We start from the raw sequence: 72,089 nt of genomic DNA, 5'->3' as shown, positions 1-72,089 counted from the left end.
CATCGACAATCACTCCTATCTCTCGTTGGCCTTGGGTGTTACATTCCCACCAACTTCCGCATGATTCATCCTCGAACCACGTCATATTTAAGGGGTCTGGCTCTAATACCATTTGTAACACCCTAGACTGCTTTCAGGATTACTGACTTACCCCACAAACTAACACAGGTATTTTTACCATGATTTGTCCTCACTCACACGCTTCCTGAAAAACTTCCTAGAATGTCACCCATCCAAATACTACTCTAAGTCAAGTACTTAACTGTTGAGTTCTTATCTATTAGGCTACCGAAAACAAGATGCATCTTCTTTTGGGACCTTTTGGGAAGTTTCTCAAAAAGCGTGTGAGTAAGGACAAAGCATGCTGAAAAGACCCGTGTTGGTTTGTGAGGTCAGTCGGTAATCGTGAAAGTAGTCTAAGGCGTCACAACAACCATGGGCAACTCCATCATGCCCCTATCCGACAATAGGTGTGTCACCGAAATAATCTGACATACTTGGTCCTAAGCCTGAACAAGTCCATATAGCCACTACTTCATCGACTTCCACCAGTCAGCAAGCACCACAATACTATGTTCTGACAGACATCCAGGCTACTATGCACACTTTCTCCATCTCTCCTCCTGATGTTCAATGGTATATGGACAGCATAACAACTTCTCATATGACGGGAAATGGAGGTAATCTCACATCTTATTCTAATATGAGTAATCATATTACTGTTGGAAATGGTCATCATATCCTGTTATAGGTTATGGACATGCATCTTTACCCAATTACCTAATATTAAACAATTTCTTACATGCATTAAAACTTGTTTCTGTCAGAAAATTTACAATTGATAATGATGTCTCAGTTGACTGTCACCCTTTTGGCTTTTTTGTGAAAGATTTTCAGATAGAAACACTTTTAATGAGATGTAACAGTTTTAGTGACCTTTACTCCATTCGTACAAGACAAAACACAACAACATCACCACCATCTGCTTTTGTCGCTTCATCTACAGAGTTATGGCATAGTCGTTTAGGACATCTAGGAGCTCCTATTTTAAACTCTCTTCATTGAAACAAATTTTTTCTATGTAATAAGTTTCTAAATGATTTCTTTTGTCACTTTTTCCACTTGGGAAACAAATAAAATTTACTTTTCGTAATTCTTTGCCATTTACTTACATACCTTTTGACATCACTCGTAGTGATATATGGAATTCTCTAATATTAAACTTCGGAGGGTATCGTTATTATGCATTATTCCTTGATAATTTTACAAACTATTTATGGACTTTTTCAATCTCAAACAAATCACAAGTACATTCCATTTTTTTACAATCTCGTGCTCGCATTAAAACATAATTTGAACGTGAAATAAAATATTTTCAATGTGGCAATGACAAAGAGTATGATAACTATCTCTTTCAAAAGTCTTGTGACTAAATCGAATGTCCTTTAGAGTTTCTTATCCTCACACCTCCCCTCAAAATGGAAAATTCAAAAGAACAATTCCTACAATCAATAACATAATCCGTACCCTCCTTGCTCATGTGTCTATTCCACCAACTTTTCGGCACATGTCCTTCAAATGGCCACTTACCTACACAACATACTTCCAAATAAGAGACTCACTCTCGATTCACCCACAAAAATTCTCTACCAAAAAGACCCGACCTATTCACACCTTCGAGTATTATGATGCCTTTATTATCCCTTAATTCCTTCCACCACTAGGAAGAAACTCTAGCCTCGGTCTATACCATGTGTCTTTCTAGGATATCTGTCTAGCCATAGAGGTTATAAGTGTTATGAATTGTCAAGTCTCAAAATCATTATTGAAGGATAGAAAAACACTTAGAAAGGGGGGGATTGAATAAGTGTGACTTTAAAACTTGAATGATAAAAATAAATTGCACAATTATTTTTATCCTGGTTCGCTGTTAACGAAGCTACTCCAGTCCACCCCCGCAGAGATGATTTACCTCAACTGAGGATTTAATCCACTAATCGCACGGATTACAATGGTTTTCCACTTAGCCGCAACTAAGTCTTCCAGAGTCTTCTGATCACAACTTGATCACTCCAGGAACAACTGCTTAGTTCACTCCTAAGACTTTTCTAGAGTCTACTGATCAACACGATCACTCTAGGCTTAGTTCACTCCTAAGACTTTCTGCTCAGCCAACTGCCAAGACTTCCTGCTCAGCCAACTGCTAAGACTTCCTAGAGTATACTGATCAACACGATCACTCTAGTTCCTTACAACTTAATGTAATCTATTCAAGAGTTTACAAATGCTTCTTAAAAGCGATAATCACAACTGTGATATTTCTCTTACAGTTTAAGCTTAATCTCACTAAGATATTACAACAGCAATGTAGTGAGTTGATGAAGATGAAGATTCTGAGTTTAGATTTGAACAGCGTTTCAGCAAGTTAATTTGAATTGTCTTTGTTCAGCTTCGTTAACCTTGCTTCTCATCAGAACTTCATATTTATAGGCGTTGAGAAGATGACCGTTGAATGCATTTAATGCTTTGCGTGTTCCGTACAGCTTTGCATTTAATGTTATACGCTTTTGTCAACTACCTCGAGCCTTGTTCACGCTGTGTCTACTGACGTAGCCTTTAGTAGCTTTAACGTTCCTTTTGTCAGTCAGCGTAGTCTGCCACGTGTACTTCCTTCTGATCTGATGTTTGTGAATACGACGTTTGAATATCATCAGAGTCAAACAGCTTGGTGCATAGCATCTTCTGATCTTCTGATCTTGAAGTGCTTCTGAGCGTGATACCATCTTCTGATCTTCAGTGCTTCTGATCTCATGTTCTTCTGATGCTTCCATAGACCCATGTTCTGATTCTGCTTCGACCATCTTCTGATGTCTTGCCAGACCATGTTCTGATGTTGCATGCTGAACCATTTGAGACACAACTTCTGAGCGCTGAATTATGCGTACTCTTTATATATTTCCTGAAAGGGAAATTGCATTGGATTAGAGTACCATATTATCTTAAGCAAAATTCATATTATTGTTATCATCAAAACTAAGATAATTGATAAGAACAAATCTTGTTCTAACAATCTCCCCCTTTTTGATGATGACAAAAACATATATAAATGATATGAATTTGCGATCAGAAAGAGTAGACGGCAAAAGACAAATTACACAGCTATAGCATAAGCATATGAATATGTCTCCCCCTGAGATTAACAATCTCCCCCTGAGATAAATAATCTCCCCCTGAAATAAATACTCGAAGAACTTTAATAAAAGACTTCCCTGATTATTTCGGTAGAGACGATCATATAAGCTTTTGCCTTCAGAGAATTCATAGCTTCTGACTTCTGCTTCCATTGGACAGCTTCAGAACTTGAATTTCGTTAGATCCTTAGAACACTCACAGCTTCTGACTTCTGCTTCCATTCAGGACAGCTTCAGAACTTGAATTACTGGATCTTTTAGAACATTCACATCTTCTGATTTCTGCTTCCCTCGGATAGCTTCAGAACTTTGAATGTCTACCAACATCACTTCATGCTAGATTTGTATCAGAACATTGTTGAATGTACCAGAGCATCATCTGAGCATCTCTACATCCTGAAATGTTACAGAACAAAAACTAAACGACAAAGGTCAGCATGAACGAGTTAGAACATAAAATGTATATTCAAATACATGATATGTATCAGAGCCAAATGTATCAGAGCATTTAGGCTACAAACGTGTATCAGAGCAAATAATGTATCAGAGCCATAACATTATATGTATCAGAGCAAATAGAATTTTGTCAAAACAGGATAGACAATGATATTCAAATTCTATTATCAGTGCTTCTGATTCATTCTTCTTTCTTGCTTCTGATCTCTGAAGCTTGACAGCACTCAGCTTGCTTCAGTTTCCATGAGCTTATTCCTTTTACAGAATAACGCTTCTTATGGTTTTGCTTCTAGTGTTTGCTTCTTGAAGATTTTCTTCACTTCTCTGTACCTGCAAAACACTTAAACCATATAGAACTTGCAGTTCTTGTTAGTGAATGTGTGGGAGCCTTTACCAGCAACTGATAGATTTAATCAAATCATTTATCATTTATCTTCTCCCCCTTTTTGTCATAACATCAAAAAGAATATTTAAAAAGATTCAGATGCATAAGACAGATAGAAAACACTGGAATGTAAAACAAAGAAGGTTTTTCATTGATAATCAAAAAAAAAAAAAGGTGTACAAGACCGGAATGCAGGAAAACAGATGCAACAAGGAAGGGAAACAACAAAGACCAAAAGACTAAGATCCTAGCCTACGCAAAATCCGCGCCAAAACATCATGAATCCCGTCAGTGCTTGTAGCTTGCCTTGTCATGAAGGAACGAAACTCAGCATTGGTTGCTTCTTGCGCGTCCAAACGAGAAGCCAGCATAGCTTGATTCTGATGAAGAGTTTCCAAGGTCTCCATCATAGCTGAGGTTTCACCAGAAGAAGAGGCACCAGTATTTCTGCCCAGAGGGACAGCAATCTCAGCAGGGTGATCTTCTGGAAGATCTTCAGCTTGTGCATCTCCCATTTCCTCATCTGAGTCTGACTCAGAAGGAGCCTTGGCATATTCTGGTTCAGGCAGCTCAGAAGTTCCATCTTCCAATGCTTGAAGAATAGCTGCTAGGTTTGTTGGAGGAGTAGGACCAGCAACTTCAGCACGATAAACCACTACTGGAAAGACCATGTGAGGTGCTTTTTCAGAAGGGTTCATTCTGAACCAGTTGAACAGCCACTGAAAATCTCCAGTCAGCACAGGAAACCAGAGCACAGAAGATCGGGGTTTCCATACCACGATATCTCTGCAGAGATTTTCTTCTTCCAGCTCATCTGCAGGTATCTTCTCTTCAAGAACGCTTCTGTTCCTGATGAGACAGTGATGGCTGCTCTCACCAACTTCCAACCGGAGACCACGAACACCAGGAGCTTCAGACATAATCCTTCTCTGAGTGTCTGTAGCTTTATCCAGAAAATCCTGACGAAAGGTATTCCAGAGGTTGTTTGTAGCATACTCATCCAGATGATTAAGGTGAGCAGCACCTAGAATCTCCATCCAGCCATTTACATCAGCATGTAAAAGCTCCAGATATGTTTGAGTGGTAGGGGTTGGAGGATTGACAGTGAACCTTGAGTCGGGAAGAACAACACTATAGGGATTAGGTGTTCTGGTGGGAAAAGGGTATGAGAGGGATGAAGAAATATCTGATGGAAGGGTTAAAAGAGAGGAGATATCAGATGGTGAAGAAGGTGGTTCCGAGAGGATGAATGAGGAGGAAGAGGTGGTGGAGGTCTTTGAAGAGGGAGGTGATTGACGGGAACCATCAAAGGGTTGATACACTTTGAGAGGGTCATAGGAGATCCTAACTCTTTTAGGTTTGGTTTCTGGTTCAGCAGATGCCTTTCTCTTTTGTTTCCTATCATTGTCTTGATTCCCAGAGCTTGACGATGGATTCATGATGAACTTTCAGATATTGGAAACTGCTAGGGTTTATGATATGAAAAGAGAGAGAGATGAAAAAGAAACCGAATGCAGAGAGAGAGAAATATGAGAGGGAAAAGAAACGTTTGAAGAGTATAAAAAGAAAACTGAAGAGAGTAAATGATGAAAAGCATTTAATGTTACGTGACATGAGGAGAGATAATAATGACAAAAGACGTGATTTGCACAGTTACCTAAGTAGACGTCCCCTCAACTGCACGCACGCTTGTCCAGGAATGGTGAACACGTGTTTACCATCTGGATAGCCAGTTACAGCTGTTTTGCTTTTAGAGAGATTCTGAATCAACTTAGACACTGAAACGTTAGTAATAACTGAATCACAAATTCTAATTGATTTCTATCAGAAAAAAAATTTCATATCAAAGGATACTCATACGTAAGAATTTCTCATCTTCTCATTTTGAGCTTGTTTCTGAAGACCCAATTTGTGCCGATTATATTGAATCCATCTGGTCTAGGAACACGATCCCAAACGTCATTCCTTGTAAGCTGATTTAGTTCTTCTTGCATAGCAATTATCCAGTCTGGATCTTCTAGAGCATGATCAACAGAAGTTGGCTCGATCAAAGATACAAGACCTAATTGACAGTCTGCATTGTTCTTAAGGAATGCTCTTGTTCTGATTGGATCATCCTTCTTTCCAAGAATGACATCTTCTGAATGACCAGAGATGAGTCTGGATGATCTTCTGACAGATGGTTCTTCAGAAATGCTTAGATCCTCCAGAGAAGCTGATACTTGATCTTCCGATTCTTTGCTTCTGAGAGGTTCTGCTTCTGATGCGTTGCTTCTTGGCTCAACAACTTCTGATATGTCAATATCGTAACCTGCAAAATTATCAACCTGCTTTGGTTTTTCAGAACCAAGCTTATCATCAAACCTGATATTGATTGATTCTTCTACAACCAATGTTTCAGTATTGTATACTCTGTAGCCTTTTGAGCGTTCAGAATATCCAAGAAGGAAACACTTTTGAGCTTTGGAATCAAACTTACCAAGATGATCTTTAGTGTTCAGAATAAAGCATACACATCCAAAAGGATGGAAATATGAAATGTTGGGCTTTCTATTCTTCCACAATTCATAGGGAGTCTTATTTAGAATAGGTCTGATAGAGATTCTATTCTGAATATAGCATGCAGTGTTTATTGCTTCTGCCCAGAAATGCTTAGCCATATTGGTTTCATTGATCATGGTTCTGGCCATTTCTTGCAGAGTCCTATTCTTTCGTTCTACAACCCCATTTTGCTGTGGAGTTCTAGGACAAGAGAAATCATGGGCAATACCATTTTCTTTGAAGAATTCTTCAAAGGATTTGTTCTCAAATTCACCACCATGATCACTTCTGACCTTTATGATTTTACACTCTTTTTCAGATTGAATCTGAATGCAGAAATCAAAGAACACTGAATGAGTCTCATCCTTGTGTTTTAAGAATTTTACCCATGTCCAGCGACTATAATCATCTACGATGACTAATCCATATTTCTTTCCTCTGACAGATGCTGTTTTGACTGGTCCAAACAGATCAATGTGCAAGAGTTCTAATGGCCTTGAGGTAGAAACAACATTCTTAGACTTGAATGCAGGTTTGGAGAACTTGCCCTTCTGACATGCTTCACAAAGAGCATCTGATTGGAATTTCAGATTAGGGAGTCCTCTGACCAGATTCAGTTTGTTAATCTGAGAAATCTTTCTCAAACTAGCATGACCTAATCTCCTGTGCCAGACCCACTGCTCTTCAGAAACAGACATAAGACAAGTCACCTTCTGACTCATAAGATCTTGCAGATCTGTCTTATAAATGTTGTTCTTCCTCTTGCCTGTAAATAGGATTGAGCCATCCTTCTGATTTACAGCCTTGCAAGACTCTTGATTAAAGATTATATCATAACCGTTGTCACTTAATTGACTGATAGATAAGAGGTTATGAGTTAATCCTTCTACAAGAAGTACATTAGAGATGGAAGGAGAGTTACCAGACTTTATAGTTCCAGAGCCAATTATCTTGCCCTTCTGATCTCCTCCGAACTTGACTTCTCCTCCAGACTTAAGCACCAGGTCTTGGAACATAGACCTTCTTCCTGTCATGTGTCGCGAGCATCCAGAGTCCAGGTACCATGACATGTTGTGCTTTGTCCTTCTTGCAGCCAAGGATATCTGCAATAGGAATAATCTTATCCTTAGGTACCCACATTTTCTTGGGTCCTTTCTTGTTAGATTTTCTCAAGTTCTGTTTGAACTTGGATTTAGCATTGTAAGCAATAGGAGGAACAGCATGATAATTCTTAATGTGAGATTCATGATATTTCCTAGGTTGTGTCACATGCTTCTTAGTGTGTGTAATGTGAAAACTTTGAGCATGTGAAGTGTGCCTAATATCGTGTGAGTGGCCATACTTGAACTGATCATACAATGGCTTGTATGTAATTTTCATTTCATCAACAGGTTCAAGTTTGTATGGGGTTTCACCCTCAAAACCAATGCCAGCTCTTTTGTTTCCAGATACGGCATATATCATAGAAGCTAGCTGACTTCTGCCAATACTTCTAGATAAGAACTTCCTGAAACTTAAATCATATTCTTTCAGAATATGGTTTAGACTGGGAGTGGATTTTTCTGAATCAGAAGGAGATCCAACATTATTGGATAATTTTAAAAGTTTTTCTCTTAATTCAGAATTTTCCAACTCAAGCTTCTTTGTTTCAAATTCAAATTGCTTTTTCAGCTTTTTGTATTTGAGACTAATTTGAGACTTGAGTTCCAGAAGTTCAGTTAGACCGGAAACCAACTCATCTCTAGTAAGTTCAGAAAATACCTCTTCAGAATCTGATTCTGATGTAGATTCTGATCCGTCATCTTCTGCCGCCATCAGCGCACAGTTGGCCTGCTCATCTTCTGAATCATCTTCTGACTCATCCCAGGTTGCCATAAGACCTTTCTTCTTATGAAACTTTTTCTTGGGACTTTCCTTCTGAAGATTTGGACATTCATTCTTGTAGTGTCCAGGCTCATTGCATTCATAGCACATGACCTTCTTCTTGTCAAATCTTCTTTCATCAGAAGATTCTCCACGTTCAAACTTCCTTGAACTTCTGAAGCCTCTGAACTTCCTTTGCTTGGTCTTCCAGAGTTGATTTAGCCTTCTGGAAATCATGGACAGTTCATCTTCTTCTTCAGATTCTGATTCTTCAGGATCTTCTTCTCTGGCCTGAAAAGCGTTAGTGCATTTCTTGATATTTGATTTTAATGCAATAGACTTACCTTTCTTTTGAGGCTCATTTGCGTCCAACTCAATCTCATGACTTCTCAAGGCACTGATCAGCTCTTCCAGAGAAACTTCATTCAGATTCTTCGCAATCTTGAATGCAGTCACCATAGGACCCCATCTTCTGGGTAAGCTTCTGATGATCTTCTTCACATGATCAGCCTTGGTGTATCCTTTGTCAAGAACTCTCAATCCAGCAGTAAGAGTTTGAAATCTTGAAAACATCTTTTCAATGTCTTCATCATCCTCCATCTTGAAGGCTTCATACTTCTGGATTAACGCTAGAGCTTTGGTCTCCTTGACTTGAGCGTTTCCTTCATGAGTCATTTTCAAGGACTCATATATGTCATAGGCCGTTTCCCTGTTAGATATCTTCTCATACTCAGCATGAGAGATAGCATTCAGCAAAACAGTTCTACATTTATGATGATTCCTGAAAAGCTTCTTTTGATCATCATTCATTTCTTGCCTTGACAGCTTCACGCCTCTGGCATTTACAGGATGTTTGTAACCATCCATCAGAAGATCCCATAGATCACCATCTAGACCCAGAAAGTAACTTTCCAGTTTATCTTTCCAGTATTCAAAGTTTTCACCATCAAATACCGGCGGTCTAGTATAACCATTGTTACCGTTGTATTGCTCAGCAGAGCCAGATGTAGATGTAGTCTTTTCACTTTCATCAACCATCTTTTAAATGAAGCGTTTTTCTCTTCCTGAATCTTTTCTAAACACGGTTAAGTGCTTGCACCTTAGAACCGGCGCTCTGATGCCAATTGAAGGATAGAAAAACACTTAGAAAGGGGGGGATTGAATAAGTGTGACTTTAAAACTTGAATGATAAAAATAAATTGCACAATTATTTTTATCCTGGTTCGCTGTTAACGAAGCTACTCCAGTCCACCCCCGCAGAGATGATTTACCTCAACTGAGGATTTAATCCACTAATCGCACGGATTACAATGGTTTTCCACTTAGCCGCAACTAAGTCTTCCAGAGTCTTCTGATCACAACTTGATCACTCCAGGAACAACTGCTTAGTTCACTCCTAAGACTTTTCTAGAGTCTACTGATCAACACGATCACTCTAGGCTTAGTTCACTCCTAAGACTTTCTGCTCAGCCAACTGCCAAGACTTCCTGCTCAGCCAACTGCTAAGACTTCCTAGAGTATACTGATCAACACGATCACTCTAGTTCCTTACAACTTAATGTAATCTATTCAAGAGTTTACAAATGCTTCTTAAAAACGATAATCACAACTGTGATATTTCTCTTACAGTTTAAGCTTAATCTCACTAAGATATTACAACAGCAATGTAGTGAGTTGATGAAGATGAAGATTCTGAGTTTAGATTTGAACAGCGTTTCAGCAAGTTAATTTGAATTGTCTTTGTTCAGCTTCGTTAACCTTGCTTCTCATCAGAACTTCATATTTATAGGCGTTGAGAAGATGACCGTTGAATGCATTTAATGCTTTGCGTGTTCCGTACAGCTTTGCATTTAATGTTATACGCTTTTGTCAACTACCTCGAGCCTTGTTCACGCTGTGTCTACTGACGTAGCCTTTAGTAGCTTTAACGTTCCTTTTGTCAGTCAGCGTAGTCTGCCACGTGTACTTCCTTCTGATCTGATGTTTGTGAATACGACGTTTGAATATCATCAGAGTCAAACAGCTTGGTGCATAGCATCTTCTGATCTTCTGATCTTGAAGTGCTTCTGAGCGTGATACCATCTTCTGATCTTCAGTGCTTCTGATCTCATGTTCTTCTGATGCTTCCATAGACCCATGTTCTGATTCTGCTTCGACCATCTTCTGATGTCTTGCCAGACCATGTTCTGATGTTGCATGCTGAACCATTTGAGACACAACTTCTGAGCGCTGAATTATGCGTACTCTTTATATATTTCCTGAAAGGGAAATTGCATTGGATTAGAGTACCATATTATCTTAAGCAAAATTCATATTATTGTTATCATCAAAACTAAGATAATTGATAAGAACAAATCTTGTTCTAACAATTATCTCTCGGCATATTATTTTTTAGGAAAATATGTTTCCCTTTTCCACCATTAATGCTCCTACAACGATTGACTTTAAGATCTTATATGACAACATAATCCCACTTCTGACCTCACAAGTATACACCCCACCTCCATCAACTTCCGGTCGCAACATAACAGTCACCCAACCACCATCACCAACAACCCAACATACTCCTCTCTCTTAAACCACAAACCAAACAACCTCGCCCTCTCTACAACCCCCTCAGCCAAAAAACCTATTCCTACGACTCAAACAACTTCTCCCTCTCAAACAAAGACCTCATCTACACAAACAACATCGATCATCTCCTCTCCACCTATTCACCCACCCACTTTCCCTCCTTCACCTCATTCACTTCAAATGGAAACTCGAGCACAACACGCACTACTACAAAAAGCGCTTCTAACGTCGGACACGAAATGCATTTTACCTCGGCAAAAGAATCGAGGTAACAAAGAGCATCATGAAAAGTAATGACTTAACACCTCGGTTTTTAAAACATTGAGGTAAAGGTTTATTATGCCATGGGTTCGAACCCCAATTTATGCACTTTTATTATTTACAAAAACTAGCATCCTTTTAATCTCGGTTTATCATAAAACTGAGGGGTCATTAGTTTTTTTAGTAAAACTCGTTACAGTGTTTACAAAGAATATTACATTAATTATCCATGAAGATCATATGTTGGATCTTCAATTCCTTGATATTTTGGGCAAGATCAAATACTGGGAACCTCTTTTCTCAAAAGTAAACGGGTAAGATAATTAATATCAATAATGAAAAATATTTTCGGTATAAATAAATATTTAATTGAATAAACCTTGAACCCAATTGATTTTATGCTCTTGCAATCCATCGAAGAGAACATTTCCAAGTTTCCTTATGTTTCAAGCGCTTTATGTGTTTCATTTAGATTTCCAATATCGTAAGAGAACTTATATAATGAACGTCCCTTAGGTTTCACGCGGATCACTAATGATGGATTCTTGAGCATTGATAACCTTTATATGGTCGACAAAGATTTGTTTAAGGCCTTTGAATGAAAATAGTGAAAGAAACAATTAACTATCATCTCGGTTTTTAAAACAACTGAGGGGTTAGAGTAAAATAATTTTTTCCAAAAATGATTACATTGTTTACCCAGAATATTAAAAATACACTGTATGAAACAAATCTTCGCAGAATATCAGATTGTTTACCAAAATATTAAAATTACAGCATGAGCAAATCGCATACAATATTTGTTGCATACAATGTATTTTTAATATTCTAGGTAAACAATGTAACCCTTTTTGGAAAAAATATTATTTTACTCTAACCCCTCGGTTTTAAAACAAAACTGAGGGGTTAGAATTTTTTTATAAAAATCGTTACATTGCTTACTGTTGCACCCCAAAATTTGCCCTCTTTCTCTGTGCTATAAGTTATGAGAGACGTTTATTTCGTCGCTTAAAATCAAGGAAAAATAACAAAGAGTTTCTTATACGTGGTGCATGCAATCGTTAATTCACTGAGATTCATTGGGTTTCATGTCAAGGTGTTCTTATGTGCTTCAATTACTATCTTCTTCAAGGATTCCTTAAGGAGTTATTGTTATGTTGGATTGGAGTTCGAATGCGAATTATGGCATAAAGAAGTGAAACGGCAATCAAAGTTGTTGTTTGTCGCTTTTAATGCAAGTAATTTGGTTCATTGATTGAGTTATGATATCGTTGAAGTGAAGATCATTCAAGTGAAGTTTTGGGTTCGTTATAATTCAAATATTGGATCGAAGTGTTTTAAAGTGTGGTGAGACGAAAGATTAGTTCGATTTGGTTTGGTTGGTATGCAATATAAAAGATAAAAAATTCATCATTTACATTCATCACAAAATTCATCCATAATTCATTCAAAAATTATTCAAGACTTGTTCAAAACCATATCCATTTCAAATATAACTTTTCATTTCAACACTCAAATGTCCAGATTACACAAAATCCTCCAAGAAATCGAAATCATTGTTCATTACAAAGTTGTACATTCAAACATGTTTGAGCTTCCTTACAAATTACAATAGCAGAAAGTCATAAAGAGGTCCCTAATTTTCTAATTCATTCCCAGCCGCCAAACCGCACCAATTTCTTGACAACATACCTGCATAATTAACACACTCAATAAACCAAACCGAGACGGTTCGCCAAAGGCCGGTTCAACACAACAGAAATCAATAACAAAAATAAAAAGCGGAGGGAGAGATGAAGGAGAAACTTCACAACAAAAAATCAGCAAAGAAAAAGGAAAAACAAAAACTCACAATAACATAATTGAGAGAGAGGTAACAAACTTTTCTGGAGTCTTGATCTGATCTTCATTCTTCTGCAATCTTCAAACACTCTTCTCCATATTCAATTCCACAAAGCTTCTTCCTCGGGATCTTCGACACGTTTTCAATCTTCATCATCATCAATAATCTAGCTTGGCGCAGATTCAACCTTCAATCACAGAAAACCTGGTCTCGGATCCATCTTCTTCATTCACCAATTCACTGATAGCTCAACATCATCTTCTCAAAAACTTCAGAATTCACTCTTCCCTCTCATGATTCATTCATCATCTTCATCCACTAATCATCATCAAAACTCAGCAAACAAAAACCTATAACAGAAATCTTCAGTCATCAAATCATTCAATCACCAGAATCTTCTTGAATTTCACGTTCATCATCTTCAATCAATCTCCAAGAATACTCTTCAATTGTGAACTTCAACGCGTTTCGTCAATATCATCTTCGCAAGTTCTAACAGACCTTGTTCTTCACCGCACCATTGCAATATCATCACCGATCTGAACTTCACCTTCGTCATCAACCTGCAACACAACAATCAGCAACAACACTTCTTTGCTTCTGCGTCCTTCAGTGTCAATCTACGCAATCGGATCGTGACTTCTTTGCGTCAAGAGGAGCGCACCATGTCTTTAGCAATTTCATCTCCGTTCCTTCATCTGTGACAAAACAACCATGTTGCGAGCATCAGAACTTGGTTCCTCATCATTCGCGTACAACAGCGACGCTCGTTCCGATCTCGCACCATAAACTCACAGTATCATACGAGAATCATAGAACAAGAAAGTAGAAGAAGAAGTTTACAAAAAACAGAAGCAAAAGAAGAAGAGCGAGATGGAATTGAGCGCACGCATACGGTGGTCGAAGACCTTGAGTTCGTCGGAGGAGCTTGCCATCGCCGCCGTTCGCCGCTCACGTGAAGAAGAAGGATGAAATTCCAATGTTCACGTAACCCTAATCCCTTTGTATTAAATCTTTTTCTCTTAATTGAAATTAAATGAATATAATTGTGATTAGTGGAGAATTAATTGAAAATCTGACTGATTAATTGTGATTAAATGATATAAAAATCTGGATAATTGTCAAATGAAAATCTGAATCCATGGATCATTTGGCTTGGGCTTTGTTCCCACGAAATTACTATCTGCACCCCCTCATGAGCCCATTGCCACCAATTTTTTGACATAGAAAGTTAAGAATATACAAAAAAACCCTTCCTGGGCCTCTGATTGGGCCCTGCGCCCAGAGTTGTTATACAACACTCCTGATTTCAGACCTTCACCCCCTTGTATGCATAATATTTCATGTTACATAGTTTTCTTTTAATAGTTTGCTTTCCATTATTTTTAGCATAATAAAATGACATAAAAATCATAATAAACTTTGTTAGATTTAGGATTTAATGTTGATATTGTTTTGTTAGATTTTAGAAATTAACTGAATATTTTGTTGTTAGTTTTTGCATGATAAAATCGATAATAAATAAAAACATGTATTCTTTTCTAGTTAGAATTAGATTTTTGTTTTCTATATTTGTTTTAGATGATAAAAATAATCAAAAACATGTAATATTTCCTTGTTAGAATTTAATTGTTTTGCTACATAGTTTAGTTCTAATTCTTTGAGAAAATGCCGTTAAAAACAATTTAATCTTGTTAGACTTTTGTTTAGGATTTACTTAGAATTTAATTTCTCTTATTTTCTATGGTCGGTGCATGCTTCCTTGTTATTATTGATTTGGTTGTTGAGATGTGCGAGGTATTTCGAGAGAGCCTTCAATTGCGATTCGACCTGCTACGTGTTCCACTTTACTTGTGGGACACGAATTCGCTTCCGGTGCGATTGATTTGCGTCGTGTTCCACTTTATTTGTGGGACACGAACCTATTTCCGATGCCAGTCACCTGATCTCTCATTCATTGAGATGTATATTTCTGCATTGTCTGGCTTGTGTTCTCTTGCAGGTTGCTTATGTGGTTATGCTCGACGCGTGCCACATGTCGCTTGTGATTTATTTTCACGACGACGCTTTCTGACTTACTTTGCTTGATGCTAGCTTACGCGAAGTATTTTGGACTTCTCTGCTTACGCTTGCTAGCTCATCGCGGATTTGCTATCCGTTCGGTATTGTCTCCCGTTTCATTTTATTTCTCTCGCACTTTATCGCTTTCTCGCATCATCCTATAACATGAGAAGTAGGACTTAGACATACATCTGGCCAAGCCCTCGAAAGAGGCTCTGTTTTTGTTGGTGTGTTTATATTTGTACTTTGCGGCAGGGAGTCACGGTGTAATAAGTCCTATATGGCACTCCGTTAAGTCCTCATGGAAGGCATGCGGAAAGGGTTAGCAATCAACCCCCGTCTAGTCTCATCGAGTCTGTTCAGTAAGCGCACGCTACGCGTTGCTCGCTTCTGAACCTGCACAAGATCTTGTTATCGAGTATGTCAGGAAAAGGGTTCATGCAGCCGGACCCCCGCATTTCCTATAGCTCGCGTCGCTCGACGTTGATGCTCGGTGTACGCACACACCGTTTTCCTTTACGATCCGTGACGGCTTGGTTGCTGAGAGGGGTCCGCCCTCTTGTCTATGGCCTGATCATTTTCGCGAGGTCTAATGCTTGGTTGACTTGGGTTGAGCTGCTCCCCTTGGCTATGGCGGGACCGCTTTTCTACCATTCGGTCAGTACCGTTGGTTTGTTTGCTTCACGAGCGGATGCTCGTTTGTGTGATATTATTGCGTGCTTCCCCTTTTTTCTCGTAGGTTGCTAGTTTAGCTTAGACTTGTACCCTTTGTATGATAACATTAGGTAGCAAGCTTTCCCCCTTAGGTTAGGTTTTCCTCATGCATTCTTTAAAACACAAACCACACTCTTTGATTTTCTTTTCTTAAGAGCTTGTTATTTCCGCTCCATTCCCAGCATAAGTCTCCAAAGGTCGAGCAGCGGAGTGTGAATGTAACTTGTTCACCTAAAAAACACAAAACAAACAGAAATTAGTTAGCCGAGCTACGGTAGCTCTGATTCTGCAAAACAGATACGTAGGCAGCGGGGTAGGGCCCGTGCGAGCATAATCCTTTCTTTTCCCTACATTATGCATTCATTTTAGTCCAGATTAGCGTAGATGTTACACACCCATAGATTTAGACACAGGCATGGATACCATCGAGTACGATGGGCGCGAGGGGTGCTAGCACCTTCCCCTCGCGTAACCGACTCCCTTACCCTTTTTCTCTGGTCGTGAGACCGTTGTTTTGTTTTGTGGTTTGCTGGCATTCCCTTCCTTTTCAGGATAAATATGTTAGTGGCGACTCTGTTAATTTTCGCGGTAGCGACACTTACCCAGAATATCAAAAATATATTGTATGGAACAAATCTTCGCAGAATATCAAGATTGTTTACCTAGAATATCAAAAATGCAGCATATCTAGGTCCCATACAAGGTGGTAGAGATCTGTTTGAATGTCAAACATGCCTTCACCAAGATTGATTGTTGATGCTATGATTATCACGACTTTCACTAGCGTATATAATTTGCATACTTGTAATGCATCCAACTTCTAATCAGGTGTTTGTTCCAAAAATTGGAAAATATTTTTTTAGCACTTGTAATCCATTAGTAAAGACTTTTAGGAATAAATCATAGTTGTTCAAAACCTTAAACAACAACAACACCATTGTTTGAGATGGATTGCAAAAGATGAAAAAATATTATGTTCAAGGTAGAAGAACATTTTATTCTGTTTTGCAATTCATCCTCAAAAAATGATGCATTCAACGGTGGGACAGCTACAAATAAGATAATATTAGGGTAAAATCTATTCAGTGAGTGTTTTATAGTAAAATTTGATTATCTTATTCCTCTATTTATCAAAGAAATCGAAAGGTTAAATCATTTACTTTATACTTGTTAACAAATAAAAACATAAAGTGCATTAGCTAAGACTCGAAGCATGTCCTGAATGGTATATCACATCGGTGTTTATAAGAACCGAGGCAACGAGTTATATATATATATATATATATATATATATATATATATATATATATATATATATATATATATATATATATATATATATATATATATATATATATATGGCACACCTTAGAATAAATTCTCATTTTTTTCTAGATGACGTGAAGGTTTCGTTATGAAAAGCGTTATTTGTTGTAGTGATGGAATTGTCAAACCCTGTAAACTTTTTAACCTACATGCATCCATCCACTAATTTATCTCTCATTTACCTACAAATCCTATTGATGCATTAAATGATCATGTAATACGGTGAACTGACTTTTTTATCGAAATGTCGCGGTAAGCAAGAGTCGCCACCGACTTTTATTTTATCCAAATATTCAGAAAGACTAAAAGAACAGGAAAAACCTTTTAAATAAAAGCTGAGTTCGGGGGGTAATTTATGCAAAGGGGAGGTGTAAGGCACCCTTTGCATCCATGGTTTTCCACGGGCTCTTAATTGCTTTGCTCTTTTGATTTCAGAAATGTAGAAGAAGTGAATATGGACTTTAGCTCGTAAATGAGCGTAGCCATTTTGAAGGTTTATGAGAAAGAATATGAAAATGTTTTAGCCAGAGCAAGGCAATTAAGGGCAATTACCTTAATAATGTAGAAAATCAGTTCTTTTAGCCTTTCAGGGTGAAAGGGTCTATCCATGCCATAAGAGGGCAGGAAGCCTTTCATTTGGAGGTTGAGGGGTCATCGAGAATTCGTTCGCCATAAGATTGTCCCATGCCATAGAGAGGCAGGTAGTCTAAGGGAAGGATCAGAATAGCCTTTCGTAGGCAGCCAGAGGACACCTCAGCCTTTCGTAGGCAACTTCCGAGGGACGAGATCATGTTAGTGTATCGAAGGCAGCATCATTAGGGACCCATGATCTTAATCGAGGCAACATGGCTGAGGTATCCTCGTATTCGAGGGACATGGCTATTCTGCAAAAAACACAAGGCAACAAAGGCAACAGGCGACAAGAGGGGTTACCAAAAGTGTGCGTGGGTGCAACAATCACGTGATTCAATTCAAAATATGTTATCTTGTAATTAAGTGACTCTAATTTAGTTCATAGTTGCACTCCCTAAATTACTAACCACAACAATTAATATTATACAGTTTAAGTGCCTTTAAAAGGCCAACCAATACAAGCCAGGAACAAATACATAATAATGGGGGAGGGGAATAAGAAACCAGCGGTTTGGCATAAGTAATAATTAGGCATAAAAATAAAAGAGGTCAGAGTTCTAGGGTTACCGACTATTCGAGCTTTGGCGGTTGGCAAACCCTGAAAAATTGACAAAAGAAAAAAAATACGAAGGGGTGAGTGCATTATCGATTCATTGACAATTAGGGTTAACCCTAGTTAAGTAAATAAATAAAGCAAAAAGAAAGTAAATAAAATAAATATGAAAAAGACTTAGCTTTTTAATTTGATCTGATAGGGTTGGTAGTCGGGGGTTGACCCTGAAAATATTTGGCAAAGGCAAAGGCAAAAAAAAAGAAGGAAGAAAGTGAATGTAGGCAAGACTTTATTTAAAGGCAAACCCTAATTAAAAGGAAACAAAATAGATTTTAAAATAATAATTAAATTGAATACTTAGCTTCGGATCTTGATCAGGCGCGTAACCGGAAGGCATTTGAAAAGTCAACCCTAAAAAAAAGCACAGAAAAGAAATATTTTCAGTGTAGGGCATATTCTCATAAACCCTGATTCGGGCGTAAATTGGATTAAGCAACACAATCGATTTAATTAATTATTGGTTTCGCAACCTAATTAATTAAATCGGATAAAAAAATAAAATCAGGCACAAAACATTTTTTATGAATTTTTGGAATTAAAAGAAAGCATATATGAACTATTGAAAATATTTAAATAAATAACATATATTAATAAATATAATTAAATAAATAAATAAATAAATAAATAAAAGAAAATAGATAAATAATAAATATATTAATTATTAGAAATAAAATAAATATGTTAAAAGAAATAAATTGAATAAAATAAAATGTTATTATTATATATAAAAAGGTTTTCAGAAAATAAATAGGTATTAGTAAAAAAAACAAATAACAAAACAAATATATATATATATATATATATATATATATATATATATATATATATATATATATATATATATATATATATATATATATATATATATATATAAAAAAGGAATTATGCAATTAAAAGTAAAAAAAAAAATTAGAAACTTAGCCGGTCGATCCTGTGTGGCGCATGCATGGTGGTCTTTGGTGCACCTGTGCATTCTGTGCATTGGATTGAATGGATGATCAGATGGAAGGCTGCGATGATGAGGGATCACCATAGCGCGTGCGTCTTGATCCACTTGATTTGGCCGTCCCAATTTAAAAAACGCGCGCGAGCCTGGCCAGTCAGGAGGAGACACGTATTGTCTTCTTCCTTGGGATTTCTGAAGAAGGCTTTTTACAGCGCTTGTTACAGGTACGCTGTAAAACCTTATGCCTTTTATACCTGCAAAAATAGCTAACAGGACCTAGAGGGCAAAGAAATATTTCACGAGAGTACCATTGAGTTCGTATGACTCTCACGAATCTTACTATGACCTTAATTTGGTCAACCAGTACCTGTATCAAAAAGCCCCAAAACAAAACTTCAAAAAACTAGTTATGGCATCCGGTTCAAACAAGCACCAAAACATAATTAACCTTCCAGAAACGATTAACACACCACAACAAACACATTTAAGCATTTAGATTATTAAAAGGATGCATGATTCAATGTAATCGAAGCTTTGAAAAAAAACGCAAACCGTGTGCTTATAGGAGTGTGTTCTTGATGCGAGGAAGCCTGGTACTGATCTGAAATCGTTCAATGGAGTTCTTGGAATGTATTAGGATCAAAGAGAACTCCTGAATAGGCCTGCAACTTGGAGATCGAATTTGAAGTTTTCCTTTATTTTTCACTCGGTTTTGGCTTCTTATGCTGCAAAAAATTCCTGTCCAAGGGGTCTGGGATTACTGAGTATATATATGTGGTGAGCTTAGGTTAACAAAATAAGAACAAATCCTCTTAAATCTTTGATTGCTCATTTAAGAAATTTGATTGAAAATATGCTCTTAAATCTTTCTAAAATTGGATTTTCTTGGGCTTCAAGCATCATGAACGAAATTGGCTGATTGGTGGGTGAGATTTGATTCAATTCTTGACTTAAAATTAAAGCAAAAATCAAATCTTGCTTTATTTTTATATTTTATATAATTACATCATGATTTAAATGAATTAAAACCATAAAATAATTAATAAAATAGTAAAAATAAAATGCCCTTGGTTCTAGCACGTGGATGGGCTTAGAATAAGGTTAGAACAAAAAGAATGCAAGCCCATTTGAAAATATTTTGAGTTTTTGGGTTTTTCTCCTTTTGTACACCCTTGAAAATAGGTGAACTTGTGCATCATGCCATTTCTTCATATCTCAACATTTTTTCAAGCTTGTAGACTTTTTGGAAACCTTAGAGAGTCCTCTAACCAATGCTTTTGGTCTTATATCAAAATTATTTTTCATGCTCCTTATATGTCCTTTTGAAAAAAGTAACTTTTTGTTGACTTTTGAAAAGGACCTATGATGTTTTGGTCCATATCTCTTAAATGAAGCATTTTTAGACTTGGCATATGAGAGACAAAGTTGTAGAGAATCAAATTTCCTTCAAAATAAGCTTTGGATGGAAAATTTATGATGATCCATGTGAGAGTTATGGCTAGTCAAAGTTCAGTTGACTTTCTCCTATACAAACCCTAATTTAGAAACTTTTTGAACTGTTGATTTTTTATCTTTCCTTGATGAACCATGATCAATTCTTGATCAAATGGTGAAGGATACTTCAATGGAAGTATGTTGACAAAAAATCAGGAGTTTCGACTGTATTTTGACCACAGTTGACTTTTAGGTCAATCTAGTCGACTGTTGACCTTCTGAACAATTGAGTGACCAATCCTTTGAGCTGAGACTTAAGACTTGTCATAGAGGTAATGTGAGACATCATAGACCATATGGAATGCCTTGGAGCTATTGATTCATTGATTTTCCTTCAGAACTATAAAAACCCTAATTCTCTGATCTTTGCTTAGGAGAGTATATCTTGGAGCTTTGTATCTTGTTTTGACTTTTGAATAGGAGAAATAGTATGGGCAAATTTTGGGGTATGACAGCTGCCCCTGTTCAATTATCTTAAACCTGAAGATGTAGAGTGGTTTATGTGCCAGTCGGTATCTGAAGGTGGAAGATGATTGAACACTAGAATACCAAGAAATTTGCCCTAGCTGAAGTAGGGACTTTTGTCGGAGATGGGCTTGAAGATGCCATCCAGGTGTTTGAGAACCAGAATACGTCGTATGTTAGATCATTTATGTGTTTGACTGAGTCTAGTTTGCATCGGCAGATGATGTCTGGAAAACCATACGTTAGGCTGGAAGATATGTCGTACGTTAGATCAAATCCAATTTGCATTCTTAGATGTCTGGAAGATCGTGCGTTAGGTCGAAGAATAAGTTATGCGTTAGACTAATCTTAATTGAATCCTCAGATGTCTGGAAAATCGTGCGTTAGGTTGACGAATAAGTCGTGCGTTAGACTGTTAGGAGTGAATTAATGGTAAATTCATGTGTTAATATAAGTGATTTCTTCTCTAAACTAATGCAAATTGTGATAGATCCATAGGTTTTTAGTGAGAATTGAACTGAAAAGGTTCAGTTCATGTGTAAAGCAAATCGAATCACTTGTGGGTATTATTGATGCAGGTTTAGAGCTGAACTGGAGCTTTAGGAAAACATGAAGAGGAAAGGAAGCTGGAAGTCTCAAAGGCAAAGCAAAAAGATGAAGTTTGACAAGGGCGCGCCGCGGGAGTTCTAGCCAGCGCCGCGCCAAAGTCTCTGTTTCTGATCGCGCCGCGCACCTTCGTTACCGCGCCGCGGCCTCGGCGTTAAAAGCCCAAAACTTATAAATACAAGCCCTAGCTTCCAAGTGAAAAGGAGATCCTTTATGTGCGAAATTAGGAGAGCATTCTGAGTTTGCAGTCAAGAACAACAATTGAAGGCCAATTCTTTACCAATCGAAGACATTCCATTGCTGAAGATGAATCCCTCCATTAATTCTTGTGTGTTCTTCATGTCTATGGAGAGCTAAATTCCTCTTGTTGAGTTTAAGGTAGTAGTTAACCTATGAATATACAATGCCATTAATTATTTCCTATGAACAATTGTTTGAATTTATTATCAATAAGAAACCTTATTTTTACTTTACACCATTGTTGAATCTTTGATCGAAAGAAAGGATTTTAACTTTTGCCCTAGGTTACTATATTGATTCAATCCCAATTTGCAGAGATGGAATTGTGATTGGGTTTTCATAATTATCGTTTTTAATTACTATTATCGATATTGATATTTGGAGAGATCGAATCTCATACCGGTAAAAGTCTATCTAATTTGATTTGCAGACATGGAATCATATTTGAGGATAAGTGAAGATAGTAATTCAAAAGATTGTTCAATTGTGAATTAATTGATAAGTTGTATAGGAATAGGTTGATGAACCCTAAAGCTCAACATACTTCCTTAATCGTTAACAAACGTTCATTATTTGCATTTAAATTATTGTTTAAATTTGATAGTATCATAATCATAAAACAAATCCAATTACTTTTTCTGACTCAAAATAATTAACTATAGAACGGCAGTGATATTAACCAATCCCTGTGGATACGATATATTACCGAAAATATTTACCCACAAATACTTTCAACAAATTGGCGCCGTTGCCGGGGATTGGTGTCAATATTGCTCGCATTGCAATAGTTTTTATTTCGAATTATTTTTATTTTTCTGGTTGTTTCACGTGTTTGCTAGTTTTTGCAGAAGTTCGTGTATGCGCAGCAAAGTTTCTAGCGATCAACTTCTTTTTGATCCCGAGATCGAGAGGACCGCTTGGAGAAGAACATACATTACTATTTTTAGTTATTTACTTAATTTTAGATTTTTTTAGTTATTTACTTAATTTTAGAATTTTTGTTTAGTCCTTAATTTTAGATTTTTTTGTTTAGTACTTACTTTTAGATTTTTTTTCTTGTTTAGTTGCTTAATTTTAGAATTTTTGTTTAGCTACTTAATTTTAGATTTTCAGTTAGTTACTCTATTTTAAATATTTTTTTTTGTTTGTTTAGCTCCTTTATTTTAGATTTTTAGTTAATTACTTTATTTTAGATTTTGTTATTACAATAGTCTTTTAATTTAGATTTTTTTTATAATTTTTTTTTTATCTTGTTATTTCACTTGTTTGCTAGTTTTGTAGATGTTTGTTTGTCAGAATGTTTGACCCAAATACAAATGACGCGATTCATGCTCAAAATGAGATCCTTTTTCAACAAATGGAGTATCTCTTTCAAAGTGTGTCACAGTTCACACCTCAGGTTAGTGAGTTTCATGATATCGAATGGGGCATACCGGAAGATGCGATGGAGTATCAGATGGCTAACCATGAATACCAACAACAAGGGCTTTCACACTATAGTCAAGGTTATCAAAGAGGACCCACTGAGTTAGAGGAAACCATGAATCAATTCATGCAATTCTCTTTAGCCATTCAACAAAACCGGGAAACGCAAGATGTTCAACTTACAAAATTCTTCACCGAGCAAAACGTAGGTCAGGCCTCAACTTTTCAAAACCCTATGACTTGTGTAGAAACCTGCAATGCTACTTCTATAAGGAGTGTAAAAGTGGTTGATGAGGAAGTTGAAAACAAGGATGTTGGAAAGAAGAGAGTGGAGGAGGAAATTGATGACAAGGAAGATGTTGTTGAAAAGGATAATATAGAATATGTAAACATCAAGAAAAATATAGAAGTTGAGTATGAGCTTTCAATGAAGCTACCTTATCCAAGACCTCCTAAAAAAGGAGATGATGTGTTTGTTGAAGGAACAAAAAAGGAGGATATAATCAAAGAAGTCGTGAATGAGTTAGAAACTTCAAAAGTTGAAACTTTTTCAAAAGAGAATATGGTGGGCTTAGAGTTGAAGAAGGGTAGTAATGCAAAGGAGCATAAACTCTCATTGGAATTACTTCCTCTACAGGTTCCTAATAAAGAAGGGAATGAGAGTCATTACTTTCGGCCAATGGAAATGTTTAGCCGTTTGCAAATCACCATCCCATCTTTAGAAGGTTTAAAGTTAAAGCCAAAATTTGTCAAATTCATCAAGGATAGGTTCTCACCGACGAAGAAATTAACGGATAAGGAGGTTATCTCTCTTGAGGAGAGGAAAAAACAAATGAAGGGAGAGAGATTGCGAGTTGAAGTGATAAGAATTAAGGATGAAGAAACCAAACATGCAAACTTTAAATACTTTTGGGGTTTCACATTGGTAAGAAAAGTACCAAGGAAAAGAGACAATGGTTGATGATTCAACCATGAACCGTCAAGCTATGTGACGTTAAACGAGGCACTTCGTGGGAGGTAACCCACACTACTAATGTTTTATTTTGTTTTGTTTATTTTTATTTCAGGAAATAATAAAGGGACCTTTCTGGTGAAAGCTAGGAAGAAGCAATTTATATGGCAATACCCTTTGTGAGTCAATCCTCTCGGGCTTGTTCTGAAACATTGAGGTTAATGTTTAGTTCAAGTTTGGGGATGGATTTACTCTTTTGCATTTTTTAATTTTCAGGTTTATCTTAGTTTGTTATTTGTCCCGAGTTTAGAATGAGTAGTTCCACAACATAATGAAAATCTCAAGCAAAGTACCAACAATGGAGCAACATGCATGAAAGTGGTAGTGAGTGAAATTTTTTGAAAAAAAAAATTAAGTTTTCACTTTCTTTTTCAATAAGTAACAAGTCAGGTATGAATTTTCAAACTCAAACTCCTAGTGTGTGCATGAAACATAGGTTATTAGTAAATACTTGGCAGAAGTTCTTTATGGTACACTATTTTTGTTGGATCGGTTTAGCCTTAACCATTGTGAGGAAAGCCTTCCATTGTTAACTATATGCAGGAGACCATCAATTGTTTCGACTTGTTTGTACCATGCTAAACCGGTTGTTGCATCGTTTGTGGAAATCTGTGAAAGTGATTTAGGCACTTATTTGAATCTGAGAGTTCTTTTAGCCTATTCTAACGTAAAACTTATTTTCTTCTGTGAGAGTGTGATCTTTTTGCCAACCATTCTTTGAGCCTGAGGTCAAGATAAGCATCATAATATGCACCAAGGAAAATACCTGGTGAGTTTTGATCTCAATAAAAAGTTTTGTTTTGGACCATCAACCATAAAATTTGGTGATGTGTTTTCTCTTTGACCTTTTTAGAAAGTAGGGGAGCATTCATATAATCTAGATACAGGTTGATCTCCAAGTTGGGGAGAGTCACAATCAAAAGAAGAGTAAGTACAGGTGGTAATCTGTGAAGGACAAAAGAAATTCGTAGCTTGAAATTTTTTTGAAAAAAGAACAACGTTTGAATCTAAATAGTTGTTGGAAAAAAAAAGGGCAAAGAAAAAGAAACACTGAGCTACGAATGAAAAAAGATGAACGGGTGAGAAAGCTAAAGTATAGAGAAGAAGGAACGAGTTATGATTTGGATGTTTCCCTAGATTAGGAACAACCCTTGATTATCTTCTTTTCTTTGAATCTAAACCACATTACAACCCTAGAAAGACCTTCTGATTCTCAGATTCCACAAGACTTGATGCTAACAATTTGGTGAACGTATGATATGGATCTTTGTTGATTTAATTGATTGGATGAGTGTTTAACCCCTCTTTTATTCATCATACTTTTTGATGAGAGTGATTAGTGCTGATTCAATTACAATTGTGTAGTGTTTTGAACTTCTGGAGGTAATTTGCTTTCAAAATTTGTTTCATGTGTATGTTCTGAGTTTGCAGGAAGAGGAGGAGTATTTTGACTTGGTTGCTAAATTGAACCACTTGAATAAACCTTTTTGAAAAACTTGTTGCATGACTGTTGGTATGTTTTGTTGGAGGTAAGTAATTTTGTTTAGGGACAAACAAAGCTCTAAGTTGGGGAGAGTTTGTTAGGAGTAAATTAATGGTAAATTCATTTGTTAATATAAGTGATTTCTTCTCTAAACTAATGCAAATTGTGATAGATCCATAGATTTTTAGTGAGAATTGAACTGAAAAGGTTCAGTTCATGTGTAAAGCAAATCGAATCACTTGTGGGTATTATTGATGCAGGTTTAGAGCTGAACTGGAGCTTTAGGAAAACATGAAGAGGAAAGGAAGCTGGAAGTCTCAAAGGCAAAGCAAGAAGATGAAGTTTGACAAGGGCGCGCCGCGGGAGTTCTAGCCAGCGCCGCGCCAAAGTCTCTGTTTCTGATCGCGCCGCGCACCTCCGTTACCGCGCCGCGGCCTCGGCGTTAAAAGCCCAAAACTTATAAATAGAAGCCCTAGCTACCAAGTGAAAAGGAGATCCTTTGTGAGCGAAATTAGGAGAGCATTCTGAGTTTGCAGTCAAGAACAACAATTGAAGGCCAATTCTTTACCAATCGAAGACATTCCATTGCTGAAGATGAATCCCTCCATTAATTCTTGTGTGTTCTTCATGTCTATGGAGAGCTAAATTCCTCTTGTTGAGTTTAAGGTAGTGGTTAACCTATGAATATACAATGCCATTAATTATTTCCTATGAACAATTGTTTGAATTTATTATCAATAAGAAACCTTGTTTTTACTTTACACCATTGTTGAATCTTTGATTGAAAGAAAGGATTTTAACTTTTGCCCTAGGTTACTATATTGATTCAATCCCAATTTGCAGAGATGGAATTGTGATTGGGTTTTCATAATTATCATTTTTAATTACTATTATCGATATTGATATTTGGAGAGATCGAATCTCATACCGGTAAAAGTCTATCTAATTTGATTTGCAGACATGGAATCATATTTGAGGATAAGTGAAGATAGTAATTCAAAAGATTGTTCAATTGTGAATTAATTGATAAGTTGTATAGGAATAGGTTGATGAACCCTAAAGCTCAACATACTTCCTTAATCGTTAACAAACGTTCATTATTTGCATTTAAATTATTGTTTAAATTTGATAGTATCATAATCATAAAACAAATCCAATTACTTTTTCTGACTCAAAATAATTAACTATAGAACGGCAGTGATATTAACCAATCCCTGTGGATACGATATATTACCGAAAATATTTACCCACAAATACTTTCAACATAGACTAATCTTAATTGCATCCTCAGATGTCTGGAAAACCGTGCGTTAGGTTGAAGAATAAGTCGTGCGTTAGACTAATCTTAATTGCATCCTCAGATGTCTGGAAAACCGTGCGTTAGGTTGAAGAATAAGTCATGCGTTAGACTAATCTCAATTGCATCCTCAGATGTCTGGAAGACCGTGCGTTAGGTCGAAGAATAAGTCGTGCTTTAGACTAATCTCAATTGCATCCTCAGATGTCTGGAAAATCGTGCGTTAGGTTGACGAATAAGTCGTGCGTTAGACTAATCTTAATTGCATCCTCAGATGTCTGGAAAACCGTGCGTTAGGTTGAAGAATAAGTCGTGCGTTAGACTAATCTTAATTGCATCCTCAGATGTCTGGAAAACTGTGCGTTAGGTTGAAGAATAAGTCATGTGTTAGACTAATCTCAATTGCATCCTCAGATGTCTGGAAAACCGTGCATTAGGTTGAAGAATAAGTCGTGCGTTAGACTAATCTCAATCGCATCCTCAGATGTCTGGAAAACCGTGCGTTAGGTTGAAAAATAAGTCGTGCGTTAGACCAATCTTAATTGCATCCTCAGATGTCTGGAATGACATGCGCTAGGCGTTGCTTTGAATAAGATTCGAATCTCCGTGATGTTCCTGTCAAATATTGTCAGTTTTTTAAGCAATATTATGGTGCATGCATTATGTGACGAGTCTCTCAAAATAAATGAGAAACTTGCATGTTATGTATGAATTATTATGAGGTAATGTATGCAATGTATGAATATGAATATGTTTTATGTTGTCTTGTTTGAGAAAATAAATATGTCTTTGTGAATTTATTGTTTGATCTTGTCTTGAAGATGCTAAGCTGGAGATTTATGATTTCTGCTTGGGGATGAATAGTAATTTGATGTACCCTGACTGAGGATAAAAGATATTAGTAAACCATGTTAGAGAAGAACAAAGTGTTGGAGAACCGGTAGTGTTGAAGGTGTAAACTATGTTGGGGAGCCAAGTCTTTGTCGGGACGAGAGCATTTGAAGATATCTTCTTAATGATTGCTCTGTGGGGATATGATCTTGTGAACCCAGCTCTGTGGGGGAGACATGGGTGTCTTGAAAGTTGCCCCCAGTATTATAGTAACTACCATTCCTGGATTTACTTTGATTAAGACACACCACTGAGCATTGATCAAGATGTCAAACTGGACTTGCATAGATTTGCCCCTGCTAGTAAGGACTTTTTGGAAAGATTCGCCTTGCGAGGACCTTGTGAGATGTGTACTCTGGGTGACATGCCCCTAGTACTTAGTATGATGCGCCTGACTGATCGGGCGGTAGCTTCGGCACCACTTGGGTGCATGCCCCTGATTGTTGATGCTTCTGAGATATTTTGAAATTCGACCTGATTATCCCAAATTGATCGGGAAATAGTTGGAAACTCACTTGATATAGGCATTTGAGAGTTTCTTGGAATTTTGACTTGATTGCCCCAGATCGACTGTTTGGCATTTGAGAGATTCTTCGAATCTTGAGTTGATTGCCCCAGATTGATTGGGCAAAGCGTGCCATGCCCCTTGTATACGTAGGAGACATTTCTTCTCGGAGTAATCTTGTCCGTCGGGATAACTTTCAGTCATTAGTTGTACCCTGTGCAAATTCTTTCTGTTGCTAACATTTGAAATTATGTAGCAGAATATGTTTAATAATGTATTCATGAGATGCAATGCATACGTCTGTCTTGAGTTTTTGAAAAATATTAAAACAGGAGATGTACAAGCGTGATATTTGTAAAAACGTGGCGTTTGTAAAAGAATGAAATACCAACTCAGCATTTGTGGTAAACCTTAAGGAGTCGGGATACCTTTGTTGTGACAGTATGCTTTCGAACTAACCATGCTTCAGTTAGGACTTTCAAGGGTTGTAGCGTGGCTTGGTTCACGGTTTAAGAAACAAAGGATAAAGGCTCAAAATTTATTTGTACCCATCCCAATCTTCGTGATGTTCTTCGACCCTATGCTCAGTTAACTTTTCGTTTAAGTCCTAGCAGAGCTTGAAGTCATAACTTTGACATTTGATGATGGTTTAAGTAATGGAAGTTTTATTTGGACAGGCAGTCATCTTTTTTGTTTTTGTAATTCTTTTCCGTTTGTTGAGGATTTTTTCGTGACCTCTTTTTTGACTTTGTTATCCCTAACTTTTGCCTGAATTGTTTATTTTGAGATTACAGTCAGCGGGATGTTTCAATTTTTGATAAGTCTCCTTCATAGGTTTTGACTTTACGGCTTTTTCTTCTTGATGCGTATTGACTGCCTGACTTAATGGTTACAGGAATCCATCATTATTTGCGTAAACAACAGCTAGTATACTTGGGTTAACTAAGGGACTACCCTGCCCCAAGTTATGATTATAGGTTTTAAGTTATCATTGCAAAAATCCTAACCATAAGATTCTATGAACTTGTTTTCCTTGCCAAATATGTCAAACTTGGTGTCTACTATGTGCCACTGCCCAAATAATGCAATTTTGTCTCTTTCCCACTTGTTGCAGATACATTTAGATAAGTCTTGAAAAAATACAACCAAAAAATTTGACAGAAAAAAATGGGAATCTCAAAAACCAGTGAAATTTCAGTGACAACAAAACTTGACTATGATAAAGCAAGTGAACTGAAATCTTTTGATGAAACAAAGATGGTGTTAAAGGACTTGTTGATGCTTCTATCACATAAGTCCCTCGCATGTTCCATCACGAAATTGATGAAGATCCGGCCTCATCTTCAAGTAGCACCACCAAACTTGTTGTTCCTTCTGTTGATCTTGCTGATATTATTCATCTAGATCCAACAAGAAGAAAAACTGTTGAGAAAATTAGAGAAGCATCTGAGACTTGGGGTTTCTTTCAAGTTGTTAATCATGGAATAGATATTACTGTTTTGGATGAGACGAAGAATGGAGTTATTAATTTCTTTGACTTTATCACCAGAAAAAGAGCTTTTGGCTTTTAGTTTTTCAGCTGATATTAACAAAATGTTTGGTAACTATCATTTAGTTTTTAGCATTTTTCTCAAAAGCTATTTAAAGTAGCTTTTGAGCTTTTAACTTGTGACTTTTTATTTCACACACACACACACACACACGCACACACGCACACACGCACACACGCGCACACACACACACACACAGTTTTTGTGTTGTATAATGATATTCATGTCAAATAACAAAAAAAACAATATTTAATATTTTTTAACGATATTAAAATTACATGCCTTGAAATGAATTTAGAGATAGTGTTGCTAATTTTTAAATTTGTGAAACATTAAGAGATTATTATTTTAGATTAATATAATTGAATTCAAAATCGTAAATTAATTTCATATATAAATTTTATTATATAAGTTCATTTAAAAATTTATATATAATTGTTCGATATATTTTGATGTTATCTTTAATTTGTGCATGGGTTTGCTAATTTCTGTATTTTTATTTTTATAAAAATTAATTTTATTATATAATACAATAATATAATGAGACTATCGATTTCTTAATTAAGAATGTTCTTTTATGTCATTTTGTATTTATTAGCTAGTATAACAGCTAATTTACCAAATACTCAAATTAACTTATCAGCTACCACCTACCAGCTACTGGCTATCAGCTACCAGGTACCAGCTACAAGTCATCAGCTACCAGCTAGTTTTACCAAACAGAGCCTAAGTAAGCGGGCACAAGAAATACCAAAAGTTACAACAGCAAAATCAAACAAAAACAATGTGAGAGAACTGCTGGGCCAAAAACCTTATGAGCTACCACTAGATAATTTTAGAAAAACCGAGCTCTACGAACTACACCATAGTGAAGGATCGTGTTAGAGTTCAAGTCTGTTGGACTACTAATACCGAATTAGAGACCACCAAAGAAAAAAAGAAAGAAACACACTCTCATTCTAGCTAAAAATTCTGATCTCTTATTAATTAATTATAAGGAAAGGTTCCAACTGTTGGTACAAGCAACCACAATAATGGTGATTTTCAATATGGAGAGGTGAGAGGAAGAGAATGAGAGAGTGATTATTGAGGGCGGTGAACACATTTACATTAAGTGAGGTACAAGTAACAAATATAAAAAACAGAAAAATCAACAACTATAACTAGTTACATTCTCGTAATAACTAGTTACTAAACATTTATATTTCTGTTGTAACCAGTTACAATCCCGCAGTAACCGGTTACAAGTCAATTTTGTTTTAGTTGTAATTGGTTACAGTCTCGCAGTGACCGATTATAGACACTTGAATTACACTTTTCACTCAACACACCATTTTAATTCATGTGCTCCAAGTCTTCCATGCCCATATGCTTCTTCAATCTCTTGAACACTTCAATCGACACTTCTTTGGTCAACAAATTGGCCGCTTGGTCTTCACTTCTACAATACCCCAACCTCAGTCTTCCTTCACTAACAAATCATCTCGAGTAGTGAAATATCATCTCTATATGTTTGCTTCCCCCATGTGCAATGGAATTCTTAGCAAGTTTTATAGAGGAAACATAGTCAACCAGGAGCGTTACAGACTCGCCCTGTTCAATGCAAAACTCCTTCAACAAAGTCATCAACAATAAGGCTTGGCACACAAACAATGAAGCTATAAATTCTCGCCCTCATAAGAAGAGAGCATTACTATTGATTCCTTCTTCAAACACCATGAGATTGGTGTTTCTCAGAACATAAATATGTATACTGCTGTGGATTCTCTGTCATCTTTATCTCCGCACCAGTTAGAATAAGTATATCCAAGTAAATTGGAATTGTTGTCCCCTTGTCTGTTGCGGAAAAAAATTCCGCAGAACCTTTGACGTATCTTAGGATCCTTTTGAGTGCTGCCAAGTGAGTCACCTTCAGTCTCTTCATGAATCTACTCAAAACTCAGACACTAAAAGCCAAATTCAGTATTGTATTACACAAGTACCTAAAGATTCAATCAACCTCCGATATTGAGTTGAATTAACATCATGCTCATGCTTATTCTTTGACAGTTTCATTCTTGGTTCCACAAGAGTAATGGCAGCGTTATAATGTTCCATTTCGATTTTCTTCAAAACTTTAAGAGCATGTCTTCTTTGGTGCAAGAGTAGTCCCTTCTTGAACTTGTAAAACTCAATTATAAGGAAGTATATCATGAGGTCTAGGTTGGTCATCTCAAATTCATTTAAAAGCTCGCCCTTAATTCACACCAAAAAAATCGTAAGTGGGCCACCCCCATTTTGCCAACGGATTGATGGAAGGGTGAGTTTGAAAGTTAAATTCCGAACAAACCCCTAGACACATATTGAACTCATGATAATGTGTTTATTTTATAACTCAATAGAGAATTTGGAAGTTAAGTTCCAGACTAACCCATAAGACAATAAGTTTCCCTAAGGGATGGCAATTGGCAGGGTACTATAGTATCTGTCCCTATACCCGCAGTTTAAAAAAATCTTCATACCTAAGCTCAAACCCGCGTGGATATCAATATTCATACTCGTACCCGTACCATGTGGGTACCTCAATGCCCATATCCGTACTCATTTACCCGCATTTATAGTAATATTAAATCATTTTGAAATTCTGGTATCAGATATGTGATGTCGAATGAGATGTCACGACACAAATATCTATTGATGAAACTAATAGAGCAAACAACAACAGTAACGAAGAATAGTGCAGAAAGGTAAAGAACATAGTGATATGTTTACCCAGTTCGAAAACAACCTTCCTACTCTGGGGGCTACCAAGCCAGGGACGAAACCAATATTCGATAGTATCAATTCGAAGTTAAACAACCCCGTATACACTTCTCACTTAATCACTACCCTTCCTATGACTTCTACCTAAGACTCACCTAGGTATGAGGCCCTCCTCAAACCCCTTTAATCACAAAACCACTGTGAGAAACAACAGAACAAAAAACACAGCTAGAAGACACTCTTCCAAGACACACAATTCTCGGTGCTTAAAAGCTTATGAGAACGACACACTCTCCTTACTTAACAGCTTCGGAGATCATACAACATTCAACACCTACAAGTTTGTGAATGCACACATATGGAACTTACAGCACAAAAAAAAAAAGGATTTCTAGAACCATAAAATTACAAATATCAGTTCCACCTAAAACTAGGTTACAGCCCTACTATTTATAGAATTATTATCGACTGGAATGGGCTTCAAAACACAGCAAAGAGGCTGCAAAAAATCTGCTACTTGTTCTCCAAAGAAATAGGTCTTCAATCCAAACTTTCCTATATTGTCTCCAATTATAGAAAGGTGTGAAAATCTCTTGATTGAATTAATCTTGGATAACACATCAGCTAATTGATTATATTGATTATTCCAGAATATTCTATAGCTGAAACACGAGATTTTTGTAGCAATAAACACGCCTGATTCACTTGACAGATCAGCTTATGCAGTCAAGATGTCATACCAACATGTTGTGACATCTTGTTTGACATGTTGAAGTCTGAACGCTAGGACAACTTGCATTTCTTTCAACATGTTCTTGCTAAGTTAGTTTTACCAAAATGCATGCCAACCTCAGAGAACTACACATTTAATTGCAAAATATCATATAATTTAAGTCTTTTTAACAATATTCAAAAAATTATGCATGTTATTGTTGAGTTAAGAAACAAATAAATTTTTTTATTAAAATGCACAATGATTTAATAGCGATATATTTTTAAAAAAATTAGAAACATGCATTTTTATATTAATAATATAAATATGTAGTGCGGGTATGGGGCGGGTGGGTAGTAAGCTACTCGTGCCCGCACCCATACCCACATATTTAATGGGTAATTACCCGTACCCATATCCAATTTTTTGCGGGTTTTTACCCTACCCAATGTGGGTATTTTTGTGGGTACCCACTTGGGATGGGCCAAATAGTCATACCTAGTTTCCCTCTTAGGCAGTAAGTTTGTTATCAATTTGACGTATTTTAATAAACTTTATATTTTAAGCCATTCATACAAAGTATACATAATTGTTAAAGTAATGAAGTGTCTGAGGGACCTCATGAAAAAAACATTAGGAACAAGAGCAGCAGATTTAGCATGTTGGACTACTGGGCTTTTGGGGCAGCAATAAGGGACACATGCCCTCAAGAAGACAATGACGGAGACACGTGAACTCGAGAAGACGATGCTTGTGCATCAAATGAAGTGACACCAACTGCTGGATGTAAGGGTCTAGTTTTTTTCCTTCGAACGAAAGCATGTTGGGTCATTTTACCATGTCTCGATCTTTCCTGGTTGTCATGCATTTTCCCTTTAATCAAACTAAAAAAAATTAAACTAAAATCAAACAAACTATGCATATAATAAAAATTCAAAAGTTAACTTCTTTATTAGACGAAATTAGAAGAACACAAAATTGATTGCATTTGAATGCGTCAGAAAATTAATTTTCAAATTGTAAGAACATTATTGCTATATCCGTCTCATAATAAGTGTCTTATTTGAGATTTGTGTGGTTCTTAACAAAATGATTAGATTGGTTGGTTTTAATGATAAAATTAGTATCATTTACTAAAATACTATTTATTATAGATAGTGGAGTAGTTGGAAAGCGTGAAAGTTAATAAACAGGAATATAGTAATGGAAAAAAAATATTATATTAGTATTTAAAAAAAAAATTATAAGAGGGCCGAAGCCAAAAAAAATACTATTTATTTTGAGACTCAGAAAATGTATAAATGAAACACTTATCTATGAGACGCAGAGTAGTTTTTTTACCATGATAAATGAGCACCACTTTGCAAAGAGCAATCCCCATAAAAATAATAATAAATCATCTAATGTTTGTTAGAAAAAATAAATCTTTCTACATAGTTCAGAGACCTCAAAATACAATCAATATTATAAAAAAGTAAAATACAATTAACAACTGTTTTCAACATAATTTTTCATTTGTCAAAGTACATAAAATTAATTTATATATATGTGTTATAAGAATATTTCCGCTCCCATCCACTAAGTTAAACAGCGACATCATGCAACAGAATTTAATCATTAACCCAAAATTTAGTGGCTTAATTTACCAAGATAAACAAATAACTGCAATGATGAAAGATTATACCTTTTCCTATCCAATAAAATGTTCCCATCGTTCAGAAATTAAAAAAGAAACCTTTCAATAGCTTCAACACTTTGTAATCCTTTACAATAATATATATGATTTTCTAAAATTTGATTCTTGAACGTGAACAATTCACTTAGTCCACTAAAAAAGTGAAGTTTCTATTGTCCCAAACACCACCAAAATAATATTAACATAATTTATGTTCCTTCATAAAATTATTCTTTTTTTAACTATTCTACCTAGAAAAATATAGATTTAAATATGTTGTAGGCTACTCTATAAATATACTTACCTTTTATTTTTATTCTCCGTAAAAAAAAATTACTTTTTTTAAATTTATTTTACTTCTGGCCATTGATTATTATTTTAGTTTTAGTAAGAAAAGAATATTATGTTTAAATTGATATTTTTAATTAGTAGACTTGATTTTCATCCCTTCAAAAACTAATTATAAAATTAACAAATTTTACCGGTAAAAATAAATCGAGTTGACTCAATCAATGCAGAGACCCTATTTTAATTTTATAAATGAGCTTAAATTTTAAAAATAGAAGTATAATTTTAATAATTAAAAATAACACATCAAAAATATAATTATATATTAATCAAATAAAGCATCAAAAAATAGAAAAAAATGTTTAAATTATAAATATCATTTTATACAAAATTTGTTTTCTTAATATTTTTATATATTTTTTTAATTATAAAAAAAAAAATAAACCCTCTAAAATTTGAAGTCCGGTGCGATAGAGCTCTATGCACTTGTGGAAGGTCGGGTCTGAAAATAAATATAAATATTTTTTAAAAAAATAAAAATATAAATATTTGTAGGGACAAAATATATTGCTATAAACTCTACAGGTTTCTTACATTGAAACTAGGCATGGTTTGGTTTAGAGTGAATTATAATGAGAATCAGTTAGTGATGGAAAAACAACTCCTAAGATAATCTTGCTTTACTTTTTGGGGTTTAAAAGTTGATTTAACCCACCTTGAAACTTATTCTTTGAACTCAGTCACCTCTTTTGACCTTTAATCACAACAACAAAAACACTAAGTGGTAGGGTGCATAAATATGTTTACTATTATTACTATTAAAATTATTATTGCATTAAATATTTGTTACATATCAACCTTTACTTGCATATATATAACTGATGCACTTCACTTTGATTCCAACATCCTAAGGTGTTTTCTTTCTCTCATCTTCTTTGCCGGGGACTTAAAATGGTTTCCACTCCTCCTCAGGTAATTCCAAGTTAGTGTGTATATTAGTATGTATATAATTTTTTTTTTTTTTTGCATGGGGTCATGCACTAGTTTTTGACAATGTTAACACAATTCAAATGCGTGATTAATTTGTGTTTTTGATGATTGCAGATTATTCAATCAGAACAAAAAGGGGTGGTTGTCGGCCCTGCCCGTCGAGCCAAATGGTGGTACTCGACTTTCCACACGGTGACAGCCATGATAGGTGCTGGTGTTCTCAGCTTGCCATATGCCATGGCCTATCTAGGATGGTAAATTAAATTAAGTAGTTTCAAGAAAAAAAAATATTTTTATTTATTAGTGTTTTTAAAGTTCAATGCAATAATCAAATTTATTGTTTTCTTAGTATGTGTAAATAATTTTAGAACAATAATTAGACAGAAACATATATGTGACTATCTTTTATCTTCAATGTAGGGGTCCAGGGATCTTGATGTTGTTACTATCATGGTGTCTGACCTTAAACACAATGTGGCAAATGATCCAGCTACACGAATGTGTTCCGGGGACTCGTTTCGATCGATATATTGATCTTGGTAGACATGCTTTTGGACCAAAACTTGGAGCATGGATTGTTCTACCTCAGCAACTGATTGTACAAGTTGGGTGTGATGTTGTGTATATGGTTGTTGGTGGGAAGTGTCTAAAGAGTTTTGTGGAGATAGCGTGCACCGATTGCGCACAAATCAGACAGTCTTATTGGATTATGATTTTTGGTGGAATTCATTTTTTTCTGTCTCAGCTTCCCAATTTCAATTCTGTTGCTGGTGTTTCTTTAGCAGCAGCTGTCATGTCCTTAAGGTACTTTTTGATCTCACATGTGACAAATTTTCACTTCAAAATAAAAGTGTAATTATAACTTCAAAAACATTGAATCTATAAGTTATTATAGTTAGGACTATTCTCAAGGCTACCGCACAGGACCCAAAATTTTTTAACATTAATTAGGAACTTATAAAAAAATATAATTGTGGTAAAATAGAGTTTTTCTATTTATTTTGTCACAGTTGAACTATAACTAACCTATACAAAATCTCCAAAAACTTAAGATGCATCTGATTATATAGTGATGTTTTGATTGCAGCTATTCAACTATAGCATGGGTGGCTTGCTTATCTAGAGGTCGGATCGACAATGTCAGCTACTCTTACAAGCAAATCAGCAAAACTGATTTATTGTTCAGAGTCTTCAATGCGCTTGGTCAAATTTCATTTGCATTTGCTGGCCATGCAGTGACCCTTGAAATTCAGGCTACGATTCCGTCAACACCTGAAAAACCTTCAAAGATACCGATGTGGAAGGGAGCTATTTGCGCTTATTTCATCAATGCGATATGTTATTTCCCGGTTGCAATCATTGGATATTGGGCTTTTGGACAAGATGTTGATGATAATGTACTTATGTCACTAAAAAGACCTTCATGGCTTATTGCCTCTGCTAACTTGATGGTATTCATCCATGTTATTGGTAGCTACCAGGTAGGTCTCCGAGCAAAATCCATAAAACCTTAAATTTGTGAAAACTGGTAAAAACATGTTTACGTGTTTTTACTCTTTCTCGTACAAATATTTGAAAGAGTGAAAAATATTGTGACGATTGTGATTAAACGCGAAAATGAAAGTGCAAATATAAAATATTTTTTGAACTTAGATAGGTCTAAAATTCTATTTTCTGCTCGATGGGGCAAAAATATATTATAGGTTTATGCGATGCCTGTTTTTGACTTGATTGAGAAGATGATGATGCAAAGACTGAACTTCCCTCCTGGTGTGGCACTTAGACTTGTAGCTCGATCTGCTTATGTAGGTAAGATGTCAAAATTCGAGTCAAAACTAATCTATGTTGTTATTATTGTATAGCAAGTTCATGCATTCATGCAGTCCATACATTGGTAGTTCTTGGATGTCAATTCCACGGCTACTGAATGCATGGATTGCTTACCGCAACAAATTCAAATTTTTAGTTGTAGAGTAAGGGATGGATAATTATTTTCTTCAGGATAAGTCTTGATATGTTACTAAAGTTTGTTGATATGTTACAGCTTTTACATTAATCTTTGGGATCACTTTTCCTTTCTTTGGAGATCTTCTTGGATTCTTTGGTGGATTTGGTTTTGCTCCAACTGCATATTTTGTAAGACTCTTTTGTTTTCACAATTTCTTCATGCTTATATCAAGGATTAGTTCCAAAACTAAAAAAAAAAATATCAATTATTGGCTTGTTAATTGTTTCAGCTTCCTAGCATAATGTGGTTGATAATCAAGAAGCCAAAGAGATTCAGCACCAATTGGTTCATCAATTGGGTAATTATCAATTCACATTATCATCTTTTCTTTAAAATCTAACAATCCAAAACCAGAATACAATTTATGTGTATTTCATTTCAGGGTTCAATTTACATAGGTGTGTGCATTATGGTGGCATCCACAGTTGGTGGCTTAAGGAACATCATTGCTGATTCATCCACTTATAGTTTCTATACCTAAACTACATGATGTTGCAATTATCTCAAACTTTACCCAATATCTTTACTTTTTGTAGTACGATGAATCATAGTTATTGTATGATTAATTCAAAAAAATAATAGCTCACATAAAGTAGCACAATGTTGAATTGCATGGTGTATACTATTAAATTTCAATTGCAATTTTAGTCCTTCCTACTATTTCACTTTGTAAGAATTGTCTCTATTTTTTCTTTTATAATAACCACTAGAAACTCAATTGTGAGTACGAGTGTTCAAACTCAACTATCTGTCCGTTTTGCTAGGATTTGCCGAAAGAATAGTCCATATTTTTCTTTGGTCAGTAGTCTAGTGGCTGAAATACTAGAAACTCAACCGTGAGTATCAGAGTTCGAACTCTGATGATGACGTTCAACCTAACAATATCGATTTTGCATGAGTTGAGCTAGGATTTGCCGACAGAATGGTCCCTATATTTTTTGTCAAGTAACCTAATGACTGAAATACTAAAAACTCAACCATGAATATTAAGGTTCAATCTCTAATAAAGACGTTCAATTTAACAATATCAACATTTGTGGTTGTTGAACTAGAATTTACAAACAGAATAGTTTAGTATGTAAAAGTTCACCATTTAAAAATAATTAAATGAGATGTGGTGGGTTTAAATTAGTGTCTATTAAGTTTATTATATCTCTACTTTTTTTTTTCTGCGAAAACATGGATATATTAACTGAAGTGATTTATCGAAAAATAATAGATCCTAGTATTTTAGTTCATATAAAATGCAAAATAGATATAGTTAACACTCAACGGCACGGTTGTTATTAGCGTTAGAACCATGGCATCAATAACGCGACCGCACATTCTTCTGCATTCTTGCGCTCCATCACTCAATCTCAAGCTCAATTCTTCGTCATCATTTCTTCGCCACCAAAAACTCCCAAATTCGTTACCCTTCACTCGTCGACGTAGCTTCTTCTCCGTCAATTCAACCTCTCATAAATCCGAATCTGTTTCCATCGTAAACGACCTTCTTGATTATCTCAACGAATCGTGGACGCATTTCCACGCCACAGGTAGTTTCGTCTCTTTTTTCCAAATTCCAGAAATACCCCTCCTCATTCTTCCGGAATTAACCTTTCCATTTCCTGCGCAGCGGAGGCAAAACGACAATTACTCGCCGCCGGTTTTCACCTTCTTAACGAGAACGAAGAATGGAACCTCAAACCAGGCGGACGCTACTTCTTCACTCGCAACATGTCTTGTTTGGTTGCTTTCGCCGTAGGAGAAAAGTGAGTTCAGTTATCTACGATTTACTATTTGTTTGTGTCGTTTATGACTTTGTTATTAGAGTGAATTTGTAAATCTGTTCTCGAATTTATAAGCATTGCTCAAAATAGTATAGAATATTTGCTAATTGGTAAGTTCATCCTCGTGAAATTGTAAAATGTATGTCAAAAATATTCTCCAGGTAGATTTCATTTCAATGCCACCACATTAGGGACTGATTTGTCTATGAAATTTAGGTCGGGACTAATTTTCCAATAATAAGCCAAAGCACAATTGTAATTAGGACAAATATTGTTAAGAAAAAGTATGCTAAACTTTTATGTAATGCCATATTTATGTTAGTGAAAATAAATATGAAATACCTGACATACCAATTGGTTCCGGAGTTCGATCAATATTGCATACCTCTCCAAACTGCTATAGATCTTTACTTTACAGAAAGAGAAAATATATTGTCTTTACAACAAATTCAAAACACTCAAAACCCAAATGCACAGAAGCTAAATTATTTTTCTTGTTTCTCTCTCTTTTTCTTTACTTCTTGCTAGATTTAATTTTGATTTATTATGTTGTTTTACTTTTGACTTAATTTATAGGAAGCATGAGCAGTGTTGTCAAATTGCCCCGCCATGACCGCTACGGATATACATGGAGGTTTTTGGGCTGGCCGCAATGGTAAATATTGGCCGCTATTGTGGGTTTTTCTGCCATAATCCGCAATAACGGCGCCGCAAAGCGTCTGGTATGGCGGGATTTTGGCTCTCCGCCATGGACCGCCATCCGCCATTGACAACACTGAGCATGAGGGAGGCTAGGCTCTGTTGCTTTCTATTCCTAATTTTAAAATATTAGAAAGCTAATCATTCATTGTTTCTAGACTTTTTCAACAATCTCCCACTTAAACACTGATTTTAATCTATTTTCACACCTCGATCGATGCAGTAGCCTTCTCTAATCTTTTATTCTAGCAGACCAACTGAAGCTGAGCATACATTCACACCTTTGTTAACATGTCTGATGGAAAAGAGGTAAAACTCTCACATCCTATAGTTTTCGATTGTGTAGCATATGTGCACATAAGTGATCAAGGTAGAAATATACTTGATCCAAAATCAAAAAAGTGCATTATCATCGGTTATGGTGAGGATGAGTCTGGCTACCGTCTTGATCACTTATGTACACATATGCTACACAACCAAAAACTCTAAGATGTGAGAATTTTACCTCTTTCCCATCATACATGTTAATAAAGGTGGTGACCATTGACAAACTAAAGTTGAATTCAACTTCAGTTGACCTACTAGATTAAAATACAGAGAAGGTTGTTGCATTGATTGAGAAGACAGATTGAAATAAGTCTTCAAGTGAAAGGTTGTTGAAAAACTCTAAAAACAATAAATTGGAAGCTTTTTAACTTCTTAAAATACCACAAAACCTTAAATAGAGAAACATAATTATAAAAATAGAAAGCAACGGAGCCTAGCCTCCCATGCTTCCTATAAATTAAGCCAAAAGTAAAACAACATAATAATACAATTCAGAGCCCGCAAGAAGTAGAGAAAAATAATGTAGTGTCTAGGCATTTGGGTTGTGAGTGTTTTGAGTGTGTTGTAAACACGATATATTTTCTCTTTTTATTAAGATCTGTAGCATTTCGGAGACGTAGGTATTATTGGCCGAACTCTGTAATCAATTGGTCTGTCATTTATCTCATATTTATTTTCTTTAATATAATTTTTCTTAACAACTGAGTTAAATTTCACAGGCAAATTTGTCTTTAGTGAACTAACATTGATGTAAAATCAACATGCAATGAGATATGTCTGGTTAACGTGGCACATCATAGCCTTTGACATTAGAAATGAATCGAAGGACAATTTTGAATGTTTTACAATTTTGGGAATGTATTTGTCAATTTGCAAAAATGAGTTACTATTATGACAAATGCTTACAATTTTGAAAACCAACTTGCCTATTCACTCTTGTTATTATTATTTGATGATGAAATTGTAATGGAACTTCTTTGTTGAAGGTACGATGTAGGTAATGGTTTTTATGCGATAGCGGCACATACCGATAGTCCGTGTCTGAAATTGAAACCAAAAACGGCGTCGTTGAAGTCTTCTTATATGATGGTAAATGTTCAGACTTATGGAGGGGGATTATGGCATACTTGGTTTGATAGGGATTTGAGTGTTGCAGGGAGAGTCATTCTTAGAAGAAGTGATAATTCTTTTTATCATAAGCTTGTCAAAGTCAACAGACCCATTTTGCGTGTTCCCACTCTGGCCATTCATCTTAGCCGGTACTATTAATATAACCCATTTTCATGTTTCTTACTTCAATAGTTCAATTACAACTCCTAGTTGCACTTAGGTCTCTTTGGATTGTGACTTGTTTGAGCTTAACTAAGGATTCCGTCTTTGTTACTTCAATTACAACTCCTAGTTGCACTTAGAGCTTGTTTGAATTGACTTATTTGAGTTTATCCACTGATATAAACACTTGTGTAACTATTTGAAAGGGCTTATGGAAATTGCTATATGTCCATAAGTTGTTCTCAGTTTATTTTCATAAGTTCTTCATCTTAGCTTGTGAAAACAACTTATAGGCTATAGCTTATACGAAAAAGTTTTACTTTATTTTATCTTTTGTTATAGAAATAGTTTATGCAAAATCACTAATATGATAAACCTTTAATTAATCTATTTATCAAAACAGGTCCTAACACTAACTAACTATCATCATCATGTTGATACATTCGACAAACCAACCATTATGGTCCAATGAGAATAACTCATCTAAAGTGAGTAGCAATCTCAATTAGTAATGGGAAATTTGAGGGTTGATAATTCAGTGCCCCTTTGATTTGTTATGCATGTATAAGTAACATAATCATTGATTTATTCATCAATGGTTAAGTACTTACTTTAGAGGAGCAAAATCTGATTTTTCAATGATATCATTTATCTCTTGTTTCCATAAATATTTTCAGTTAATGATCAGCAATCGCTATCAAACATCTGTACTATTATTATTGATGGAAATGTCTGGATTTTTCTATGCGACCCTAGTATTTTTGGCTCATTACTTCTTTACTATATGTTAATGCTCTGCCACAAAGGCATGCAGGCTAGCAGATTCTATTGTTGTCTCATATTTGTTTCATTGTTTAGCACAGTGAACCAGGATGGTTTCAAACCAAATCTTGAGACTCATCTTCTTCCTTTACTCTCGATGAAACTTGATGACACTTCTTCAGACTCAAAAGAGAAGACTGCTGCATTGTCATCCAAAGCGTCTCATCATCCACTGCTTATGCAGGTATGTAATTTCTTTTTCCCTTTCGGGTCAAGTTTGAATTTGAAGTACTCTTGAAAGGTACGAACTTTGAACAATTTTTCGTGTTCATGGATTCAAACTAATTGTGCTTCATTTGAATATTGCTATTGTAACCATCTGAGGACAGTAAACCATGCATACCAATAAAAAAATTTCAAACATTTATTTTAAAAAGACAATTTCATCCACCACTATTGTTCTCTTGTTTGTTTCCCATTCTTTCTGCCCAGTATAGTGAGCAAAAGAAAGAAAATTAAAATCAAATTCACTGTTTGCCAAATATAAATTGAAACGATTTTATACTAAAGCTATTGTAATACTGGATAGATATCTTTGAACGCAAGTCAAAGAAACATCACTCAAAGCCTGGCATGGCAATGTTAGGGAACTTGTAAAAAATTATTCTGCGGGCTATTATTGCTTTGCCTACCCTTCAGGTCTTGACCACAGCTAGATATCAGTATGCTACTATAGGGTAGAATACTGTTTTCTCAAGACATTCATGAGTTGATATTGATCAGTATTGTCAAATATCCACCATGGCCGCGTGAGCGGAGGTAGGGGGAGGCATATTTTTTTAGATTTTATCAACTAACATATAATACTATTAAATTATTTTCTTTTTGTAATTAATTAGTTTTGGTTCTCTTGTATATATTTTATATTGGCTCATTAAGAATTAGATGCTTTATTTTTTTGGTGTTTATCTCTTCATTTTTTAGTTAATTCTTATAATAATGTTTTTTATTAAATTGAATATGTATGTTCATTTAGTTTAGTTAAAATAATGTATGAGAAGAATATTATTTTCTCATTTTTTATGATAAAAGAAAGCGTAATTTATAGAACATAGTATTATGCATCAATTTTAGAGTATATTTGAATTGGTGTAATAGGATAGAACATTGCAAAATGAAATGCGATAACATTCTTTTTTTTTTTAAATAAAACTACCTTATTTTATTCAATTTAGCTCCATTCTACTCTATGCCATGTATTCAAATATATCATAAATTCATAGAGTAATATTAAGTTATTAACAATGTTTGAGAAATTAGTTTTGTTAGAGTAATTATATTGTATTAATTGTTAATCATATGTATAAACTATTTCCTATAATTTATCTAAAATATTCATTTTATTATTATAAGCATGGTCTATATTTTTCTTTTGGCCATGTAGCATAAATTTCCTAGTTCCACCTCTGCATGGCTGATTGCGATGGCGGATTTGGCAGTGTCAGTTTTTTGGCTTTCCACCATAGTCCGCCATATGCAATCTATAAGACTGATATTGATGATGGTAAGCAAAACATTGAGACCTCTCAATTCACAGTTCTTGTACTTGTGATTTCGTAGTCTCAAGATTGTAGACAACTTAATTGTATATAATGAGTGGTGCTAACCTGGATCATATGAAGGGTATCCGTTAAGAAATCTAGATTTGGAAAGTTACTATTTATTGGAAATTACAACACTCAATGCATTACTAATTTCAAAAGCTACACTTTCCCACCAAAAAAACTGTGATTTTCTTAACCACTGTCTTAGCATTTTCCTTCATACATATTTTTTATGTTTCGGCCCATTGCAATTTAATAACATACTATCTACTGAATTGGTTGCATTAGATATTTGCTTTTTAGATGCATAAAAATATGCTGGAAGATGGGCTGTAAATATTCAGGCATTGAGGGTAGGGACTGTTGAACGATTTTTTTTTTTACTTGCTTTCATGTTTTATATAAAAGAGTATATTAAATGGACTGAAACGATTTAGGCAGAGTTGTAAACAAATGATAAAAGAGGCAGCAAAGAGCATTATATGGAATTGATAGCTCCAGAGTAAGTACCGGTGATCTAGGCAAGACGCAATGAGGAAACATAACTTCATGTGTATGTGGCTGCACATGGCCAATTTTATATGTTAAGAGTCTCACATCGGACAATATATGGCCTGAACATGTGCTTATAAGTGGGGGCAATCCTCACCCTACTAGCCGGTTTAAGCCGGTTTTGTAGGGATGAGTTAGGCCCAACCATATTTCTTAACGCTATTTAACATAGCCATGTTTATTATGTTGGATATCCGAAAAAAGCTACCTAGCCAAATTGGTTGATCTCTTTGCGTTTTAGCGATTAAAACGGATACCATGTGCCATACTGAAATGGAATTATACAAGCTTGTCTGTCTCAACTTTTAACTTGTTGCGAACCCGAAAATCCGCAACTTAGAGAATATAGAAGAAATGGATTAAAATGCACAAATATGAGGAAAATGGTGTATTATTTCTGAAACTGAAAGGTAAATGCAAGAGGATGAATATCCTAATGCCCACAGAGCAAAGCTCCTACAGAGGCAAGAAGCCAACTGTCCATAACAAACTATAATCTTCCATAATGATCTCACACTCCCTCGCCTCACTCTATATACTAAGAGGCATAACAAACTTGCCAACTAAGCAGCCTACCCCACTCATTATTTACCAAATAACCTCATCATACTCTTTATTACAATAATAGCCCTTTTCCTATATCTCTTGTACTCGGGTCTCTATCAATACCCACCCCTTCAAAACAACCTTGTCCCCAAGGTTGAAATTTGCATCCATCAAACTTGTCTCCATTAAGCAAACCATTCCAGCAGTAGTCACAAGTTGTAGCTGCCATAGGAAAATTGAGCTCTCCTGGGTCCCATTGCCGGACCGGCACCGAGTAATACAATGACATTATACTCTCATTATCTGATGATCCTTGTCTTGGATAAATGCATTTAGTGGAAGAGACTTTTTGCAGATGCTTATGAATGATACACCAACACAAGTGCTTGAGGGAATTCCAAATCTTTCCCCTATCATATACAAAATTAAGCCCGTTGCAGAAAGTGGGTAAGTTCCTCCAATAGCATTCGCAAACAGTAACTACCTTCATAATATTGAACTTCCCTAGATCCCATTGTATGACCAAAGTTTTTGGGTTTCCCGATATCATTTCAAAACAAAACTCATAGTCTCCATTATTTCTACCCACAGCTATCATTTCCTTCCAAGTACTTTGAATATTGAATATTGACACAAGAGCAAACTCATTTGAAACCTTCAATACATCAATTATTGATTTCTCTGCAATTCTTAAGGACAAGATCACACCATTTATTAAACCCTCCATTGCAAAATTCTCAAACTGAAGAGCAGGTGTCATGCTCTTGTTGTCACATAGCATAAATTCATTGGTCAGCTTAGATGTATAAAAGAAAGAAGCCTCCAAATCCGTTATCAAAAATGCTGCTGCGTAAAGCCCATCCCCACATTCTATTACACTTGATAAACAATTATATACTCCCATAACAGTCAGAAATAAGCAACAGAGGTTAAAGTCAACCACCTTTAATATACTTGGTTCAGGGGATGTTGTAGTGTTGCTACTGTATGAATGCAGACCTGCTAGGTAAACTAAGTAATCAAAATTACTTACCTCTGACATAAACAAAAATAATAACCAAGCCCTCACTTCCTTCCTTTTAGGCAAAGACTCTTCTGATAGTAACTCATTCCTCATATCACAACTAGTTGTATTAAGAATCAGATCTTCAAAATCATGTGTTAATGGTGGTTTCTTCAACAGCGACCACCTGATTTTGGCAATTAAATCAACATCCAACACCTCAAACTGTGGAGGGAATAAATAAATGACCGCCGACGATAAAGTCACAACAATAGGCTCTATAGTGGCATGGAGATGCAACAACGTGCTTTTAGAGGAAGCATGCATAGAAGATTGTAAGAGAAAATGAGACGCCGGCATCTTGGGTGGCGGCGGCACACATACAGGAGACGTCGGCAAAATGCATGAGAGAGTAAACGCAGTTTGCACGCTATCAATCACCACTCTCTCTTGAATTGAATCTTGTGAGAGTACACCTTGAAATTGGTTATCACTTGCCCTATTGTCGTGTACAGAGAAGTTCTTAGAGAAACGCATCAAATCTATTATTTTCATTTTAACCAGTATATCTGGGCCCCATTTTTTTTGTACCCAAAGGTTTTCAACCGGGTCAAATAGCCAAATCCCAGTCCACGTGGTAATTTTAACCGCCTCAAATGTAAAAGTAAGACTCATTAGGTTAAAAGAAGTATTAAACTTCTCAATTACCCATTCTACCCCTAGCTTCTCCCAAAATACGCTGATTTCACTCACCGTCGTATGGCGGTTAGAATCAAATACCACAAATGAACCAATGACCGGCGGCAACGAATGTATTTTCCGACGATGCAACACCCGGGTCATTTGGAATCTTTCTTCCTGTATTTGTTTCCAAGGTGATTCTTGATCTAATGCCCCAGCACCCGAACAAATGTTCTGCCATTCCGGAGGTTTCGGTGGCACTGAGAAAAACCCCACACTCGAATCATTGTCTGGTGGCTTTCTTGGCGGTTCTCGCCGTGGCAGTGTTGTCACGAGTTGATCAGAGTCCCGCGATTCTGACGGACCTAATTCCGGCGAGAGTATATCAGGTGGCTTTGGTTCGAGTAAAATCTTAATCAGTGAATCCAAGTCTGGCGGTTCCGGCGACAGAGGTGGCTCAAACACAAACACCTGATGCTTTCCTCTTTGTACCTCATTCACTTCTTTCGTCTCTGTCACAATCTCCATGATCTTTTCTGGCTGAGGTGTTAACCTTCGTAATTCATTGCTAGCCTTGACTTCTCCGGTATTGTTCATCACCTTTAGCACCAATTCATTCTCGCCATCCTTTGACTCTGTATGGTTCTCAGGAGTTTCATTCAGAACGTATCCATGGCTTTCTTCCTTCTCAACTTCTGCAGATTCCATCATCTCCCACAGATCTGGGATGAACTTTATAATGAAAGCCATTTCAAAAGTCTTCCACGTGATATCTTGTTTACCTTTCTTCCAAGAGAGCCACCAGGTAAAAGCATCCCCACTCAACCCAAATGCTGTCACCCATCCCACCTTTCTTTCTTCACTAAGCCAAGTGTTGGCCTCAAAATACCGATCTAACTGGATTAGCCACCAATAACCATCTTCTGTTCCGTCAAATCTTGGAACCACCTTCCTCGACATCACTGGCTCTCCGTCGGATCCGGCAGGTCGGACCATTGTTGCGAACCCGAAAATCCGCAACTTAGAGAATATAGAAGAAATGGATTAAAATGCACAAATATGAGGAAAATGGTGTATTATTTCTGAAACTGAAAGGTAAATGCAAGAGGATGAATATCCTAATGCCCACAGAGCAAAGCTCCTACAGAGGCAAGAAGCCAACTGTCCATAACAAACTATAATCTTCCATAATGATCTCACACTCCCTCGCCTCACTCTATATACTAAGAGGCATAACAAACTTGCCAACTAAGCAGCCTACCCCACTCATTATTTACCAAATAACCTCACCATACTCTTTATTACAATAATAGCCCTTTTCCTATATCTCTTGTACTCGGGTCTCTATCATAACTACCCGAGGTTTTGAGTGTAGCTTACTTAACTTTTGCTTAATGCTTACTCTATTCTCTATAATAGCCCTTGACATTAATTTTCAGATATTGGCAGAGGAGTTGAAATGTGAAGTTGATGACATAGTGAGTATTGAACTGAATGTTTGTGATACTCAACCTAGCTGTCTTGGAGGTGGAAACAATGAATTCATTTATTCTGGAAGATTAGATAATCTGGCTTCAAGTTATTGTGCATTAAGGGCACTTATTGACTCGAGCGAATCTCCCGGTGACTTAGCTAATGAACATGCAATTCGGATGGTTGCTCTATTTGACAATGAGGAGGTACTTTTCTTCTTTTTAATTTGTATGCTTCTTATTTTATAGATGCCCGATTTTTATTCCAGTAACAAGCCGGTTTTGCATGGTTGAGTTAGGTCAAACCACATTTCTTAACAATAAATATCTCGTTATTATAATTATATTCAATAACAATGTACAAGAAAGACTATATCATTAAACAATTGCAATAAAACTTTCATTCAAATTGATGGAAATAACCTCATATCAATCATTAGTATTGTGGGATTCTTTTCACTTACAATAAATCAAATTAATTCTTTTATGATATATCCTACTCACATGTTGGTATATTGCATCTACTGTAATGATATTTTTCCGTTGATTTCTCAGTCCTACATCTAACTACTTTTATTTAGGTGGGTTCAGATTCTGCTCAAGGAGCCGGTGCACCCACCATGTTTCAGGCCATGAGACGGATAGTTGCGAGCTTGGCAAATAACAATGTTGGTGAAGGCTCTTTTGAGCGAACTATTCGCCAATCATTTCTTGGTATATCCTCCTCTTGCAAATTTGTGACAAATGCATGAGCATACAGTTTGACACCATGAGTGTAATTCCAATATTATGGGTTGATTGCCAACTTCGGTTATCAATCTTCTGTTAGTAACTTAGTAGGTCAACCGGGATTACTAAGTAGAGTGGCTCTTGTGAAGGCTTAGATTATTGATTAGGCTTGGAACTTTTTGGGTAGAGTTTAAGTAAGAATGGAGAGAGTACGGGGCTTAAAATAATGGCTGAAAATGATAAAAGAGGTCATGTAAGCTGTTTCAATTTCAGCCACGGCAACCAATTGTTGCAAGACTTATATTTTTATAAGGGATGTGAGTAAGGCTCTGTTTGGGAGTTTGGAGAGAAAGGGAAGGGGAGGACTTTGAAAAAATGGAACGATTGAGTGAAAAAAATAGAAGGATTTATGTGGGGAGAGTTTTGGGGATTTATTTTTATTCAAAAACCAAAATTCCCCGAATTTGGGGAACTAAGCATTATTTTATCATTCTTTACAAAATCTTTTTTTTACAAAATGTTAAAGAATTCTTTATATTTTTTTTTTAAAATCATTTTTTGAAGCCCTCCCTTCTCCTCCCCTCCAAACTTCCAAACAAAACCTAAGAAACTAACCCTGATATTTATTTATTAATTTTGTTTCGGGAACTCTCTCTTCTGTTTACTAGATCTATTATGATGCCAATTTAAATTTTTGGGTTCAAACCAAAGATTTAATTAAAAAATGGAAAGAGAGCTTATACTGAATTTGTTTAAGGATTTCTGAAAATGTGTTGATGATTTTGTCTTGCAACCCGGAGAGTGTCTCATTAATTAGATGTCAAAAATATATTACAGTTCAATACTTGGTGATTTTGTCTATTGGAAAATAGTATATGGATAACTGAGTATATGGAAAATAGTGATTTTTATTGTCATATGAGCATTAGTAAATTTAATGTCCATAATTTATTGTCTTACATAATATTCTAAAAGGGACCACTAAATTACCTTTTGGATTCTGTTCCTAACAGTGTCTGCAGATATGGCCCATGGAGTTCATCCAAATTTTTCAGATAAGCACGAGGAACACCACAGACCGGAATTGCAGAAAGGACTTGTTATTAAGCACAATGCAAACCAGCGCTATGCTACAAGTGGAATCACATCTTTTCTTTTCAAAGAAGTTGGGAAAATCCATAATCTTCCAACTCAGGCAATTCCTCTCTATTATTTCATTTTTGTTTAAACACCTTATTCCTTTTAATGCAAATTATTTATTTAAATGGAATGTTTAGCAAAAAGTCTTCAACTTTTTTTTTTGAAGTTACTGTGGGTAGCTTTTGAAAATAATCTCTTGCAATAGATGAAAGAGAAAGTAAAAGTGTTATTTACGCTTGTTATATCAGTTAATTGACGTGTCTTAATATTATATTTTATCTGCACACTGTAGGAATTTGTCGTTAGAAATGATATGGGATGTGGATCAACCATTGGTCCAATACTCGCTTCTGGGGTTGGCATCCGAACTGTTGACTGTGGAATTGCTCAACTTTCAATGCACAGGTATCAAATAGTTTTAGGGGGAAAAAACAACGGCCTATATGATATCAAAACCTTGTCATATGTCCAGCCTTGATACTTAAAAAGTATAAGTTATAATCATGTCTAACAGTTGGTTCTTGCACATTAAGAATTTGTTTGGAAAAAATATAGAGGATAGGTGATAAGGTAGCTTATAGTGGATGAGTTAATAGCTTATAAGTTAGTTGATAGCTTATAGAGAATAAGCTAGCTAATTGAATTTGTATTGTTTGACAAAATTAACGGTTAAACTAACTTATACATGTAACAGAATAAAATAAGCTATAAGCTCATGAGAAAATGGAAGAAGAAAGAACATTCTAGAAAATAAGCAAATGTTATTACTTTATTGTTCCAAGTTCCAATTCATCCCTGACTCACTCCAAGAGTATATAATATCAAAACTTTCTACTGCATGTCTGAGTCTGCTTGTACTTGGTTTGCAGTATAAGAGAAATATGTGGGAAGGAAGATATAGACATTGCATACAAGCATTTCAAAGCTTTCTATCAAAACTTTTCCAGCGTAGACAAGATGCTGACTGTGGATAGCTGAGCTGTGTTGCTGAGAATATGTATGGTGCCATAGTTGTGTTTGATGAGGAAGTGCTGATAATGGAATCAGATGTATACATTGGTTTTGCAATTGGTTTAGATTAGATGATTCCCGGAACAAAGTGCTTCTAAAACCTTAGCACATCCACTTTCTTGCCTAGCATTTAGTTTGATTATGCAAGAGTTTTGTTTTACATATATATGTCTGAGTTCAGGCCCTTTCTATTTGCTCAGAAGGCATCTGTTGTTAATACATTAATAACAATTGGAATTTTGGTTTTATTTGGTTACGCTGTGTATTTTTTATTAAGATGCGTACTTGGTAATTTCTTTTGGGGATGGGAAAAGTCCTCCAGAAAAACAGTGATGTCTGGTATATCTGGCCCCAGTGTAACATTTATGATGGGGCAACCTATTTTCTTTTATCCGCATATGACCATCCTTGGGGTTGCTTTTCCCACCCTTAGTGATGGAGAGTCACCCTAATGAATCTCAAAATTGTCCTTCCAACATTTAAGAAGTACACCTTCGAATGTCTCTAATGCACACAAAAACACAAGTGACACACTTTCATTTTATCAAAAAATACTCCGAAAATGTATATTTGGACTAATCCATACAATGATTGTGTTTATTTCACAAGTTAGTGAATAATTTGGAAGTGCAATTCCGAATTTGTCAAGCGGAAAATTGAATAAAACACCATCTTGCGTGTATTCTTCATTCATGAGCATACCACCATTCTTCTTTAAACCCTATCAAAATCTCTTTCCATATTCAATCGAGTTTTGTATAGGTAACGTACATGTATTTCCTTCCTCATTGCTTGCTAGAATATGGTTTTTGTTGGGGTAAAACGGACGTTGCATCCGGAAGTGTAATGCTGGATTACTAATGAATGTGGTTACATAAGTGTATTTTGGGATTATTGTAATGTTGAATTTGAGTTTTTAATGTATTTTTGTTATGATTGGCTTTAGATGTGGTGCACCCTGAGGATGTCTTGAAAGCTAATGTGTTTATGGATGTTATATTGGGTGATGTCGAGGTAAATGTTGGAAAACAATTTACACATAAATAGAAGTTTGTTACTTGTGAACATATGCTCCAATGGATTCGTACAGGGGTAGCCAAATTATTCTACGCTATAATCGGAAGGTCAAATGATGGTTCTGATAGAATACAGGAATTTGTGACATTGAGATGCGAAAGAAGTGACAAGTACACAAAAATTACCTGGAAGTTGAAATAGGATGACAGCGGAACAAGGAAATGTGTGTGTTCTTTTAAGTTGTGTGGTATGACGAATAATACATGGACATTTAATGTGATTTGTGGTATACATAATCATGACTTATTTTATAAGTTAGTCGATCATCTCATTGCATGTCGCCTTAATCCTCAAGGGAAGGATCTTGTTTCTAACATGACATTGAACATGGTGCAATCCAAAAACAATCTTGCAACTTTGAAACGGATGGTGTGATGAAGAATGGTAAATAGAATATATCTATCATGACCGAATGGGAAGTGATTCAAGAGATATTTTTGAAAGTTGGTGACAACATGAAACTGTACTTCAAAAAGCAGCTGAGGATGATTGCCTCTCCAGAAACTACATATTTGAAACGCTAAAAAAGGGTGATCCTAAGAAGGTCAAACCAACACAGAGTGACAATTCAACAAAGAAATCTTCTTCTTATTTTGAACATGTTAACACACATTTCTCGGTTTCTCCATCTTCAAAATATCAAAAAGTGTTTTCAAACGTGCTCACATTAGCAAATCATCTCATTCGATACCTTTACCAAAAATCAAATACATTGAAGAGATATCAATTTTTATGCACAAATGCATTGAACGGATTGTAGATATCAAGGATGACATTAACTATGGTTATTGTGTTGTTTCAGCTTTGCTCTGTAGAGGATATTAGAATCATACACTTGTCCACCAACAACTTCTCAAAGAGTTTAAGGCACGTAAGGAATCATACATAATGCTATACCAGAAGAAAAAAAAAGAATATTTCGATGCAATTCATAAATCTCTTATTCCTTATGTTAGCTGTAACACCCAAGACCAATGAAGACGGAGAGTGGTTGCCGATGCATAAAGCATGACAATGAGCTACTCCTGGAAGCTTCTAGGCAAAAATCGAATTCACATCGGAATGAGAGGAATTCTGAGGCTGTGCAGGTATGGGACTACATGGTTGAAGGAAGGCTTATAAGAATTTATTGATACTACATATACCAACAAGATGTATCTTCTTTTTGGTAGCCTAACAAATAAGAATTTCATAGTTAAACATGTTTAACTTGGAGTAGTATTTGGATGGGTGAACTTTGGGAAGTTTCCTAAAAAGCGTGTGAGTGAGGACAAAGCATGCTGATAAGATTCGTGTTGATTTGTGGGATCAATCTATAATCTTAAAAGCAGTCAGGGCATTACAAATAGTATCAGAGCAGACCTCTCCCAATACGATGTGGTTTAGGGACGAACCAAGCGGAAGCTGATGGACATGTAACACTCAAGATCAACGAGGACAAGGAGTCGTCGTCGGTGCATAAGCATGACAATGAGTGGCTCCCGACAGCTTCCAGGCAAAAGTCAAATTCACATCGGAATGAGATGGATCGTGAGGTTGCGCATGTATGAGACTACATGGTTGAAGGAAGACTTATAAGAATTTATTGGTGTTACATATACCAACAAGATGCATTTTTTTGTAGCCTATCAAATAAGAACTCCATAGTTAATGGTGCTTGATTTGGAGTAGTATTTAGGTGAATGACCTTCTAGGAAGTGTCCTAGAAAGCGTGTGAGTGAGGACAAAGCATGCTAAAAATATTCGTGTTGGTTTGTAGGGTCAGTCAATAATTCTGAAAGCAGTATGGGCGTTACATTAGTAGTCCGACATTAGAGAAAAAATTGACGTGCTTCCCTAAAATGGGTCATATTATAGAATATGCATATAATAGGGTGTGTATTGGTATGACAAGATATGACATCTCCGAAACATTTTTTTCACTTTGGAGTGGTCCACCTCAAAATTCAACGGTATGCATTACGTGTATTGGATGGCTTTCAAAATCATTGCATTTTGTTCGTGTTTATTTCAAACCGGGATGTCATATACCACATACATCACTAGAGTGGACACCTCATTCCACAAAAGAAGTTGAAACTTGGTTAGATAACATTTTGGATATGATGGAAGAATTCACCAAGTTGAGCAAGATTGAAAGATAATCAAATAAACAAAAGTTAAAGGCAGAATCACCCATAGATATAGATTTAAGTTTTGACGCATGTTTTGATGCCTTTTAGTTTTTATCTAACAATGTATTTAAGTGAAGATTCGTTTTTTGTATGCAATGTTGGATTGATATTGTCAATGATATAATCAGGATACATTTTAATGTATATTTAACTTTGTATAAATATTGATTGTTCTTTTTCTTTTCTTTTGAACTCACCCCATTTTATTGAAGAAAAAAAATAAGGTCCATATCGAATCGAATCAACCTGTTACACTCCTAAATCCAACCTATGTAAGTAACAAATGACAAGGATTGGCAGCAGTGGCAAGTGAAACCAGAAGAACAATAAACAGGCAACTGAAGTCTTTTGCAATTTATCTAAGACACTAAATGGTTTAAATCAACCAACTAATAGATAAATGGAAAGAAAATCCATGCAGAAAAATAGTACTTGCTGAGATGAATACATGTTATACACATATATGTCGTGGTATACATGTTTAGCATAATTCATCAGAATAGTGTAAAGCATCGCATGACAACAGCTTGGGAAATTCCACCTAAATCTCGGCAACAAAATTCCAGCAGTGAGAATGCAGACTTGCCAAGCTCTATTACAGAGTAAGAACTTGAGCTCTTTAAGGAGCTGTTTCAAAAACAAGAATCATTTTGTACTTATTACTTAAAAGGTAGCCTGAACTAAAGCTTACTTTACATTTACCTAACTAAAAGCAAAGAATGTAAAAGAAAAATTTTAAAAATCATTATAATTATAAGATAAATGTAGAAACTTTTTATTGGAAATTGTGTAATATTTTTATTAAAAATTTATAATTAATGTTTTCATTGCTTTGTTTCAAGACAAACTTCTATTAATGTGTTTTTTATTTTAACATGTGCCCTTAGGGCACATGGTAGCTTTACCCTAATTATAATAATATAATTCACATGACAAGGTGTAAGACCAAATTAACAGAGAAATGAATTTCGATGATGGAATGTTTGAATATACTACAATACAGGCTGATTTCACATTATTCATTTATCCAATTTTAATAAAAGAAAATTATGAACTTTTACACAAGTAGAAAAGAATCGCCCAGACAAGCTACAAGAACTACTGTATTCCATAGGATAGATCAAGCAACGCATACCTTCATTCAAATCAAGAGCAAACTTATTCAGCTCTGGATAAGTCCTCAAGGGACTCCTGATAATCATCAGGAGCAATGTGCGTAATCTAGAAGCTCTTAACTGAAATCACAAATGTCTGCAAGGGACATGGAAGATGCAATAAGCATCTTTGAAGACCAAGAATGGTGGAAAGCATCAATGATGGTCTTACAGAAATGTACAAATCCATTCCAGTCAAACTCGGCCCATATGCCTGCACTGAAATCAGCTAACAGAAATCTTTTAAGCTGCAGCAGCCCATCAGTTAACAACATATGTCCCAGGCTGATCAGTTGCCGGCACAGCCCATACCCTTTACCAGGGCCAGACCAGTCCATAATTTGCATCAGGTGGTGGTTGATGAGACTGGAGTATCAAAAACAACAAAGAATATAATTAGATGCAAAGAAAAAGTAAAAGACTTAAAAATATGTTTGCTCACTTGGAAAACTCAATTATTTTTGTGGAAAGATGCATGCATAGTATCACATCATTATCTAGACACATCAAACAAGCATTTTCTTGAAACATATGGCCTTAGGGCATAACCAAAGAGATCAGAATTAGTATATTTACAAATCAGATAGAAAGGAAATGCACAAGTGAGCACAACACACCTTCAAGACTATATACACCCATGAATCACTAAGAATAAATTAAGTTTTAAAAATAAAATGAAATTGCAAATGAGGTGTCTGTCTTCTTCCACATGTTCAAAACAAAATAGAAATTTGCTACAGTGTAATAAAAGCCTATTTCAAAAATTGTTTCAGCAAGGTTGAGTTCGCATGTATCAAAAAATCGGAGCAGTCACATTCAAAGCCAGGGAAATGCATCAAAATCATTGTAGCACCGACATCTCTGAAAACCGGTGTCTGTGTCAGAGTCGGACACCAACACCAACACTTGTGATTACTTGTCAATGCCAGCATCGTGTCCGGTGTCTTGTCCGTGCTTCATAGATGATAATAGATCTCAGGAACAGATATTATGTTTGTCTTGTCTCCTCTTTTTTGTGTGATTCCCATCTACACATGTGTGTGCAGCAATTTTATATCTACTCTATATTTTTCTTTCATACTCCAACTTCTTAATTATGTTTTTGAGATACAATATCAAGAAAATATGTAAAAACAGTTTTGGTCCACAAGGGTCAAATGATATGAGATTGAAGCTATGATATCCGGAGGTTTATATATCTGAAATTTATGGTAGTACTTTAGAGTTGCTTTCATTCAGTTCAGGTATGTAGTTTAACAATTTTATATAAAATTCACTCACATGGAAAGCTAAGCATATTGCCTTGTTAGATTATTATTACCTTTGTCCCCAAATATAAGACCCCTTGAGAAAAACACAGGAATTAAGAAAGTCGGTTGATATTAAATTTGTTGACATTCGATATTATTTTATAAATTTATCCTTCCAAGAGACAAATAATCAATGCTTGCATAGTGTATATTACATATTTCAGAAAAAGATATAACATAATTAGGGGTATGTTGGTAAAAAATAAATAATTAACGTAGTTGACAATTCAAAGAGGGTCTTATAAAAAGGGACGCAAAAAGCCCAAGAGGATCTTATATTCGAGGATGGATAGAGTATATAAGAGTATATTTGATTTGACAATTAAATTGGACATTTAGATGCTGTAATACCTGTAGAAATGGTTGATGAAGAGGTTCATGAGGAATAAAAGGCATTCCATGACAGTGACAAGAATACTGAGATGAATGCAAATACAAAGCCGGTGCAGAGCATGTACCGACTTGTCTAGGATTAAAAGGTAACATGACCTCTGGATATCCATATCCTATTCCAGCAGGTAATGGTGGAGCCCATGGTCCAGGTATGTGCTGGAAAAGAGGTTGTGGGTGGTGTTCAGTAAAAAGCTGCAGTTCATGAGTGGATCCAAGATGTGGAAAGTCCGTGCGGTAATTTGATACGGCTGTATACATCGGCTGCATGGTATATGATCCTCCATTGAACCCAAATCCAGGGTCAAATCGTTGCACATACCTGTTAAGCGAGTAAAAAAATCAGATAAATCCATAAACCCATACACCAAGCATGTCTTCATCTTTATATTAGTTGGACACAATTATTGAGGGAACATAGAAATATTAACATGTCAATAAATATTGCCTAAATAAATCACAGGAGCATTATTATATTATAAAATTGCATTTCATTCTGATGCAGAGACCCAATAGCATACCAAATTTACATGCCCTTAAACACATCTAAAGCTTTAGATCCTAGAACATCTATTATTCAGCATAAAAATCCAAAATTCACTTCAAAAAGAACTTGGGAATTAGGATATAATGACCAACAGTGAGAAATCCAAAAACAAGTATATTAATTAAGCACGACTGAATGGCAACACCAACATGTCTCAAGCCTTTTCTAGAAGAAAAATACATCATATTTCCAAACACAAAAAAAGACTAGGTACCATGATACTTCAGGCAGTGTTCTTTTATTCATGTCACTTGTGTTGAAATTCATTAGTGTTGGAACAAGTAATGACAGGTGGTGTTAGAATTTGATAGTGTTTTCATTAAGAAGAAAGTGGAAATGCTGAAGCAGAAACCTCCATGCATAACCTAACACAGACGAATTAACACCAATACCCTCCCAAAACTCAAAATCATGAACATGATAAATTAAAATAGGGATAAATGTATTATAATATAAAAACCATCTCAAACATCATGAGCATGATAAATAAAAATAATATCAAAGCCATCTAATAACTCCTACAATGGCAGTATTAAATTTACGTCTGAGAGCTCAAATCCTTTATTTTGAGAAAGCTGGAAAAAAAAACTACAACTTCAACATACTTAAAGGCTAAATGAAACGGTAACAGGCACCCATACCTTTCATAGCTCCTGTCATAATCAGGATCCTTGCGGTCAACTTCACGGTCCCGATATATCGCCACCCTGCTATTCTGCATGGGCCTACCAACTGATTCCTTCTCTTCCCTATTTCTAGCCTTAATGTTAGTTGTGGAAGACTCAATCAACACCCTACTGGAACTGACATCCGGCACAGAAGCCGGTTTATCTTCAACCTGAGAAAAATCCAAAGAACCAAGTAAAGAGTTATCCTGCTTCCTTGACTCGCAACCTGGTTCTGGCTTCCCATCCATAGTACTACCATTATCACTTGAACTAAAGATCCTAGCCCGAGCCCTACTATACTCCTCTGTCCTCTCTTCCACACTTTTAGAGTTCCGATTCTTAACTGAATTTGAATCTGTATCACTAAGAGCTAGAGACTGCTTCTGTGGTCTCTGTTTAATCGCAACCTGCTTGAGAGCAGTGTCTTCTGACGCTAACTTTACAGGGATGTCTGCAAGACGAACGAGAGGAGGCTTATATCCAAAACTCTTGTGGACAATAATAATCGACCCAGAACCATCTGGTAAACTATCATCCACTAAAACCATTGACTGCAACGAGTAATGCTGAGCCACCCGATGTGCTGCCAACCGCAAATACGAAGTTGGTAGTTTCTGAAATTTAAGCTGCTGTTGATTAGGATCATGAATGAACTTCACAACATCCTGCTCCATCCGCAGAACTGTAAATTAAATTACAAAGCTCAATCAGTATTGTAAAACATAAACCTAATTTCTACAAGAACTTCAAAATTTTCTTGAAATGTAGAAAACTCACTGGAAAGGCGTTCGCGAGGGTTCTGAACCGCGTCAAGAAGGAACTGGTCAACTTGATTGATAACGTCATCGGAGATGTTGATGTTACCGTCAATGGACGACGGAGGAGCATCGTCGGCGTGTTCGTCGGAAGAGTGGTTCAATTTCAGGCGGCTTATGGAGTCGTTCAAATCGGCGACTTCTAACGACGGCGAGGCTCCAGAATCTTGAGCAGAAGCCATGGCGAAGAATTGGAAGTGAAGAAATGGAATCTTCTAGGGTTAGAGAATCGAACGAATCATTGGAGGAGGTTTCATGAGATACGGTTAGGGTTCAAATTTGCATACTTGTTGGAAATTAAGAGAGTGAAGGGGTTACGGAAAAAATATCTCTCACGTGTTCCTCCTTAATAGTTAATACATCACTCTAATCCAATTCACGCGCTATTAAAGTTGTTGAAATTTAAATGAATTTCACTATAACAAGAAAAGAAAGGAGAAACTCTTAATCCACTCCCTGGCCTCTAGGGCATCTTACGCGTTGCCAAAAATACCTCCTGTTTTCGTAAATGTATTTTTTAAAGTACCTTTTTGTTTGCCAAAGTTTATTTGTTCTATAGTTACATCTATAGAATTCTTCCAGTTATGCATTTACGAAACAATTTGATGTTAAATTCGCGTCAGACTATTCTCCTCCCTCATTCTTCTCTTTTCATCTTCTCTACTCTCTCAATCTCTCTCAACCTAAAATTATCAAACTTCCACCAAAATTCATTGTTTTCTCTCAAGTTCGGCAGTGAACATCAACAACAACGATCAACACATTCCAACTCGTTTAAAACTCAGTTTAATTGGTAAGTTTTCGAGTATTTCCCGTTATTTCATTTGAATACACTTTTAGGTGTAGAAATCATTAGGTAGTTTTAGAAACATAGTTTAGAGACAATGTAGGTCCTTTTTATGTGTAAAACGGATGACCAAGCCGCCAAAAACAAGTTTTTAGAATGCTGGAACAGTGATAGACGCCATTGTTGCGTATTTAGAGCTTTAGAACGTTCCATATGTGCATCTACGGAACAAATGAAACGTTAGGTAGTTCCGTATATACAGCTACAAAGCATTTTATTTTATATTCGCGTCAGACTCTTCTCCTCCTTCGTTTTTCTCATTCCAACTTCTACTCTCTCAAACTCTCTAAACCTCTAAAATCAAAGTTCCACCAAACTTCGTGGTTTTTTCACGAGCTCATCAGGGACCATCAACATCAACAATCAAAAGACTTCGACTCCTTCAAAACTCAATGTAATCAATAAGTTTTTGAGTTTCGGAGTTATTTTCGAGTATTTCCCGTAATAGAGTTAGAATATAATTTTAGGTGTAGAAATTATTCGATAATTTTAGAAACATAATTTAGAGACAATCTAGGTATTTTTTATGTGTAAAACGGACGATCAAGCCACAAAAAATGTGTTTTTCAATGGCTGGAACAGTAACAGACGTCATTGTTATGTTTTGAAGCTTCAGAACGTTCTGTAGGTGCATCTACGGAACAAATGTAACGTTAGATAGTTCCGTAGATGCAGTTCCGGAACAAACCCAGTTTTTTAGAATGTTGGGTGCTTCCGTAGATGTATCTACATTAGAGTTCCATATTTGCACCTATGGAATTAAAAAAAATTGTTTTTCCTGTTGTTTTTATAATTTAATTGTATATAACTCGACTTTTATTTGAAATATGCAGACATTATGGCCGGCCATCCAAACCGCATAATATCTGAGAGGATTACACATGCATCTGTGCGACGTGCACGAATGCAGATAGTCTCATAGGTGACAGATGGCACCTTCGTTCCAGCATATGTACTTGACACCTCAGTTCTAGCAGAGGTGATAGATGAGGTCACCCCGCAGAGTCACACGGAGCATAATAGACAGAGGCCTTCCACACATACTTCTTTATCCCTGAGGCGTCGGGATGATGGTGAGGGTACCTCACAGACACCCTCCAACCGCATACGTCTCCGGGATACTTCTTCTACTCCTATGCCACCTCCGTCCGATGCTGGATCTCCTGTGCCACCTCCTGATGGTATGGACCCATTGCACAGGGAGGCTGGTGCGCCTGAGGTGCCTTATGGTTACCCTGGGGGTCCTTCGAATTTATCCATGTTGACAGGGTACGCAGATTATACCAGACATGTTTAGAACAGAGAGGTAAAATTTCTTAGACTTATTACTTTTTTGTCATCAGTGGAATTTTATTACTTCTAACTTTGCTTGTTATTAATAGTGTTTTCTTTGGAAATTTTCAGGATAGGGCTTCCCAGAAGTTCTACAACCACGGGCGGGAAATTTTATCTCTGAGGCAGCCTACGGAGCCGTGGTTCCAGGATGTCCTCAAAGCTTCTGGGCTGAAGAACCTATGTCACATCGGGTACACCACTATACACAACGAGATGTTGATAGAATTTGTAGAGAGGTGGCACCCAAAGATGTTCTCATCCCATCTTCTTCATGGTGAGGTTACTATTACTTTGGACGACATCGCATGCCTCCTGCATATACCTATACGGGGTACCCTCCTTTGTCACGGTAGGATGACGAAGGAGGAGGCGGAGAGGCTCTAATTGAGAAGCTCAGGGTTGATCCAAAGATGCGCCTGAGGAGGCGGGGAGGACCTGCAGGGTTCACGTGAGGTTTTCCTTCTATCACAGAGATATGAAACCGAGCTCTTGCGGCACAGGATGTTGTTGGTGATCCAATTGAGGTGGAGATACACATATAGTGTGTGCTTAGGTGTTACTTCCTATTTTTTGTAAGCACTCATCTGTTTGTGGACACGAGCTCCTCCAATACAAATGTCGTTTACCTGAGGTACTTTTCGGATATCGCACGGATCCATGAGTACTACTGGGGAGAAGCAATATTGACGTACAGCTACTCCAGACTCAGAGAGGGATGTCAGTAGAAGGCAAGGACTGTGGCAGGCAACTGTTCACTCTTAGTGGTAACAATCTTATATACTTCTACTTTTCTCAAAGTTGTTCATTATATATTCATGATAATGTTGTTTCCCCGTGTTTTTTATTTTCATTTCAAGGGTGGATATTACAACACTTCTCCCTTATCATTGGATGGGGAGAGGTGGATAGCTACACTAAGGCCATGTCACATGTTTGTGCCTTCGTCCCCTCAGAGGGAACCAGGTGTCTGATCCTTACAAAAACTATCTGGACCGCGTGACTGTCGAGGGCACCTGATACCACTGATGTGCTGCTCACTATGAGATGGTTCTGTGGGATGACGTTGCCCTATATTTTGGATGGTTGGCATGTAGTTCGACCATCACAGTTTGTTATCTTCTAGAGCGCGTCATGTGGCAGTTAGGCTACTGTCAGACGATGCCTCGCCACCCTTCTGTCTTTGTTCCTTTCTTAATGACCCTTCGACAGATAGATGAGGCCTTTGCAGACTTAGAACCTCACATGGTTCTGGACGAGGCTCGGGTGACCAAAGCAGAGGTAGACTTGAAATGTACTGACGGGTACAACACTTGGTACTTCACTGTGTCACACCCCTAAATGATCCCTACTGTAGAGGGATCACCGCTCATATCAGCTCATTAGGAGATATTGCATACTCATCGATCACAGTTGGACCACACACAGGATGTTCTTCATCGCTGTTGTGAGATACTTGAGTTGACGCGGGCAGGCATTGACGGTGATTTCTTCCTTGAGGGTCTGATCACAGGCGTATACTGGATGATATCATTAAGGTGGCAAATTGAACATTTTTATACAGTAGACATCGTGTCGGGATGGGTGGGGCACTTGACGGTAGAGGTAATGTATCCAGCAGACAAGGCGGCGGTGGACGCAGAGGTAGCGCGAGAGCTAGAGGACGAGGATGTTATCCGGCACAGTGAGCGTGCTGATTATTTTGATGTTTGTATTTTTATTAGATTGATGTACTTTATTTTGATTATGTATGACATTATTTGGATGATTTATACAATGTATTCTTTTTGTGTACTATATATCATTGTCTTTACATTACACTACATTGATGTACTATACTTTGATGTTAAAAAAATTTGAGATTTGGAGTGAAATGTTGTTGATTTAAAATATAACACAATGTTCCGTATATAATCTACGGAACATTCTGTTTATAACACGTTCCGTAAATATATTTACGGATCATATCCTCAACTGAATTAATTTGGATTTTTCAAACGTTCACTATGTTTTTAATGCTTCCGTAGATAAGACTCCGAATAGAAACAAATTTCGACAAAAAATGTGCTTCTTAATGAATATCTCCGAAATCATAGAGCATAGCTGAAATTTTGCCAACTGCCTAAGAATTATAAAAGGTGAATTGAGATATCCCCTTATGAGACAATGAGAAGTATTTTAACTACAGGACAAGTATTTTAACTGCAAGACAGTAAGTTTTATTTTCTAGTTCAAGTGAATAATTGTCTACAATATAAATATTCATCGTAAATAGCAATCTTTAGTTTTTTTCGAATGATTAATTAATTTTGAAAGATTGGACTATTAGTTAAAACAAGTTGAATGTTTGAGTTCCTTTTGTTTTCATTAATTTTCTAATAAATTATTCAAGTTCTTTTATGTCATTGAAGAAAATGGTGAAAAGAAAAATAAAAATACAATAAAATGTGTTTTTGTTCTTTCTTTGAATGCACGCGTTCCAATAAAATGTTTCTATAAATACTTCATTATCTTGTGCCCTTAGGGCACATGTTAGCTTTTCCCAAAAGCTTTTCCCAAAAGAAAATTATTATTTGAAAAGTAAACATTTATTACCTTTCTTGGTATGGGTAAAAAAAATTGACACTTTCAAATGTTAATTACCAAAAAAGACAGGCAAAACAATGTAGGCAAAGAACCCATATGAAAAAGATCACTGTAAAAAAATTGTTAAAACTTATCCATTAACGAACGAAGAAATGTATGAAGAGAGTAAATTATACAAACTCATCCACAGAAGTTAGCCATACATGAGGTTACGGATTACTTGCTGGACTATGAAATATATAGGGAATAGTAACTAGAGCTATAAAACTCCAGTTAAATCTTCAACACAAGTTCATGCAATCTGAAGGCAAATGACGCCAAGCAAGATTTGAATCCCTTTAGCTCTCTTTTGGGGAGCTCAAGCTGACAAAAACACGCAAAAAAATTCATTTGATATTCTTTAAAGGTAACTTGAATAAGTTAACATAACATTGGTTTTGCAATAATCCACGTCAAAGGTGCAAGGAAATTTATTTACCAATGAAACGTTGAAGTGTTTCCTCTGATGATTCCACTATATCCGTATACCCAATCTCAAGAAATGAATTGGGTGAACTTCAACATTAAGAGGAAAGAATGATTCAGTCACGTTTCAAGAAGAACAAAATGCCACAGAATAGGTTAAGCAAAACATACCTTCATCCAAGTCAAGCACAAACTTGTATGGCTCTACAGAAGTCATCAGTTCACTCTTCTTCATGAGCAGCAGTGTGTGCTCCAAAAGCTCCTCACAGAATATCAAATGTCCACAAGAGAAACATAGTCATGGAACTCATAGAAGATGCAAGAAGCATCCTTCGTAAACCGAGATTGGAAGAATGGATCATTGTTTGAGGTGGGTTTTTAAGAAATACACAAATCCATTCCAGCCAAACTCGGCCTGCATGCCTGCACTCCAATCAGCTAAAAGAGATCTGTAGCTGCAGCAGACCGTCATCTTACATTATATAGCTCGGGCTGATTGGGTGCAGGCATGGCCTATGCCCCTCATCGGGGCCGGGCCAATCCAAAATTTGCTTCAGGTGGTGGTTGATGAGACTGCAGATCAAATACATAAGGAATAATTAGATCTAGATGAAAAGCTACAGGATAATATTCACAAGCAAATTGAAGAGACTGCAGATCAAGTACATAAAAAAGAATAACTAGATCTAAATGAAAAGATCAAGGATAATATTCACAAGCAGCAGCAGCCGAAAAGGAAGTAAAATTTTGGCAAATCAGCAAGCAATTGAACTATGCAGTATGAAATGAGGAAAAACTGACATTGTAAAGTGCAAAGTGCACAATGCACTGCTTAATCATATCACACAGCCAGAATATCATAAAACAGAATAATTTTGCAAGTTTATTCTAATAATAAGTGAAGCAAATAATTTATCAATGGCATGATAAAATATCGTTTAAATTGCTGCATATAACCACAGTTTATCCACAATTTTTTAATATTCACGGCATTAGTTGTATATGAGTTGTGAAATCGGTAGGATCTTACAATCCATGTTACAATCCTCCGATTCACGATCTTGAGACCCCTCTCGGCTCCTGTGTAGGATCTTGACGCTGACTACCTTGGTGAGGGCTGCAAAAGCTTTATAAACACTACACAAACCATATCTCTAAGTAATGTGGAACTAAACCCACCCCCTTCATACCCAACACAATGAAAGTGTTGGGGGTTGCAATGAAGAAAACCCAAATGCCGCAATTAAGTGGCTAGGGGAAGCATTTCCAACACACCCCTCACGCTCTAAAAAACATTAACAGCTATCTCTTGCAGTTCAGAAAGGACTCAGCTGTTAGTTAGTACCTCCTTCAGGGTGGACCTATCACTCTATTCTATTATATACCCTTAGCGAAAAGAATGTTTTTTGATACACCTAGGACATGGATTTGATATACAGCCAAGGCTGGCCTGCACTATACATCACAACCATTATCAAATTTTTTTTGTCTTCTTCAACTGTGAAGATTTATTTACCTAAAGCTTTATGTAACATTTTATAATTACTTCATTTCAATTCTTGTAGTATAAAGATGCTGAGTAACACGAAAATTATGCACCTTGATAAAACATAGTTTAGGACTTGATCAAAACCACAAATAGGAGTTTTTTTATATAACAACAAGCGGATTTAGTATCTTTCTATACCTGTGCAAAGGGCTGGTGAATATGTTCAGGATGGATAAAAGGCATTCCAGGGTGCTGACAGGGATACTGAGGTGAATGCAAATACATGGTTGATGAAGAGTGTGCACCAACTTGATTATGATTAAATGGTGACATCATGGTCTCTGGATGCCCATATCCAATTCCAGCAGGTGTTGACTGTGCAACCCAAGTTCCTGATATATGTTGCCCTGATATATGCTGCCCAGATATATGTTGCCCAGATATATGTTGCGGAAGAGGCCGTGGTTGGTGTTCGGCGGATCGTTGGGGGCCATGAGGGGATCCAAGCTGTGGAAACTCAGTATTGTAATTCAATACCGGTGCATACATCGGCTGAATTGGGTATGATCCACCATTGAATCCAAACCCAGGATCAAATCTTTGCATATACCTGCCAAGCACGTCAGAAGAATAATGGATCAGGTCAATCAATACTCCAACCATATCTCGTCTTTTTAAATTTTTTAGTTTTACAGACAGAACAAACCAAAACGTAAAATACAACCCATTTGATTAGTTATAATAAGTTACACACCCCGGAGACTATTCAAAATTCTGAGTTTCTTTTTTTATTAATCCCCTTAACAACTTATCAATATATTGCCAATGTATTGGCAACTCAAACAAATCTTCTATCTTTTCTAGCATATGTATTTGGAATATGGATCCCTTCCTTTTCAGAGTATATTCCACTATATACCTTGTGTTCCTATCTTCCAAATTTTTCTTACAACTCATTTTGATTTTTCTCTCTCTTCTCACACATTGTGCAGTTCACATTATACTAAATAGCAAAAACTTTATATAACTATGAAGAAATATTATAGGTTGTTGATGTCGTATTTAAATATTAAAATAAATAAAACATAAGATGTCATCTAAAAAATCATAGGTTTGAAAAACATCTGCAAACCAGTTTTGTCAATCACACACTGCAGAAAATAGAGGTGCGTTCAAATTCAACTATAATACAGCACCTATAGTGCCTTTATTTGACAACACTTTGTACTAAATCAGTGCATTACTTAACAAAAGTGGTCTTTCAGAAATTCTGTGTAGCACTGTAACAACACTAACAACATTGTTGCAAACAAACAAGACGGAAATGTTTTGTTATCAATTATTCATTCGAACTAAAAAGCACAAACAAAACTAATTCTTCCATATGAAAGAAACGTTAGCTACTTAACTTAGCTAATGTCTTGTAAATATCCATGGAAGATTAGTTCAACCATGTCATAAGTTACACCCAGGAATGAGAAGTAGTGATTTTGGAATTTTTTTTATGTTTTTATTTGGAAGGAAACAAAGACGTTTAACAAGAGAAAAAAAACATTGACACAATATTCTGTCTGCATTCTATAATGAAAATATTAACTAATGTGTGATCTAAATAGGATTTTACATATAAAAATGCAAGTCACGCCAATAGTAACAGTACTGATGGCATCAATAATTCATGACTGTAAACTCAAACTATTTATTCGAGAGGGGAACAAGACAACAAGGTCAACATATATTAACAGACAAGTGCATCACTAAATAATGTGGTAAGAGGTGCATGTACCTATCATAGCTTCTGTCATAATCAGGATCCTTGCGGTCAATTTCACGGTCCCGGAATATGGCCACCCTGTTACTTTGCCTGTACCTAGCAACTGACTCCTTCTCTGTCCTACTTCTAGCCTTACTGGTATTAGTTGATTCAACCAGTCCCCTACTGATATTAGTTGAAGATTCAACAAGCCCCCTACTGGCATATGTTGAAGACTCAACCAGCCCCCTACCGGTATTAGTTGAAGAACCAACCACCCCCCTACTGGAACTAACATCAGATACGGAAGCATTTCTATCTTCCCCACGAGTAAACCCAGAGGAACCATGTAATGAGTTATCCAGCTGCCTTGTTTCACATTCTGGCTTCCCAATCACTGTACCACCATTATTACTTGAGCTAAAGATCCTAGCACGAGCTCTATTATACTCCTCTTTTCTCTCTTCCACACTTTTAGAGTTGTTTTTCTTCCCTGAGTTTGAATTTGCACTGTTAAGAACGTGTGTTTGCTTTTGTGGCCTTGATTTGATTGCAACCTTCATTACAGCATTGTTTTCTGATGGCAATTTTACTGGGATATCTGCAAGGCGAATAACAGGAAGCTTACATTCAGCAGTTTTGCGAACAATAATCCTTGACCCAGAACCATCCGGTAAACTATTATTATCCAGTAAAACCATCGACTGCAATGAATAATGCTGAGCCACCCGGTGTGCAGCCAACCTTAAATAGGATGTTGGAAGCTGATTAAACTCAATCTGCTGTCGATTAGGATCTTGAATAAAATTCAAAACATCTTGCTCCATCCGTAAAACTGGATAAATCAAATCAGAAACCCAAATCAGTCCAGCAGGAAAATTCTTTTAAAAAACATAAGGCATAATTAATCTAATACAAGTAATATTCAAACAACACAATCATAATCGCATAAGAATGTCATTAGAACAGTAGCATGTATCACAGAATAACCATAGAACATTCAAGCATCAAATTTTAAAATGATCCATGGTTTCTGCATTATCCATTCATACATGGGAGGCAAGTTCATTCCGTCATATACAACAAATATTAACCTCCCATTATTTCAGATCTATGCATCTAAATCAGAAAGCAACAAACAAAAAATCTATGCGACAAATCAGTTCTTACAAAACACATTCCCCAGCCCAATTCAAAATCACGTCAAGAAGCATCTCAGTTGGATACTCATCTTTACGTGAAATAGCTACATACGAAGATGAATAGAGAATGCTAGACTGAACATTTATACTAGCACTATAGTAAATACAACAACTATAAATGTATAAGTAATCAGCGCCAAAATAACTCCTTAATTATAATTCAGAGCACTGATAGAGTAAACATACTCAAAACATTTATCCAAATATACATGTTAACTATAATTCACAATCAAAGTAGCAATTTCTCAAAACAAAAGCTTATTTGTCTATTGATTAAGCAATCGATATGTGCAAAGCTACCTGAAAGGCGTTCACGAGGGTTTTGAATTGCTTCACGAAGGAACTGATCAACCTGATTAACGGCATCATCGAAGACCTTATCCCCAGTGGCGGGAGAAGAAGCAGAAGGAAGATGTGGCGAAGCAGCGTCGGTGTGGTCGTGAGCCTTGGAATCTTTGCTGGACGTTACCAAAAGGTTCAAGCGGTTCATGGAGTCATCCAAATCGGCAACTTCCCATGACTCCGGGGCTCCTAGATCCTCTGTAGAGCCCTCCATAGAAAACTCGGAAGAGGAGAAGATTCTTCAGAGTTATGGAATCGAACCGGATTCTGAGACGATGGTGAAGTAATGCGCGACGAATTTCATGAGAAGCTTCGGTTTTAGGGTTAGGGCTGGGAATTGGGGCAAAGTGATTGGTACAAGTTACGAATGAGAAGCGAGATAGGGTTTCAAGAGGATGATCGAGGTTTTCTTCACATAGCTTCTCACACGTGTGACCTTCACCTCTCACACACACTACCACTATTCTTTAGATTTAGATTTTTTTTCCCAAATCTAAAAATATTTTCTTTTGAATAATTATTATTGGAAATTTCTTTACACATCTCCCTACTTTCTTGATCACCTCCGGCGAAATTCCCAAAATGCCCCCTGTTTCGGAAATGTATTTCCGAAATCACTTATTTTATGAGAGAAAAGGTGATTTCGGAAATGCACTTCCGAAAACACCCCTTGAAGGGTGTCTTCGAAGTTGCATATCTGAAATATTCCAATTTTTGGTCTTGGAATATTTCGGATATACACTTCCGAAAAAATACAGTAATTATTAAAAAATTAAAATCAAGGTGAATCAATACAATTAATAGGATATAAAATCAAGAAGAATCAAGTTGAATCAAAATTTCCTAAATAATTTTAAAGTTAAAAATTATTTTACTAATTTATATAAATTAAAAACATTCTAATTTCATAAGTAAAATTTGAATTATATAAAATTAAATATAAAATTTATTCATTAAATAAAATTTAGACAAAATCTTTTTTACATTTTTTTAAACTAAATGAAAAATTATATTATTGGTATTTTGGTTAAATATTTTTAAATAAGGTAAAATCTTTTTTTAATTTCGTTAAACAAAATATTTTTAAACTAAATGAAAATCTTTTTTTCATTAAATAAATAAGGTAAAATTATTTTTAAATAACCAAATTTCTATTTCACGTATTTCTCTCATTCATATCATATGCGTATTTTCGATAATTACTTAATTTGTTACCAATAAAATAATAATATCTTATACTAAAATAAAATATCTCAAATCATTTTATTCATACTTATATACACACATCAAATTAAATTCTTCTAATATAATATATTATTATATACCCCCACATTAAAATATATTTCAAGCAAATTAAAAAGGAACATATCAATATCAATATATTATATAATCCAAAAAATTTTGTTTATAACAAAATATTTCTTAACTCCACAATCTTAACTCAAATAATTATATAGTAAATAATATTAGAATTTAGTTAATTGATATTAATATGAATCAATTGCAATAAATAGCATCATCTAACTTATACGAATATACAATTTAAGGATATAATAAAACAAAACTCTTTAATATTAA

General features: G+C 36.0%; 5 protein-coding genes across 7 annotated transcripts; 3 read left to right on the top strand and 2 right to left on the bottom strand.

Moving 5' to 3' along the window:
- Window positions 1-36,374: 36,374 nt before the first annotated feature.
- LOC131624832 (lysine histidine transporter-like 6) lies at window positions 36,375-39,450 on the top strand. Its single transcript, XM_058895750.1, has 9 exons — window positions 36,375-36,576; window positions 36,705-36,764; window positions 36,897-37,036; window positions 37,203-37,586; window positions 37,870-38,263; window positions 38,486-38,591; window positions 38,827-38,918; window positions 39,020-39,088; window positions 39,173-39,450. The coding sequence occupies exons 2-9, from the start codon at window positions 36,744-36,746 to the stop codon at window positions 39,269-39,271; spliced, it is 1,305 nt and encodes a 434-aa protein (XP_058751733.1). The 5' UTR covers window positions 36,375-36,576; window positions 36,705-36,743; the 3' UTR covers window positions 39,272-39,450.
- Window positions 39,451-40,000: 550 nt separating this feature from the next.
- LOC131624857 (probable aspartyl aminopeptidase) lies at window positions 40,001-52,636 on the top strand. The gene is made up of 8 exons (XM_058895779.1): window positions 40,001-40,328; window positions 40,409-40,544; window positions 42,575-42,847; window positions 43,719-43,866; window positions 49,448-49,687; window positions 50,062-50,194; window positions 51,223-51,754; window positions 52,219-52,636. Exons 1-7 carry the CDS (start codon window positions 40,091-40,093, stop codon window positions 51,435-51,437), a joined length of 1,383 nt encoding a protein of 460 aa, XP_058751762.1. The 5' UTR covers window positions 40,001-40,090; the 3' UTR covers window positions 51,438-51,754; window positions 52,219-52,636.
- Window positions 51,222-60,867, bottom strand: LOC131624858 (uncharacterized). 3 transcript variants are annotated; one of them, XR_009290673.1, is made up of 5 exons: window positions 60,458-60,867; window positions 59,654-60,362; window positions 58,427-58,787; window positions 56,747-57,131; window positions 51,222-56,238 (listed from the first exon to the last, which is right to left on the bottom strand). XR_009290673.1 is itself a non-coding variant. In XM_058895780.1 (4 exons), exons 1-4 carry the CDS (start codon window positions 60,675-60,677, stop codon window positions 57,081-57,083), a joined length of 1,341 nt encoding a protein of 446 aa, XP_058751763.1. In that variant the 5' UTR covers window positions 60,678-60,867; the 3' UTR covers window positions 56,552-57,080. The 3 variants fall into 3 exon arrangements, 1 of the variants encoding a protein (XP_058751763.1); XR_009290674.1 differs by having other exon boundaries at window positions 51,222-56,152; XM_058895780.1 differs by lacking the exon at window positions 51,222-56,238 and having other exon boundaries at window positions 56,552-57,131.
- Window positions 60,868-62,477: 1,610 nt separating this feature from the next.
- LOC131624809 (uncharacterized) lies at window positions 62,478-63,061 on the top strand. The gene is made up of 2 exons (XM_058895723.1): window positions 62,478-62,611; window positions 62,725-63,061. Exons 1-2 carry the CDS (start codon window positions 62,478-62,480, stop codon window positions 63,059-63,061), a joined length of 471 nt encoding a protein of 156 aa, XP_058751706.1.
- A 2,311-nt stretch (window positions 63,062-65,372) lies between these two features.
- On the bottom strand, window positions 65,373-70,960 carry LOC131624856 (uncharacterized). The gene is made up of 6 exons (XM_058895777.1): window positions 70,470-70,960; window positions 69,001-69,802; window positions 67,413-67,824; window positions 65,897-66,298; window positions 65,739-65,815; window positions 65,373-65,623 (listed from the first exon to the last, which is right to left on the bottom strand). The coding sequence occupies exons 1-4, from the start codon at window positions 70,723-70,725 to the stop codon at window positions 66,248-66,250; spliced, it is 1,521 nt and encodes a 506-aa protein (XP_058751760.1). The 5' UTR covers window positions 70,726-70,960; the 3' UTR covers window positions 65,373-65,623; window positions 65,739-65,815; window positions 65,897-66,247.
- Between the last annotated feature and the right edge of the window lie 1,129 nt (window positions 70,961-72,089).

This window comes from Vicia villosa, unplaced genomic scaffold (assembly GCF_029867415.1).
Source record: "Vicia villosa cultivar HV-30 ecotype Madison, WI unplaced genomic scaffold, Vvil1.0 ctg.000163F_1_1, whole genome shotgun sequence".
Lineage (NCBI taxonomy): Eukaryota > Viridiplantae > Streptophyta > Magnoliopsida > Fabales > Fabaceae > Vicia > Vicia villosa.
Note: the sequence above shows the minus strand (reverse complement) of the source record. Positions and strands in the feature narration are given on the sequence as shown.

Coding starts and splice junctions, on each gene's coding strand:
- LOC131624832 (XM_058895750.1), top strand. CDS start 36,744: ATGGTTTCCACTCCTCCTCAG. Junction 38,592..38,826: donor AGCTCGATCTGCTTATGTAG/GTAAGATGTCAA, acceptor GATATGTTACAG/CTTTTACATTAATCTTTGGG. Junction 39,089..39,172: donor CCAATTGGTTCATCAATTGG/GTAATTATCAAT, acceptor ATTTCATTTCAG/GGTTCAATTTACATAGGTGT.
- LOC131624857 (XM_058895779.1), top strand. CDS start 40,091: ATGGCATCAATAACGCGACCGCACATTCTTCTGCATTCTTGCGCTCCA. Junction 40,545..42,574: donor GCTTTCGCCGTAGGAGAAAA/GTGAGTTCAGTT, acceptor TCTTTGTTGAAG/GTACGATGTAGGTAATGGTT. Junction 42,848..43,718: donor CTGGCCATTCATCTTAGCCG/GTACTATTAATA, acceptor TTCATTGTTTAG/CACAGTGAACCAGGATGGTT.
- LOC131624858 (XM_058895780.1), bottom strand. CDS start 60,677: ATGGCTTCTGCTCAAGATTCTGGAGCCTCGCCGTCGTTAGAAGTCGCC. Junction 60,363..60,457: donor CCCTCGCGAACGCCTTTCCA/GTGAGTTTTCTA, acceptor TTTAATTTACAG/TTCTGCGGATGGAGCAGGAT. Junction 57,132..58,426: donor TTCATCAACCATTTCTACAG/GTATTACAGCAT, acceptor TTGATACTCCAG/TCTCATCAACCACCACCTGA.
- LOC131624809 (XM_058895723.1), top strand. CDS start 62,478: ATGCCACCTCCGTCCGATGCTGGATCTCCTGTGCCACCTCCTGATGGT. Junction 62,612..62,724: donor AATTTATCCATGTTGACAGG/GTACGCAGATTA, acceptor TGTTATTAATAG/TGTTTTCTTTGGAAATTTTC.
- LOC131624856 (XM_058895777.1), bottom strand. CDS start 70,725: ATGGAGGGCTCTACAGAGGATCTAGGAGCCCCGGAGTCATGGGAAGTT. Junction 69,803..70,469: donor CCCTCGTGAACGCCTTTCAG/GTAGCTTTGCAC, acceptor TGATTTATCCAG/TTTTACGGATGGAGCAAGAT. Junction 67,825..69,000: donor TATGACAGAAGCTATGATAG/GTACATGCACCT, acceptor CGTGCTTGGCAG/GTATATGCAAAGATTTGATC.